At 46.6% G+C, this 72,089-nt stretch overlaps 1 protein-coding gene across 2 annotated transcripts; it reads right to left on the reverse strand.

The window, feature by feature from the left end:
* Positions 1-22,070: 22,070 nt before the first annotated feature.
* On the reverse strand, positions 22,071-57,487 carry LOC125519458 (diacylglycerol kinase 4-like). 2 transcript variants are annotated; one of them, XM_048684261.1, is made up of 12 exons: positions 56,865-57,483; positions 50,881-51,003; positions 50,444-50,581; positions 50,277-50,362; positions 44,304-44,400; positions 44,132-44,207; positions 41,084-41,166; positions 34,589-34,659; positions 25,511-25,588; positions 25,142-25,229; positions 24,894-25,010; positions 22,071-22,612 (listed from the first exon to the last, which is right to left on the reverse strand). In XM_048684261.1, the coding sequence occupies exons 1-12, from the start codon at positions 57,321-57,323 to the stop codon at positions 22,448-22,450; spliced, it is 1,581 nt and encodes a 526-aa protein (XP_048540218.1). In that variant the 5' UTR covers positions 57,324-57,483; the 3' UTR covers positions 22,071-22,447. The 2 variants fall into 2 exon arrangements, with proteins under 2 accessions (XP_048540218.1, XP_048540219.1); XM_048684262.1 differs by lacking the exon at positions 24,894-25,010 and having other exon boundaries at positions 56,865-57,487.
* Between the last annotated feature and the right edge of the window lie 14,602 nt (positions 57,488-72,089).

The following is a 72,089-nucleotide window of genomic DNA, read 5'->3' on the forward strand; positions in this document are numbered from 1 at the left end:
GTTGATGCTCCATAACACTAAGGGTAATTCCTCTACCCAACAACCTGGCGTTCTATGCAAAGGAACCATAAGCCGGGGCTTGATACCTCGCAGAATCTCCTGATTTGCTTGTTCTACTTGACCATTGGACTGAGGGTGAGCTACGAAGGAGACATCAAGCCGGATGTGCTCACGTTGACAAAAATCTTCCATGGCGCCTTTAGATAAATTAGTTCCATCATCTGTGATAATGCTGTGTGGAAAACCAAAACAAAAGATCACCTTCTTCATGAATTGAACCGCCGTTGCCGCATCACATTTACTAATCGGCTCTACTTCAACCCATTTAGTAAACTTATCAACTACCACCAAGAGGTGGGTCTTCTTATCCTTGGACCTTCTAAAAGGCCCAACCATATCAAGCCCCCAAGTTGCAAACGGCCAAGTAATTGGAATCATTCTCAATTCCTGAGCCGGCACATGAGCTCGTCGTGAAAATTTCTGACAGCCGTCACATCTTCTTACCAAATCCTCAGCGTCAGCGTGAGCCATCAACCAATAGAACCCGTGATGGAAGGCCTTGGCTATAAAAGATTTAGAACCGGCATGATGACCACAATCTCCTTCGTGGATCTCTCGTAAAATCTCACAACCTTCTTCAGGAGAGACGCAACATTAAAATGCCCCTGTGATACTGCGATGGTTCAACTCCCCATTGACAATCGTTATCGACTTAGACCGTCGGGTTATCTGTCTGGCCAAGACTTCATCCTCTGACAACTCACTCTGGGTCATGTAAGCCAAATACGGAACCGTCCAATCAGGGATAACATGAAGAGCCACCACCAATTGTGCCTCCGGATCAATAACAGCAAGATCCTCCTCTGTAGGTAATTTAACAGATGGGTTAAGCAAAATGTCCAGAAACGTGTTAGGTGGCACCGGCTTACGCTGAGACCCTAGCCTGCTTAAAGTATGAGCTGCCTCGTTCTTCCGGCGATCAATATGCTCAACTTGGTAACCCTTGAAGTGACATGAAATGGCATCAACCTCTCGTCGATAAGCCGCCATAAGCGGATCTTTGGAGTCCCAAGTACCAGAAACTTGCTGAGCCACCAGATCTAAATCCCCAAAGCACCTCACCCGGCTTAAGCTCATCTCCTTAGCCATCCGAAGACCATGGAGTAAGGCCTCATACTCAAACTCGTTGTTAGTACAGGGGAACATTAGCCGAAGAACATAAGAAAACTTGTCACCTCGTGGGGAAGTCGAAACAACTCCAGCCCTCCAGTTGTCTGGATCCATCAAAGTGAATAGTCCAATATGTGTTATCCGGCTTTTCCTCAGGTGCCTGCAACTCTGTCCAATCATTGATGAAATCCACAAGTTATTGGGACTTGATAGCTGTGCGTGGTACATACTTTAAACCGTGAGGACCAAGCTCAATGGCCCATTTAGCAACCCGGCCTGTGGCTTCCCTATTTTGGATGATATCTCCTAAAGGAGCAGAACTAACCATAGTGATGGGATGACCCTGAAAATATTGCTTAAGCTTTCGGCTTGCCATGAAAACCCCATACACAAGCTTCTGCCAGTGTGGGTATCTCTGTTTGGACTCGATAAGCACCTCACTGATGTAATAAACCGGCCGTTGGACCGGGTACTCCTTGCCTGCCTCCTTTCATTCCACCATGATGGCTACACTGACAGCCCGGCTATTAGTGGCCACATATAACCGAGGTGGGTTATGGTGGAGGGGGGCACCGCACACGGCTAAGGAATCAATGATCAACTTGTGTCTCTATGGGGTGCCCCCTGGCCACGTATATAAAGGATGGAGGGAGGAGGAGGCCGACCCTCATAGGGGCGTGCCCAAAGTGTGGAGTCCTACTAGGACTCCCTAGTCCTAGTAGGATTCCACCTCCCACATGAAATAGGAAAAAGGAAATGGAGAAGGAGAAGGAAGGAAGGGGGTGCCCCCTTTCCCTAGTCCAATTCGGACCAGTCCATGGGGAAGGGGCGCGACCACCCTTGAGGCCTTTCTCTCCTTTCCCGTATGGCCCATTAAGGCTCAATATGAATTCCCATAACTCTCCGGTACTCCGAAAAATACCCGAATCACTCGGAACCTTTCCGATGTCCGAATATAGCCTTCCAATATATCGATCTTTACGTCTCGACCATTTCGAGACTCCTCGTCGTGTCCCCGATCTCATCCGAGACTCCGAACAAACTTCGGTCATCAAATCACATAACTCATAATACAAATCATCACAAAACGTTAAGCGTGCGGGCCCTATGGGTTCGAGAACTATGTAGACATGACCGAGACTCATCTCCGGTCAATAACCAATAGCGGAACCTGGATGCTCATATTGGTTCCTACATATTCTATGAAGATCTTTATCGGTCAAACCGCATAACAACATACATTGTTCCTTTGTCATCGGTATGTTACTTGCCCAAGATTCGATCGTCGGTATCATCATACCTAGTTCAATCTCGTTACCGGCAAGTCTCTTTATTCGTTCTGTAATGCATCATCCTGCAACTAACTCATTAGTCACATTGCTTGCAAGGCTCATAGTGATGTACATTACCGAGAGGGCCCAGAGATACCTCTCTAATAGACGGAGTGAAAAATCCTAATCTCGATCTATGCCAACTCAACAAACACCATCGGAGACACCTGTAGAGCATCTTTATAATCACCCAGTTACGTTGTGATGTTTGTTAGCACACAAGGTGTTCCTCCGGTATTCGGGAGTTGCATAATCTCATAGTCAGAGGAACATGTATAAGTCATGAAGAAAGCGGTAGCAATAAAACTGAACGATCATTATGCTAAGCTAATGGATGTGTCTTGTCCATCACATCATTCTCTAATGATGTGATCCTGTTCATCAAATGACAACACATGTCCATGGCTAGGAAACTTAACCATCTTTGATTAATGAGCTAGTCAAGTAGAGGCATACTAGGGACACTCTGTTTGTCTATGTATTCATACATGTACTAAGTTTCCGGTTAATACAATTTTATCATGAATAATAAACATTTATCATGATATAAGTAAATATAAATAACAACTTTATTATTGCCTCTAGGGCATATTTCCTTCAGTAGCTAGATGGCTTCCTCTCTCTCTCCCTCTCTCTCTCTCTCTCTCTCTCTCTTGATTCTCAATACAATGGTCTCTTGGAGATCCATATGATGTAACTCTTTTGCGGTGTGTTTATTGGGATCGATGAACTTTGAGTTTATGATCAGATCTATCTTTTTATATCCATGAAAGTATTTGAGTTTCTTTGATCTCTTTTATGCATGATTGCTTATAGCCTCGTATTTCTTCTCTGATATTTGGGTTTTGTTTGGCCAACTTGATCTATTTATCTTGCAATGGGAAGAGGTGCTTTGTAGTGGGTTTGATCTTACGGTGCTTGATCCCAGTGACAGAAGGGGAACCGACACATATGTATCGTTGCTACTAAGGATAAAACGATGGGGTCTATCTCCACATAGATAGATCTTGTCTACATCATGTCATCGTTCTTATTGCATTACTCTGTTTCTCCATCAACTTAATACACTAGATGCATGCTGGATAGCTGTCGATGTGTGGAGTAATAGTAGTAGATGCAGGCGGGAGTCGGTATACTCATCTTGGACATGATGCCAATGTAATGATCATTGCCTGGATATCGTCATGAGTATTTGAAGTTCTATCAATTGCCCAACAGTAATTTGTTCACCCACCATTTGCTATTTTTCTCGAGAGAAGCCACTAGTGAAACCTACGCCCCCTGGGTCTCTTTCTCATATTATTTGCCTTTGCGATATACTTTTATTTGCTTTTATTTTCAGCTCTATTAATCCAAAAACCCAAAAAATACTTTGCTGCACTTTATTTTATTTGCGATGTATTTATTCAATCTATTATAACTTTCTCCTATCACGCACCAATTTCTCGCACCGTTACCCGAAAGGGATCGACAACACCTTTAACACGTCGGGTTGCGAGGATTTGTTATCTGTGTGCAGGGGCTGTTTACGTTGTGTTGCTTGGTTCTCCTACTGGTTCGATAATCTTGGTTTCATATCTGAGGGAAATACCTACCACCGATGTGCTGCATCATCCCTTCCTCTTTGGGGAAATATCAACTTAGCTTCAAGCGGCATCAATGAGTTGTGCTCCCCTCGGAGCACCCTCCAGGCGCTGCCTTGGCCCACTGGGTGTCTTCTGGTCCATAAAAAATCTTCATAAAGTTTTGTTGCATTTGGACTCCGTTTGGTATTGATTTTCTGGTCCATAAAAACATGCAGAAAACAGCAACTGGCACTTGGCACTATGTCAATAGGTTAGTATCAAAAAATGATATAAAATGACTATCAAATGATTGTAAATGTAACATCCCAAATTTTCAATTTGGAATAGTATACATCGATCATTCTTGCATATCATATTTTATTGCATTTCGTCTTGTGATCCTCGAAATCCTAAGCAACTCAAGGACCCTCGAAGAGACTTGGGGATTTCCCCAGTTTTCAAATTTGATTTTTTTTTTCAAATTTTGAAAACGAGGGTTTTGGTTTTAATTATTTTTATCTCCGAAAATATTTCATATTAAAATATATGAGAGGAGATAATATGACTTCTCCAAAATAAATGAAATATTGGAGGAAAAATATGAAAATCAATTTTTGCTTTTATTTGGATTTTATTGCAAATTTGTTTGCATTAGAAAAATTGCACGTTTTTCAAAATTGCATTTCAGGGCCAAGAAAATGTTCATCTCGTTCTCAATATTTTATTTAGATGGGGAAATTTTGTTTTGGCATTTTAGAATTTTATTTTATTTTCTAGGATTTTCTGAGTTTCAGCGGAATTATTTTAAAAAAAACGCGCCAAGGCCTAGCTCGGCCGAAGCCCAGCCGCCGACCCACCTCCCCGCCGCCGTCACCCGCGCGGAGACCGCGCCGCCACCGCCGATGACTCGGACACGAGTCCGAGCCGGACTCCTCCGCCGCCGCCTTGCCCCTCCCCCAAGGCACCACCCCCCTCCTTATATACCCACCCCGCCCCCGCCACCACCACCACCACCACCCGCCGCCCGTAGCCCCGCCCGCTGCCGCGCCTCGCCGCTGCCTCGCCCGGCCATCGCCGCCGCGTCTCGCCGGACCGACGAGGTAGCCGTCGGGTTTTTTAATAAAAGAAAACCGATCCTGTTTTTTTAAGAAAACCCTAGTTTGTTTTTTTTCTTCGGTTTCCCGATTTTCTTTTTAGCGGACGTTCGTCCGTACGTTCGTTTTAACGAACAGTTTTCGCTCGTTAGTTACAGACAACGAACGCTCGTTCGTTAGCCTGTTCGTCAGTTTTCTTTTATCGGATTAATCCGCGATTATTTCTGATCGCGATTTCTGATAGGATTTTCATTCTAGTTTATCTTTTCGCTCGTTAGTCGGAATCAGGCGATTCAAACGCCTAGATCTTCGTCTCGAGGCCCTCTTTCCGCTTAACCAACTTGCACAAGTTTTTGCTACTGTAAAATTTCACCTAGGTCCAGATTAGTAAACAGATGTTGTTTCTTTCGCCGTTTGAGTTTCGTTGCTCCGTTCGATTTGATTCTTTTTGCAAACCGGAGTTCTTAAGTTGAACTTTCTGGTTAAATCCTTTTATTTGAGTTTTACCCGTGTTTCTTAGCTTGATTTCTTATGTATGCTATTGTTTGTTTGCGATAGAATTCCCGGAGTGCGAAGCGTGTTATTTGGAGTCTCTAGGTTACGCGGATCGTCAGCAAGGCAAGTAACACTTTGATCATACCCCTTTATCACCCAGTTTTTATGCATTAGTTCCAATCCTCAAACATTGCATGGTTAGGATGTCATTAACATGTGGGTTGGGAAGTAGTTGATGAGATAGAACCTATTACCCTGTTATATTCAAACCCTTGGGAGTTACTTCTAGGCGTTGCTTATATTGCTATGCTATGCTCGTAGACGTGGTTTGGGTGAGTGAAATCCATGACAGATGTGAGATTGTTAATTAATGGTTCAACTTAAGGTGGCAACTTAAATACACATCTGGATGGATTGAGGCACCTGGAGTACCCAGTGTTGCTTGTATTTTTGGAAATCCCGGAGTACCCGTGTGATCTTCCTATGGACCGCCACCCAGGCTCAAAGGGACCTGAGATTATTCATGCTAGAAACTTCCGTGTGCAGCCACAAGCTATTATGGGCTCTAGCATAGTTGAGTAAGTTACGTGAAGCTCTTGAAGAGGTGGATCAACAGGTAGTGGGATTGTAGGTTTGGTATGGTCTGCTCGGAGTAGAGAGTTAATGTTTTTGAAAGACTGTGTCTCGGTCATTCGTTTCTCAAACACCATGTAGTGCGAGAAATTCAACGAAGGAGATCGAGTCTTGTGGGGAAAAGTGTGCAAACCTCTGCAGAGTGTAAAAACTAATCATGGTTAGCCGTGTCCCTGGTTATGGACAAATCTTGAGTATCTAGTACTTGGAGTATCTTATGTATCTCATCACTCTAAATTAATATTGTTGGGTTGATAATTACATTAATTGGGATTGAGTTGGAGGAACCTTCTCAATGATGTTTCAACTACCATGATAGTTAAAATAAATTATATTCCTTTGTTGTAGGGAAAAATTGGCTTTTCGCAAAAACTATAACCATAGAGCTTTCCACCAGCCAAATATGCATGTAGTGATAGCATTATTCTGTTCTTGCTCTACTGTGTTATTTTGCCAGCATATTCCATGTGCTGACCCGTTTCGGGCTGCAACGTATTATGTTGCAGACTTTTTAGACGAGGAGTAAGGTTCATTAGGTCGTTGTCGTGCAGCTCAGTTATGCCGTTGGAGTTGATGGACTCACTTTATCTTCCAAGCCTTCTGCTGTTATCGTATTAGATGGCCTTAAGCCATATTTATTGTAATAAGTTTTCTTTGGAGACATTTGATGTAATAAGTGTGTGATTGCTACTCTGTTATAAATCCTCGAGTACTGTGTGTGTCAGCATTACCGATCCAGGGATGACACTGAAGCAGAGAGACTTGAACGTTTGAGGTCGGGTCGCTACAAGATGGTATCAGAGCACACACTGAGTGTAGGACATGACCACTAAGCTACAGCCATAGATTACTATTCTCTTCTCATTTCTGACCCCTCTCCATTTTCTACTCTTTAGGATGGCGGATGCAAGGAACAAGTTTGCACAACCGAAGGAAGAATCACCTTTTGGACGACACCTGAAGGAAGTCACTAGGTACCTGAACATAGGAATACCAAGCTTCACTGGGACTTACAATGCCACTTTACCAGAAGAGGAGCGATGGATGATTCAAGTTCATGTTCCAGGAAGGACCTTCGCGCCAGTCACTAAACCCATAGAGTTTTCCTTCGATGCACCAACCTGGAGTCTAGGAAAGAGTATGGCAGCTCACATCACCATGGGACGCATTGGAGAAGTTTATCAAAAGGAGCTTAAAGACACTATCTACCAGATCTGTGGGCGCCGAGATGAGCAATGGGAGATGATCAGCACCAGGAAGGATAGATCAATTGCAGCTTTCATCCAGGAACTAAACCAGCACAGTCGATGCCAGGAGAATCAGATGTGCGCAGGCATGATAGATCTGAAGAAGACAATGACTAGGATCATGGAACTGGAGGAAGAACTCAAGGCTACACATGAAGATTATGAAGAGGAAATCACCGTACTAGTGGAGAAGAATGACGACCTGATTAAGAAGATCAGAATATTCATGGGAGACCCCACACCAGTAGAAGAAGACGAAGAACCCAGGGAGATTCGCCCGGAGAACTACATCATCATCGACGGCACCGACTCGGACCTAAGCAATGATGACTTTGAAGACGAAGCTAGAGCAGATATCATGGAGTCTGCATCCGAGGAATATTTTTAGTAGACCACCACATCAGTAGTAGCATTCCACCATGTAAATAGTATAGTCCGAGAACTTTTACGACAGTTAGACCGATTATATGCCTTGCTTGATTGATTGAGTGAAATGTTCGTGTTTGTCTCATGTGCATATGGGTAGTGCTTTCTCATTAGACCTTATTCTATTCTAATCTCTTCCCTCTAAACCCATCAGATGCCTATGAGACGTGACCCCGGATTTGCATTCCCACCAGAGCTCACTCGGTTGATCCAGCAGCAGAATACCCTGATGCAGTTGTTAGTTCAGAACCAAGGCAACAACAACAACAACAACAATCCACGACCACCACCACAAGTTGACAACTTAGCCTGTTTTCTGAGGTTGCAGCCGCCGGTGTTTTCCAGTAGCACCGAGCCTATAGTCGCAGATGATTGGCTCCGCAGGATTGGAAGGGAGTTAACCACTGCAGGATGTACTGATGCTGAGAAGGTGCATTTTGCCGCACATCAGTTGGATGGACCAGCAGCATCATGGTGGGAGAATTACACTGTCACCTACCCTATAGCCACAGTGACATGGGACCAATTTCAGCAAGCCTTCCGTACAACCCATGTCTCAACTGGAGCCATGAATTTGAAGAAGCGTGAGTTTCGCAACTTACGCCAGGGGAACCGTACTGTGGCTCAGTAAGCGAATGAGTTTAGCAAGTTATCCCGCTATGCCCCTGATGATGTGGCCATAGATGTCGCAAAGCAGGAGAAGTTTATGGAAGGGCTGAATGATGAGATGAGTATGCAATTGATGGTGGCAACATTCACCAACTACTAGGAGTTGGTAGATAAAGCTCTTATGATTGAAGGGAAGCAACAGCAGATTGAGAGCCGTAAGAGGATGTATGGACAAGGGAGGTATAACTCAGGAGCTCAGCAGAAGCTTCGCCTAACCCCGAACTCGGGAGGACTTGTTCATAACCATGGAGGCCACACCCATAATGGAGGGAGTAACCATAATCATACTGGCCCTAGGAATGGGAATGGATCAAGCAACAATCAGAACCGCCCAAATCCAGCCACACCCACCAAGAGGGACCTAAGCCACATTACATGTTTCAAGTGCGGGAAGACTGGACACTATGCCACGGAGTGCCCTGAAGGGAAGAATGGTAACGGAAACGGGAGCGCTGGGAAGAAGCCCAATCCATTCAACAAAGGACAAGTGAACCACGTTAACGTGGAGGAGGTTGAAGAGCAGCCAGACGCGGTTATAGGTAAGTTTTTGGTTAAGTCATTTACCGCTCTTGTTCTTTTGATATTGGTGCATCGCATTCATACATATCAAGGGAAGTCATGGATAAGTTTAAACTACCGACCCAAACCCTTAGGACCCCTCTGTTAGTAAGTTCACCTGGAGCAGAGTATATGGCTAGTCGATGGTGCGACCAGATACCCTTAACCATTGGTAGCCATGTTTTTCCGTCCGACCTAATTATCTTGGAGTCACAAGGATTGGATGTGATATTAGGAATGGACTAGATGTCAAAGTACGGAGGAAACATTGACTGTGTTAGTAAGTCAATTTATCTCACCACCCCGGAGGGAAAAAGGATCAAGTATATATCTAGGCATGCGCCACGAAGTAGCCAAGTAAATACCCTCACGGGAGTTGTTCAGGAAGAAGTGCCTGTAGTAAAGGATTACCCGGATGTTTTCCCAGAGGAGTTACCAGGCATACCACCGGACCGAGATATTGAGTTTTTGATAGAGCTATTGCCAGGCATAGGGCCAATGTCCAAGAGACCCTATAGGATGCCCGCGAATGATCTGGAGGAGATTAAGACACAGATCAAGGAGTTATTAGAGAAAGGTTACATTCGACGGAGTTCATCACCATGGGGAGCCCCAGTGCTATTGGTTGAAAAGAAGGATAAATTCCTAAGAATGGTTGTTGACTATCGGGCATCGAATGAAGTGACGATTAAGAACAAGTACCCATTGCCGATGATCAATGATCTGTTTGACCAGCTGCAAGGAGCTAAGGTGTTTTCGAAGATCGATCTGCGATCAGGATATCATCAGTTGAAGATACCAGAGAAGGATATACCAAAGACAGCCTTCACCACACGGTACGGGCTATACGAATATATAGTCATGTCATTTGGACTGACTAACGCCCCTGCCTATTTCATGAGCATGATGAACAAGCTGTTCATGGAATATTTGGATAAGTTTGTTGTGGTGTTTATTGATGATATAATGGTATACTCGAAGAATGAAGAAGAGCACAAGGAGCATTTGCGTTTAGTTCTCGAGAAACTCAGGGAACACCAGTTGTATGCCAAGTTCAGCAAATGCGAGTTTTGGTTGAAGGAAGTCGGATTCCTTGGACATGTTATATTAGGAGAAGGTATAACAGTAGACCCCACCAAGGTTCAGTCAGTCACTGAATGGTTGGCACCCACTTCAGTTAGCGAGATCCGCAATTTTCTTGGACTCGCAGGATACTACTGTAGATTCATTGAGAATTTTTCAAGGACTGCAAAGCCCATGACAGAATTATTGAAGAAGGATACCAAGTTTAAATGGACGGAAGATTGCGAGGCAAGTTTCCAGGAGCTGAAGAAACGTTTGACTACAGCCCCAGTGCTGACACTGCCAGATATACGTAAGGATTTTCAAGTGTATTGCGACGCCTCTCGCCTAGGACTTGGAAGTGTGCTTATGTAGGACGGAAGAGTTGTTTCGTATGCCTCACGGCAACTAAAACCACACAAGTTGAATTATGCCACGCATGATCTGGAGTTAGCAGCCGTAGTGCATGCGTTGAAGACTTGGAGACATTGCCTTATTGGAAACCATTGCGATGTGTACACGGATCATAAGAGTTTGAAGTACATTTTCACCCAGAAGGAGCTGAACCTTAGGCAGAGGAGATGGTTGGAGCTTATAAAGGATTATGACATGAAGCTTCACTATCATCCAGGAAAGGCCAATGTCGTAGCCGACGCTTTGCGCCGAAAGAGCTATGCTAATACCCTAATAAGCACGGGATTGCCGAAGGAGTTAGAAGAGGATCTCCGGGAACTTCGATTGGAGATTGTTCCTAGAGGTTTTGTTGCAACAATGGAGGTGCAGTCTACATTGTTGGGAAAAATTCGAGAAGCTCAGAAGGATGACAAAGAGATTGTCGAGATAAAGGAGAAAATGAACGAAGGAAAGGCCAAAGGTTTTCGTGAGGATGAGCACGACACCCTGTGGTTTGAGGATCATGTTTATGTGCCCAATAACACAGAGATCAGGAAGTTAATACTTCAGGAGGCACATGACTCACCATACTCGATACACCCCGGAAACACCAAGATGTACTTGGATTTGAAGGAACATTTCTGGTGGACAGGGATGAAGAAGGATATCGCCGAGTATGTGGCCATATGTGATGTATGTCAGAGAGTGAAGGCAAAGCATCAAAAGCCAGCAGGATTGTTACAGCCTATGCCGATACCCGAATGGAAGTGGGATAAACTTGGCATGGATTTTATCACCGGATTGCCCAGGACCAAATCAGGATATGATTCTATATGGGTAGTAGTTGACCATTTGACCAAAGTGGCACACTTTATCCCAGTGAAAATAACTTATACTAGTGCAAAGTTGGCCAAGATATATATGACCAGGATCGTATGCCTGCATGGAGTTCCGAGGACCATCGTATCGGATAGAGGAACATAGTTTACTTCAAAGTTTTGGCATCAGCTGCACCAGACTTTGGGAACAAGATTGGAGTTCAGTACAATATTTCACCAGCAGACGGATGGACAGACCAAGAGAGTCAATCAGATTCTGGAGGACATGTTGAGAGCATGTGCGCTAGATTACGGATCTAGTTGGAATGACAATCTGCCATACGCAGAGTTCTCATACAATAATAGTTACCAAGCCAGTTTGAAGATGGCACCGTTCGAAGCCCTGTATGGACGAAGGTGCAGAACACCATTGATGTGGGATGAAGTTGTAGACCGACAGTTGTTTGGACCATACTTGATCAAAGAGTCCAAGGAGAAGGTTAAACTGATTCGTGATAGACTGAAGATAGCTCAGTCCAGGCAGAAGAGTTATGCAGATTCGAAACGCAAGGAGGTAACCTATGAAATTGGAGATCGAGCATATCTGTGAGTATCGCCTTTGCGAGGAGTGAAATGTTTTGGAGTTAAGGGAAAGTTAGCCCCGAGATTTGTAGGACAGTATCATGTTTTGGAACGGATGGGAGAAGTTGCCTACAAGTTGGAGTTACCTGAAGGACTGTCAGGAGTTCACGATGTGTTTCACATTTCCCAGTTGAAGAAGTGCCATGCTGAGATGGCCGACATACCAATAAGAGATACCATACCCTTGGAGGCGATTCAGTTGGACAATGACTTGACTTATGAGGAGAAGCCAGTCAAGATTTTGGAGTTTGCTAGTCGAGTCACCCGCAGCAAGGTCATCAAGTTTTGCAAGGTTCGGTGGAGCCACCATACCGATGACGAAGCCACATGGGAACGAGAGGATATCTTCGCAAAGACCACCCACACCTATTTTCTAGCCAACCCGAATCTCGAGGGCGAGATTCAATTTGGAATGTTATACATCGATCATTCTTGCATATCATATTTTATTGCATTTCGTCTCATGATCCTCAAAATCCTAAGCAACTCAAGGACCCTCGGAGAGAGTTGGGGATTTCCCAGGTTTTCAAATTTGATTTTATCAAATTTTGAAATCGAGGATTTTGGTTTTAATTATTTTTCTCTCCAAAAATATTTCATATTAAAATATATGAGAGGAGATAATATGAATTCTCCAAAATAAATGAAATATTGGAGGAAAAATATGAAAATCAATTTTTGCTTTTATTTGGATTTTATTGCAATTTTGTTTGCATTAGAAAAATTGCACGTTTTTTCAAAATTGCATTTTAGGGCCAAGAAAATGCTCATCTCGTTCTAAATATTTTATTTAGACAGGGAAATTTTGTTTTGGCATTTTTAGAATTTTATTTTATTTTATAGGATTTTTCTGAGTTTCGGCGGAATTATTTAAAAAAACACGCCAAGGCCTAGCTGGGCCGAAGCCCAGCCGCCGGCCCACTCCCCGCCGCCTTTTCCCGCACGGAGACCGCGCCGCCGCCGCCGCCGACTCGGACATGAGTCCGAGCCGGACTCCTCCGCCGCCGCCTTGCCCTTCCCCCAAGGCACCACCCCCCTCCTTATATACCCACCCCGCCCCCGCCACCACCGCCACCACCACCCGCCGCCCGCAGCCCCGCCCGCTGCCGCGCATCGCCGCTGCCTCGCCCGGCCATCGCCGCCGCGTCTCGCCGGACCGATGAGGTAGCCGCCGGTTTTTTTAATAAAAGAAAACTGATCCTGTTTTTCTTTAAGAAAACCCTAGTTTGTTTTTTTTCTTCGGTTTGCCGGTTTTTCTTTTTAGCGGACGTTCGTCCGTATGTTCGTTTTAATGAACGGTTTTCGCTCGTTAGTTACAGACAACGAACGCTCGTTCGTTAGCCTGTTCGTCAGTTTTCTTTTATCGGATTAATCCGCGATTATTTCTGATCGCGATTTCTGATAGGATTTTCGTTCTAGTTTATTTTTTCGCTCGTTAGTCGGAACCAGGCGATTCAAACGCCTAGATCTTCGTCTCAATGCCCTCTTTCCGCTTCACCAACTTGCACAAGTTTTTTCTACTGTAAAAATTTCACCTAGGTCCAGATTAGTAAACGGATCTTGTTTCTTTCGCCGTTTGAGTTTCGTTGCTCCGTTCGATTTGATTCTTTTTGCAAACCAGAGTTCTTAAGTTGAACTTTCTGATTAAATCCTTTTATTTGAGTTTTACCCGTGTTTCTTAGCTTGATTTCTTATGTATGCTATTGTTTGTTTGCGATAGAATTCCCGGAGTGCGAAGCGTGTTATTTGGAGACTCTAGGTTACGCGGATCGTCAACAATGCAAGTAACACTTTGATCATACCCCTTTATCACCCAGTTTTTATGCATTAGTTCCAATCCTCAAACATTGCATGGTTAGGATGTCATTAACGTGTGGGTTGGGAAGTAGTTGATGAGATAGAACCTATTACCCTGTTATATTCAAACCCTTGGGAGTTACTTCTAGGCGTTGCTTATATTGCTATGCTATGCTCGTAGACGTGGTTTGGGTGAGTGAAATCCATGACAGATGTGAGATTGTTAATTAATGGTTCAACTTAAGGTGGCAACTTAAATAAACATCTGGATGGATTGAGGCACCTGGAGTACCCAGTGTTGCTTGTATTTTTGGAAATCCCAGAGTACCCGTGTGATCTTCCTATGGACCGCCACCCAGGCTCAAAGGGAACTGAGATTATTCATGCTAGAAACTTCCGTGTGCAGCCACAAGCTATTATGGGCTCTAGCATAGTTGAGTAAGTTACGTGAAGCTCTTGAAGAGGTGGATCAACAGGTAGTGGGATTGTAGGTTTGGTATGGTCTGCCCGGAGTAGAGAGTTAATGTTTCGGAAAGACTCTGTCTCGGTCATTCGTTTCTCAAACACCATGTAGTGCGAGAAATGCAATGAAGGAGATCGAGTCTTGTGGGGAAAAGTGTGCAAACCTCTGCAGAGTGTAAAAACTAATCATGGTTAGCCGTGTCCCCGGTTATGGACAAATCTTGAGTATCTAGTACTTGGAGTATCTTATGTATCTCATCACTCTAAATTAATAATGTTGGGTTGATAATTACATTAATTGGGATTGAGTTGGAGGAACCTTCTCAATGATGTTTCAACTACCATGATAGTTAAAATAAATTATATTCCTTTGTTGTAGGGAAAAATTGGCTTTTCGCAAAAACTATAACCATAGAGCTTTCCGCCAGCCAAATATGCATGTAGTGATAGCATTATTCTGTTCTTGCTCTACTGTGTTATTTTGCCAGCATATTCCATGTGCTGACCCGTTTCGGGCTGCAACGTATTATGTTGCAGACTTTTCAGACGAGGAGTAAGGTTCGTTAGGTCGTTGCCGTGCAGCTTAGCTATGCCGTTGGAGTTGATGGACTCACTTTATCTTCCAAGCCTTCCGCTGTTATCGTATTAGATGGCCTTAAGCCATATTTATTGTAATAAGTTCTCTTTGGAGACATTCGATGTAATAAGTGTGTGATTGCTACTCTGTTATAAATCCTCGAGTACTGTGTGTGTCAGCATTACCGATCCAGGGATGACACTGAAGCACAGAGACTTGACCGTTTGAGGTCGGGTCGCTACAATAAAACATCCAAGATTGATAATTTAACATCATGGAACAATAAAAAATTATAGATACATTGGAGACGTATCAGGAGTGCGTCAACCAGTGCCTCGAGATGTACCTGAGGTGCGCGGTGCACGACACGCCGCTACAATGGCGCAAGTGGCTTCCCGCGGTAGAGTTCTGGTACAACTCCGCCCACCACTCTTCGCTCAACTGCTCCCTGTTCAAGGCATTATACGGCAAGGAACCAAATCTGGGTGGCCTACCGCAGCTGAGCTCCTCCCTGCAAGACAACGCGACACCGCCAGTGTAACGCCCAGTATGTGACTTGCCATATTTGTACTCCAACTATTGCCATTTTCGGCTCTAAGTTATGATATTTCCTCGTGGTTGGGTTTTGTCTTCATTTTACATTTTTCCATGTCGTACATCTCATATCATGTCATCATGTGCATCGCATTTTGCATACGTGTTCATCTCATGCATCCGAGCATTTTCTTCGTTGTCCGTTTTGCGATCCGACACTCCTATGTCCTCCGGCGCCCCTTTTGCCTCTTTTCGTGTGCAGGTGTTAAATGTTCTCAGATTGGACCAAGATTTGCCAAGCGGCCTTGGTACACCACCGGTAGACCGCCTGTCAAGTTTCGTGCCATTTGGAGTCTGTTTGATACTCCAACGATTAACCGGAGAACCGTAAAGGCCTCGTGTGTGTTGCAGCCCAACACTCCTCCAAAGTGGCCTAGAACCCATCCAAACCCCCTCCATCCTCTCGGTCGTTCGATCACGATCGCGTGGCTGAAAACCGCACCTCATTTGGACACTCCTAGCTCCCTCTACCTATAAATATATGCACCCCTCCGAAATTTTCGGGTGAAACCCTAGTCTTCTCCCCCTCTCGCCCGGCGGACATGTCCGCGCGCCGCTGGACGAAACCCGCCGCCGCACCGCACCAGTGAGACGACGCCACGTGGCACCGCGCCTGCTCCGCCACCGCGCGGCCCGCGAGCCCGCAGCCGGCCCCCGCGGGCCCAGCCGCCGTCGCCCCGCGCGCTCCTCCGCGCCACCCGAGCGGCGCCGCCGCGTCCCCGCCCACCGGCGGGCCACCACCACCGCGCCCGACCGCCGCCTCGCCGCCAACCCCGTCTCCGGCCGGATCCGGCGACTTCTCCGGCCGGATCCTCGCCGGATCCACTCCGGCGACCGCCGCCTTCTCCCAAAGCTCCGGCCACCGCAGAAGACCCCGGCCATCCTCGTTACATGCGCCAGATTTGGATCTGTGCAAACCCTAGGGTTGACTTCCTTTTTCCACTAAGTCTTTTATGTTTACATCCTGGAGCACATTTCATCATGCCATAACTCCGCATCTGTTGCTCCGTTTTGAGCATGCAATATATCAAAATGTTCGTTAGGATGTCCTCTTCATTTTGTTCCATTGCACCATGTTTGTTTGAGTCCATCTTGATGCCCAAATGTCTGTTGCAAAAGTGCTATAAAATGTTAGTTCCTGATTCTTATTAGATCTTGAGCATTTGTCATTTTTGCCATGATTATTGTGTGTTGTATATGAACTTGAGCTCTACATGTGTTTTGGGCTATGCCATGCCATCTTTACAGGGGTCTATTCCATGGATTTTTGTGATCAATGTGGTGACTAGCACATGCATGCAAAGTAGCTCTCGTGATGTTGCTGATTTCAGGGACTTAGAATTTCACTAAGTCATTTCCCTGTTGTCATTTTTATGTCATGTATTCATGTTGCTACAGAGTGATCCATGCTTCTTTTGAATATATTCAGTAAGGATGATTTTGACATATGGTTATGCTCTATCCATCCATGCCCTTGTTTGAATTTATGAAGTGCCCTAGCATGACTCAATCTTGCTCTACTTTTGCTATAAAATGTTCCTGACAGATTGTTTACGTGTTAATCAATTTTGCCAAGGTTGTTGTAGTTGATTCATGCATGCTATGAACTTGTTCTTGCTTTGCTTGGCTTCATGATCATGTCTTCTTGCTGGGAGTATGCTTAGCTTGTCATGAAATGCCTTGTGTTGAGTGCATCGAGCTCGCAAACATGCCTACGTAACTTTGTTTTTGCCATGTCCAGTTTTCTGCCAAGTCTGAATCTGTTAGCGAAACTTGCTATGTTTACATGGGTGCTATCATATCTTCTGATCCTTTTTGGCTTATGGTCAGTAAGGGACTTTTGTTATATGCTTTGAGTAGATTCATGCCATGCCTTGCTTTGCTATGTCCTGTTCCTGTAGCATGTTGTTATCTTGCTCTAAACTTTGCTTCCTGATATTAATTCCTGACATGTTAGTCTTTTCACTAAGTCTGTGAAGCTGATATCTTTTGCACTTTTGCCATGCTTGTTTGAACCTGCTATTGTGTGATTTAGCCATAGCTCAGTGTTCATATTTTGTCAAGCATCTTGAGTAGATCACTGCCATGTGCTTTGTTGCTATGTTAGAGTGCAGTATCTTAGTTTCTTGTGGCATTTTAGATGGCATCGTGCTGTTAATCGCAGAATAGTGTCATATTGTTTTGCTTGCCATTTGCAAACCGTGCATCCGGTTCCGGTGATCTTTATATCGATTTCGACCGAAATCAACTCATCTTTCCAGTAGCGCACTTGGTTTTCCAAGTTGAGGCCCGGTTCAATCTTTTCCTTCCGGAGCACGCATTTGCATTGCATAGCACATCCCGCATATCATGCCATGTTTTGCATCATGTTGCTTGCGCATTGCACCGTGGTTGATTGTGGTTTCTTTTGCTTGTGATCTTGCCTTGGGTAGAGCCGGGAGACGAGTACGTGATCAAGGAACCCATTGAGTACGCTTACGAGGATCAAGCTTACGTCAACTTGGAGAACTTTGCAGGCAAGATGACCATACCCCCGAAATCACTTCTATCTTTGCTTGCTAGTTGCTCGCTCTATTGTTATGCCGCGATACCTACCACTTGATATATCATGCCTCCCATGTTGCCATGTCAAGCCTCTAACCCACCTTGTCCTAGCAAACCGTTGTTTGGCTATGTTACCGCTTTGCTCAGCCCCTCTTATAGCATTGCTAGTTGCAGGTGAAGATGGAATTTGTTCCTTGTTGGAACATGTTTATTGTTGGGATATCATTATTATATCTTGTTTACCTTAATGCATCTAGGCTCAGCCTTATGCCTGGTGTTTTGTTCCACTCTTGCCGCCCTAGTTTCCGTCATACCGGTGTTATGTTCCTTGATTTTGCGTTCCTTACGCGGTTGGGTTATAATGGGAACCCCTTGACAGTTCGCCTTGAATAAAACTCCTCTAGCAAGGCCCAACCTTGGTTTTACATTTGCCTAACAACCTATAACCTTCCCTTGGGTTTTCGCGAGCCCGAGGGTCATCTTTATTTTAAACCCCCCTCCCCCCCTGGGCGAGTGCTCCTCTGAGTGTTGGTCCGAAACGGGCAGCCTGTGGGGCCACCTCGGAGCAACTAGAGGGTTGGTTTGACTCATAGCTTGACCTATCCGGTGTGCCCTGAGAACGAGATACGTGCAACTCCTATCGGGATTTGTCGGCACATCGGGCGGCTTTGCTGGTCTTGTTTTACCTTTGTCGAAATGTCTTGTAACCGGGATTCCGAGTCTGATCGGGTCGTCCTGGGAGAAGGAATATCCTTCGTTGACCGTGAGAGCTTGTGATGGGCTAAGTTGGGACACCCCTGCAAGGTTTTGAACTTTTGAAAGCCGTGACCGCGGTTATGGGCAGATGGGAATTTGTTAATATCCGGTTGTAGAAAACCTGACACTTAACTTAATTAAAATGAATCAACAGCATGTGTAGCCATGACGGTCTCTTTCCGGCGGAGTCCGGGAAGTGAACACGGTTTTGGTGTTATGCATGAACGTTAGTAGTTCAGGATCACTTCTTGATCATGATAGCTTATCGACCGTGCCTTGCTTCTCTTCTCGCTCTCATTTGCGTAAGATAGCCACCATATATGCTAGTGCTTGCTGCAGCTCCACCTCACTACCTCTTCCTACCTATAGATTAAATAGTCTTGATCGCGAGGGTGTTAGATTGCTGAGTCCCCGTGACTCACAGATTACTTCCAAAACCAGATGCAGGTGCCGATGATGCCAGTCCAGGGGATGCAATCGAACTCAAGTGGGAGTTCGACGAGGATTCAGGACGTTACTATGTTTCCTTTCCAGACGATCAGTACTGGAGCCCAGTTGGGGCGACCGGGGATCTTATGCATTTGGGGTTGTCTTTATTTTGGTTCCGTAGTCGGACCTTAATTGTATTCTGGATGATGTAATGCTATCTTTATGTATTGTGTGAAGTGGCGATTGTAAGCCAACTTTTTATCTCTATCTTATTCAGTACATGGGATGTGTAAAGATTACCCCTCTTGCGACATGCCTACTATGCGGTTATGCCTCTAAGTCGTGCTCCGACACGTGGGAGATATAGCCGCATCGTGGGTGTTACAGCCAGAGCTAGACTAGACCGCGCACACAGAGATGTTGCGCGCCCAGCTCATGCGCGCCCAAGCCCGCTTCAAGAAGCAAGCCGACCGTCACCGCGCCGAACGTGCCTTCGACATCGGCGAACAAGTTCTCCTCAAGCTACAGCCGTACGCGCAATCGTCCGTCGCCAATCGCCCGTGCCGCAAGCTCTCCTACAAGTTCTTCGGCCCTTTCGAAGTGACGGAGCGGATCGGATCACTGTCTTATCGCCTATAGGTGCCTCCAGATAGCCGCATCCACCCGGTATTCCATGTCTCCCAGCTCAAGCCTTTCACCCAGGATTACACTCCAGTCTTCGCAGAGTTGCCTCGAGTGCCTGACCTCACTGGTAGAGAAACGGAACCCATGGCCATCCTGGAGCGGAGGATGATGAAGAAAGGAGATGCACCTGTCGTGCAACTGCGTGTTCAATGGGCCAACATGCCGCCATTAGCCACCACTTGGGAAGACTACGACGTCCTTCGCCAGCGCTACCCATCAGCCTGCATCTGGGAAGGAGCTCCATCTCAAGGGAAGGGCAATGTCGCGCCTGCTGATGCTGATACAACACCAGCATCGGATTGAAAAAGTGCAGTTCAATTATTCAGCTAACTAAACTGCAATGGAGTGTGATTCGGCCTTGGGCCAGTGTGTGCGTGTGTGGGTCGGAGGCCATGTAAGGGTAGCCCATGAGGGGTCAACTACTTATGTACAAGACACCGATCAGATCAGGGCAGCGAGTGATGAATGATTATTTCCTTTCCCTTCCTCCAAGTCTCTCCTCCTCACCTACTCTGGTTCTCTCTTCCTCACCCAATTCCCCGATCGAGATCCAGGGCATTACATGTTTTTGGTATTAATTTTGGCAGTACATTGGTATGCTTTTCTGCAAAATAAAAAAATTGTGTTGGTTGCTTTTTTATGAATAGAAAAATACAAGGGCGAAATTTTGGAAGTACATTGATTTGCTTTTCTGTAAAATAAAAAAATTGCGTTGGTTGAGTTTTTCATGAATAGAAAAATACAAGGGCGTTTTCCGCAAAGATATCTTCGGTTGGGTACCATTACTCACTAACAAATGGGGTCATACACATGAATGCGTCTACATATACATTTTGTGACCATATGCGCACCTTGAGTCAAAGTTAGGTGACTGAAAATCCTTATTTTCAAAGTCTAGCATCAAACTGAATATCGAGCGCAAGTTTTGTGACTTCCGGTGATATTACCTAAAAAACACCCATGGCATTTTGAGTAAAACAAAATAAAACTCGGTCATAGTATGTACATTTCTATGTCATGGATGCGTCGCTGAATTACTTCTATGACTGTATATTATGATAGAAAATCAAAAAATTGTCCTTGGCAGGCCGGCGGCGCACTTGGTTGACGTTCTTTTGGCCTTCAATGAAAAAAGTCATGATACAAGTGACAGCCAGATTTTTTCACCAATTCCTCACGTGACTACCGCCTCACTTGCAACAAAATCTGCTTTTTAATGGACTACCCACAGGAGTAGTCCGACAATCCACATGATGTTACAGACAACATATGAACAACGTGGGTAACTCTTATGGTATCAAATGATAACTTTCGACCCAAAAAAAAATACTGAAACGTTTTCAACCAAGTTTTCATGTCGTGTAACTAATGACTCACATATATAGTTTAGTACTACCTCTATAACTAACTATTTAGTTACAAACGTAGTAACTTTTAGTAACTCCACAAAAATAGTGAACAAAACGTACCAACATGAGATCTCTAGTCTAGTGCATGAGTATGCACGAGGATATGAGCTTCCTCGTAGCTGCTGAGATCGTGGAAAGTGATGGCGGCAACATGATGACTTCGATTTGATGGTGCTTCTCGAGTACCCGGTCTCGAATTTCGGAGTGAAAACCCTAGGTCTGGCTTGAATTGGTTATACCTGACGATGGCGATGTTTTTGATGAAGCATTGCTCGGATGTGCTCGGACTTGTTCTTCAGGGTGAAAACCTAGAGTCTGTCCTTTGTTGATCGGGTCCAGTGACGGCGACGTTTAAGCGTTGTTTCCTTCCTGAAGGAAGGCGTTGCTGTTGAAGAAACTTTCTTGATGCGCTTGTTCTGTCAAGAGATGGTTGGTGCGGATATGGTCGTTGATGTAGTTTATCGACCGTTGTTTTGATCGTTTCAGAGTTTTTTTTCTTTCTTTTCCCTCACTTAGGCATAGCTTGAGTATGACTTTATTCTTTGTTGGCGTTTTTTGTGTGTATGACTTTATTCTTTGTTGGTGTTTTTTGTGTGTATGTTGATGTTGACTGTGTGCATCCTGGTTATGCAGAGGCTGGGTGTATGCTCAATGTGTTTGTATCCCGGATGCTTCATTTTGAGTGAATAAAATCCACCCTTTGTCGAAAATGAGCTTCCTCGTAGTAATGTTGGTTATATATATCACATCGCCTAATAGTTTCCATAAAGTTTCCTACTTAGCAAAAAAATTAGTTTGTCTCAAGCCTCACTTTTACTACAACAAAATTGTCGGTATCACCCTCGAATTACTAAACAATTTGCAAGAGCAACTTCATCCAGTACGCATGATATTAAGTTCATAACTCAGATCAAAGCGGTGGCATGACTACATTCTGTCGTTGCTATACAAATTCTATGTATCCACAGCTTCATATATTGTTACGGCTTTGCACAAGGATGATCAGGATTGAGCTTGTAATTCATCGGGCTGGAAGCTGAAAACTGCTCTTTGCAGGTCCAGCTAGGCGAGCGCATAAAATCGTCGGCTCTCTTAGCGATCTGCACCGCTGATGATCATTGATGGGTAAGGCACCCTCTTGATATCAACGAATGTCGAATACTCGGTGCTCAGTGGTTGCTTCCATGGCTCCCCATCCATTTGCATATATGCATCCCTCCATTGGCCACCTTTGATCTCTAGCCGGATTGCTGCTGCCTGAAACAACTGGAACAGTTATAACATGACGTGGACACTACAATGTTGACATTGACACCTTACGTTTCTTGCTTCAGTTTTACAGAATATTTATTTAATCTTTTCTTCCCTTTCTTTTTATTTTCCTCATTTGCTTACCAGAGTAGCACACCAACGTGATCTCATATTTCCAGTTAATGGACTTGGAATTGATTTGTCCTTCAAAGTTAACCATTTTATATTATCTGTTTTGTGGTCAGTCCCATTGGTCGTCTCTTATAAGTATGCCATCTCACTTAGATACCCACCAATCCAATTGGTTGTATCTTAAATATACCAAGTATTTAATGCAATGGTCCACACTCTTATTAAGACAATGTAAGTCAAATTGGATGTTTTTTTTCAAAAAGGAGGATAACCCCCGGCCTCTGCATCGAGCGATGCGCACAACCATTTTTATTATATTATTCAATAGAATCTGACAAAATCAAATACATGGATCAACCCAAAGCCTCCTTCCTGGCGATCTATGTCGCTACACCTACTAGGTCGATGAAGTGCCCTGACCACGCATCAACGCACACCATCTAATCCGGTGGCCTCACTAAGCCGCCCGCCGGCGAGCCGAGATCCCCGGCCGGTCTAGCAGATCCTCAACACGAATCGCATGTGCACGCTCCAGAATCCGCCACCGCCATCTTCCGCTGTTCCAACTTCAGGAGAGATCCATGCATTGACCTTGCCAGGCCCAACTACCGTCGACGCCCCCAACTGCCGTCGACGCCCCCATGAGCCAGACAATGCCACCACCCTGCGCACGTCCATCGCTGAGACCCCGCTGCGCCATGCCGCCGAGACCCGCCATCGCCGACGCGGTAAATGCCACACCGCCACCACCTCCGACACCAGGAACCATCCGCGCTCGCCGCACACACCCTCCATCTAAATGCCCAAGACAACGCCACCAAGGAGGTGACGACGCCATGGCGCCGCCGCCGCCCATTCACGAGGAACTAGGGTTTTCACCCGACATAGAGGGAGAAGGGAGCAGGGGAGTTGACCTTGCTATCGCCACCAAGGAGGCGAATGACACATGAGCGCCATCGACGACGTGGCCGCCGCCGTCGGCCAGAGGTTTCCCCCGGAGAAGCTCCCATCCCGGCACCCACCAAGCCCGCCACCAACACCTCCGAGCACAAATGCCGGAGATCTGGACCAGCTGATAGGGAGAGCCGCTCGCTAGGATGGTCTGCCCCAGATCTGACGAGAGGGGCACGGGGAACCACCTCACGCCAGGACGTCCACCGGGACCCCGCTACCCAAGCAGTCAAGGAAGTCCGGCCAACTGCGCTGACGAACGCCCACCGCCGGCGGACGGACACCACCCACACCAGTCGAAGCCACCGCCTCATATCCAGGCCCTCGCCCGAGGCAGGGGAGCAGCCGAAGGCCTTGCCGCCCCCTTCACCGGCGGCTGCACGATGAGCCGGCGGCCCCCTCCAGAGGCAACGAGGGAGAGAAAGAGGGAAGAGAGAGCCGCCGGACGGCAAGGTTTCAGTACCGCCCGAGTCACCCGTGTGGAGCGACGCGGGGGCGATCCGTCAAATTGGATGATGAGTTCAAGTTTTAACGATTTCTTTGTTGGATTGCGTTAAAGATGGTATCTAGAATATAAGGCGGTTTCCTACTCTTACCTCATTAATTCTATGCCACAGAGACAAAAATATGATATGGAGTACTGAGAGGCGACACCACATTGGAGCATAGGGAGAGGCATGAGGGTTCTATGTTGCAATGAATTACTTCCTCCATTCCAAACTAATTGAAGTTTAAGGTTTGTCCTAGATCAAACTCCTTTTAGTTTGATGACCAAGTCTATAGAAAAATATACCTTACTCACTCCATTCCAAATTAATTGAAGTTCGAGGTTTATCTTTGTCAAACTTGTTGAAGTTTGACCAAGTCTAGAAATATATACATTGACCAAGTTTATAAGAAAATATTTCAACACACATATTTTTCTATAGAGTTGGTCAAACTTCTTTGACTTGGGAAAAACCTCTAATTTGGACTGGAGAGAGTATGAAAGGTCGGTGCGCAAGTTTTATAGTTATGTTCCATGCATTAACCTGTCACCAATACACCTAAAGGTTATTTTTTCCTCAACTGTCCCACTAAGTAATATACATGCCATAAAACTGTATTCTTCTATGGCGATTAACAAAAGGTAGTAAACAGCTACCACAATAGATATTCTTCATTTCATATGACTACCCAACCTAATTATTGTGTACACAAATACCTGTGCTATGTGTTTGGCAGATATAAGTTCAACCATCACAAGGGATGCATGCCACCCTTGCTTCAACCCAAATATTTCAAGAAGGCCATCATCTGATTGGGCTTCGACAAATCCTTTCTAGACATAAACAAATATATAAAGAATAATTATATTATTCTCAATGAATAGACAGTGCTCCAGCTTCCTTGGGATGAAATGTTTGTAAACAGGAAAAACAATAAATAATCACATCAATGTATTCATAGCACCTTTTCCAAGTATTCAGGCTTCAAATTTCCCCATGGGTTCCTTCCACTCGCATAGTTGTGAAGGTTTAACGCAACAATAGCCCTTACACTGCATCACAGCATTTTTCTGTTTAGTAATTACATGATGTATATTTGTGCGGAGAGTGATATCTAGCTACCCTGACACTGCATTATTTAGTATGTGTCCATAGTAGTCTCAGATATCCCACATCAATTCATGACACAATCATGTTTAAAAAAAAAGGAGAAGAGGAACTTATGTTATCTTTTGATGTGATGGACCCAATGCTTCCAATAACTAAATGCTACGTCAATTTCAAATGTGCAGATCAGAACTATTCCACTAATACCAAGAATTTGCCAACTTGCCTTGATGGTACAGGGATGTGCTCCCACTCAGAACTGTCCATCTTCTTTATTGATAAACGGATAATGTTTGTCAGTCCCCTGATATAACAAAGAACATACAGAATGAGAGGCCTCCCGCACAGTATTTCTCTAGTCTGAGCATTAATTATATGGACCCCTATTTACTTCTATATTCTAGCTTAGAGAAAATTTCGTAGTTAAGAATGAGTAACATAGACATATCAAACTCAATAATAACAGTACACAAAATCAGAGCAGTGGGAACTGATAAACCTATGGTTCTGGGCATCTAAACTCTAAACTCAACCGATCAGTTACTGCTGGTTTGGGCGCGACATCGAAGCCTCAACCTTTGAGCTTGTCCTATTTCAAGCCTCCACTTCAACAGAACTTGGCCCAGTCGTGCCGGTTTTGGTCTAACTGTTGGCTCAGCGGTTGTGATGTGGCTGAGATCACATCTGACATCCTCGCCAGGTCCCTAAGCATCGATGCAAAGTCCGCACTGTGGTCCAGGGGCTTGAGAACGGAGCCTGGATCGACAAAATCCTCGTTGGCTTTTTGAAATTGCATCCTTTGCCCAGACCTGTTTAAACCCGCTCCCAGTGAGAGTGGATTTAAACAGGTCTGGGCAAAAATTTCTGGAATAAAAGAATGTAGGGCTGTTGATCTACAGTAAATAGTAAAAAAAATGATATATGACAACTTGATTAAAGGGCCTATTGTTTACACCTGTTTTTCATGATAGTCTCAAAAGATGCAAGTTGGAAGATAGTTGTTGACCCCAAAAAATTTCAAGATCAAGTGTTGGCAAGGTTAAGGATGTTAAACTTCACGCACTAGCCAATGCAAACAAAAGTCCGAACTGATGGAAAGGGCTAGGCAATCCACATATACACTTCAGCACCCCCTCTCACCTGCACGACATGTGGATAGACTCAAAGCCAGGATCTGAACTCAAGACCTTGTGCTCTGAGAGCATCTCCAGCCGCGGCCCCAACAGGCCCTCCCCAGGCGTTTTTGCCACGCCGGCGCCCATAATTCGGCCCAGTCGCGCCCCCAATAGCCCGTTCTTCGCCGGCTCGGGCCGAAACTGGTGCCGGCGGACCCAGGCCGAACCCGGCGCGCTGGGGCACACCTGGGGGCGCCGGCACAAGCGAAAAGGGGCGTGGGGCCGCTCCGTCGGCGAGACGAGAGCCTCTTCCCGCCGTTTCTTCCCGCCCTCGCCCCCCACTTCCCTCCTTTCCTCCCGCCAATCTCCCTCCCGCTCGCCTCCCAGCCGCCGCCATGCCGCCGAAGAAGTACGTGATCCCCCGCTCTGCGACCACTGCGACCGCCTCCATCGCCCAGCCGAAGCAGAGGAAGCCGAGGGCGCCGCTGTCCAAGCCACCGGGCATGACAAGCGCCGAGTGGAGGGCGGAAGTTCAGCGACGGGAGGCCGTCACCGCCGACAGGCGGAACAGGGCGATCGCCAAGAAGGCCCATGACAACGCGGCGCGTGCCGCGGCGGCTGCGGCGGACCAAGCCAAGGCCGAGGCGACTCGCTTGGGGATGATGAATCCACCAGGCGGCCACACCCAGTATGTACCCTGGAGCCAGCAAAGCGTCGGCTCTCCGTCCGGCTTCTCGTCGTCACCGCAACCATGGGGATGCACGCCGTCGCCGGGCTACGCCGACGGGGATGCGCACGGTGGGTTCAACCCCAACGTCACCTTCCCCCATGGACACCCAACCCAGCGTACGCCCTCGCCCGCCTTCGCCGGCGTGCAGTACCCTCCATACAACTACTTGCCGCCGGCTTACGCGTGCTCCCCGACGCCCCCTCTCCGCCGTGGTGCGCTGCCCTTCTCACAAGCTTCCACGTCGCACCTCGGCGACACCGACGAGACCGACGCCGACATGGACGACATCATCGCGGCAGGCTCGGCCGCGGCCGCCGCGTCCTCCGGGTTCACTACCTAGGACGACACGGTGGACCTCACCGGCGGCATGGACGGCGAGCTCGAGTACGGCGAGGAGGAGCACGAGGAGGAGGAGCCAGCGACTGTCCCGGCGAGGAGGCACAAGAAGAAGGGGGCGACCAGGACCGGCGAGCCGCGCATTAAGTGGACGTCCAAGGAACAGGAATGCCTCGCCGAAGCATGGAAAGTCGTCTGCCTCAACCCGACCACCGGCACGAACCAGAGCATCGAGACGTACTGGGAGCGCATCAAGGCCGAGTTCGACGAGCGCAAGCTCGTCGACCCCTACTTTAAAGGTGTCTACATGCAGCGAGGGGCGAAGGCAATGGCGAACCATTGGGGGCTCATCCAGGCGGCGTGCAACAAATGGCATGGGATCGTCGAGGAGATCACGGCTCACCCGGAGAGCGGCGCCAACGTCGAGGATCAGGTACGGCACGCCGGTCTCCCACTTCTATTCGCCGTTCGCGCCCGCCAACTGTTTGTTCCTCCGCGCAGCTGGTGCACATGTTCGCCTTGTATCGCCTAGGCAACCGCGACCAAGAGTTCAAGTACCTCCACGTTTACAAGCGCATTGACAAGTGCAAGAAGTGGACGGAAGTCTGGCGTACCCTCGATAAGGCCAAGGAGACCTACAAGCCGAACGCGCCGACCCCGGACGCATCAGAGGGCCGACCGGATGGTAACAAAGGGGCCAAGAAGGCGGAACACGTCGACGCGGCTACCGCGCGTATGTAGGAGTCCATCGAGCATTGCCTCGCCGACGCACAGGCCCGGGCCGTCCTGCGTGAAGAGAAGACCAAGGCGCGGTGGTCGGCGTTGATGACGAGCAGCGCCGTCAAGCTCGACCTACTCCGGACCAACGTCGCCGCGAAGAAGAGGAACACCGACCTGGCTTTCCTGTTGGGCGGGGTGGACATGCTCCAGAGCAACGACGAGGCGGTCAAGACGTGGTACTTGGCGGAGCATGGTCTCATCCTGAACTAGCTGCCGTCGACGGCGCCGCCAGCTCCAACGCCGACGCCGACGCGGCCAAGCCCGAGCGATGATGCCTCCACGACTCCCCGCGGCACAGAAGCCACGCCGATGCCGTCCAGCACAGAAGCCACGCCGACGCCGCCCGGCGCAGAAGAAGCTCCGATCCCGCCAAGCCCGTGCACGCCGACTCCGCCTACGCCGGAGACCGACCTCGTCGTCTGATGCGTTGCACACGCCTCCTTTCTTTTTGAACGCCAAACTTTTTATTCGATTGCCGAACTGTGGCCGCATGATCGGCTGATTTGTGGCGTCTATTTTGTGAGCGGGAATACTACGTTTGAATTTGCTGTGGGTTGGGGGCGCCTGGGGGCGTGGCTGGGAGCTAGGTCGCCCCCAGGGGCCGATCTAGCGCCGGTTCGCCCCCAGGGCGCTCTTTTTCAGCGGCCTGGGGGGCTGAACGGCTGGAGATGCTCTGATACCATGTTAAGCTTCATTCGCTAGCCAACGCAACCAAAAGCCTAAACTGATGAAAAGGGCTAGGCAATCCACATATACACTTCAACAAAGGACATCCTTTATACTCCCTCTGTAAACAAATATAAGACGATTTAGGTCACTAGTGATCTAAAACGTCATATATTTGTTTAGAGGGAGTAGCTTTTAGTGATACAAGATCACATTGACTCCATAGGTACGTTGATACTATCGAAAGGGGACCATGTTTGTGTGCTGATACTTTTTCTTGCTAAGTGCTTAGAGATCAAACTCCAGAACCAGTCAAACACCTCAACTACTTCCCTACTATCTCTCACATTTTGACATTGTTCACAGCCACAAAGGCATATCCATTCGAAGCCTCCAACTCCTTCGAGAGAGATAGCCATCGTAACCAAGTGCCATCCGGAGCCTCCAACACATTGGTGTTGTCAACCTCTAACTGCTGGGAGGACCTCCGACCCCCCCCCCTCCCCTGGTCAAATATTCCTAACGGTATCCAAAAGTGAGTGCACCAGTGCCGGTGCTGATTGGAGCCTTCTGGTGAATTTAGGTTGAACCCTCCGAGCTATTCAAAAGAAACCACTCTGTAGTTCACTCTGTGCGTCTGAGCTGATCATTCAGTGGGTTCAGCCTATATATACCACCACCAATCCTACAATTCCACTCCACCTCCATAGTCTGTGCTGAGTTCAAAGGGCAATCTTCAAACATTCATGCCATACCTTTGATATCTTCTCCCCTCACGTGATTTCAAGTCTACCATTCAAACACCCGACCTCTCCAAATCCAAAGATCTGTCCTATGAGAGTTTGAGTGTGGAGGAAATTATCTTTCAAAGCACAAGCAAAGGTATTCATCACCAAGCAACCTTATCTTGTTACTTTTGGAGGGTGTGTGCCGCCTAGATCAGCTAGGTGTGCTTGGAAGCCTTCAAGGTGTGAAAGAGCCAAGAAGTCTGTGAGGCCTTGGAGATCACCTACCTCGTGAAGATCTACCGCGAGTGAGGCTTGACCTTTGTGGTCGACTAGCCATGGTGGTATAGGTGGGGCATGCGTTTTGTTGGCCTTTTGTGGGCGACACTACCAAGACCTTTGTGCTTCGCACCTCCACCAACAAGGAGTAGGATAGCGCCAACTATCTCAACCTCAGGAGAAATCAATGCTTGTGACCTCTCTCCCAAACTTTTTACCTTCGTTGCGAATTTTGCTTCCACGCTTGTTTTTGCATAGACCCCTTGTTTCAATAGTATATTCACCCCCCCTCCCCCTCTAGCCTCCAATGGATCCTGCACGTGCTCTGGCTTGGCTAAACTGAACGAATTGAAGTGGGTCATCCTTGCCTCAGTGACGATCTTCGACGTAAGACTACATCTCATATTGTTAAGCAACTCATAGCTTCTCAATACACACCATATGTGTCGACTTAGTAGACTTCTTATGGTTCAAACTATGCATCTGCATCCTTATCCATTGTGATTGCACCTATTGCTACACCCTTTCATGTCACGTCCTCAAATGTGCATGTTTCTATTGATTCTCCTAACTCTCCTCGTAGCCAAGTTACACTTGAGCAAGAAAATGCTTTACCGAAGTAAATCTTGGAAAAAAGTATTTTCAAAAGCATCCCAGAAGCAAGAAGTTCAATGAAATATGGAGTAAGCAAGGGTAAAATTGTCAAAATGAAGGTGTTAGATTTGTATGCCGATACAATTCCAATTGTACCCATTCCGAACTTGAGCAATACCCCGAGACATAATTCATTCCTCAAAAGGTAGTTGGTTACGAGATATGCCTTAGTTGTAACTAAGCGGAGATAACTTGGTTACGGTGGTTATTTTAGGACTTTGGTGTTTACAACTATAGCAATATCCACCCTTAGTTGTAACCAAGTGTCATTAGGAGCCTCTAGCGCATTTCGAGTCGGAGCCACCAATCATTTTGTGCAAGCCTCTAACTATAGGTCAAAACCTTCAAACTCCCCTTGGTCAGATATTTTGAACGATATCCAGAAGCGAGTGCGCCAGTGACAATGCTGATCAGAGCCTCTGAATGAATTCAGGCCGAACTGTTTGAGCTATTCAAAAGCGACAGTTCAGTCGGTGCCTCTGCGATGTTTCCGAGGTGTGTGCATAAGTGTGCAACGGTCACATTTCCGATCCAACCTATATATACCTCCACCCATCCCACCATTCTACTCAAACCTCCATAGTTTTCTGATGAGTTCAAAGGGCATTCTTCACCAACATTCACGCCATACCTTTGATTCAGTCTGTCCTCCCTTGATTTCAAGCTGATCATTCAAACACCCAATCTCCCCCAATACAAAGATCGACCCTATGACAGTTTGAGTGTAGAGGAGATTATCTTATCTTGTTACTTTTTGAGGGTGCGTGCCTCCTTTCATTCATGGTATGAAGGAGCCAAGATGTTTGTGAGGGCTTGGAGATCGCTTAATTCGTGAAGATCTACCCCAAGTGAGGCTTGGCCTTTCCAGTCGATAAGCCATCGTGGCATTGGTTGATATGCATTTTGCGGGCTATTTGTGGGCGATCTTGCTGAGTCATTTGTGGTCTTCGAATCTTTGTGGTTCGAACCTTCACCAATGAGTAGGATATGAACTACTCAAACCTCAGGAAAAATCAGCATTTGTGATCTCTCTCTCTCTCTCTCTCTAACTCTTGAACTCTTTACTTTGCAAATTTTGCTTCCGAGCTTTACTCTTTCGCATACTTGCATGTGTCCTCTAGCTAAGCAGCCAACCTTTCGAATAAGCTAGATTGCCTTGTTTGGAGATGGACGAAGTCCGGGGTATACGTTGTCTATTCAATGCTATAGGGCGACCTTCCATAGTTATATCAAATGCAACGCATGGAAACTTGGAAGGCATGGGCTCCGCGAAAGTTCAAGTTTCTCTTCTGCCAGTCTAGATCGGTGTTTCGCAGGTGCAGTGCCTAGCTCACAGAGAGCTGCCACACAATCCCTCTTGCATGTCTAGTGGCCAAACCTCGGAGACCATGCAACACCTTCTTGTTGACTGCCCATTTACCAGGGACATTTGGCGCGAGGTGCTCTCTTGGCTACTTGCACTTTGTGTAAACTAGCAAACTTTTCGAAGCCATGAACCCAAATCACATATGTAACTATTTCAACATGTTGCTCTTTGGACAACTCATTGTTTAATTTTCTAGAAGGACAGTAGAAGTACGAAAATAATCACTTAATCAACGGTGACTCCAAATTTCTAGATTTTGTTTTTTTCAATGACCTCCTGGACATATTCCATTATCATTCCAATAACGGAATAACAAAGTACCAAGCGTTGGCACAAAAGTGAAAGGAACTATGGTAGGAGTTTGGCCGCAAAATGGTAGCCACAAAGGTAAACAAACTATACAACCATTCCAATAGGATCAGAAGGATCTACAGACAGTATTTAGGATGAAAGAAGTGCATATCCCCCCTGTGAAAGGAACTATGGTAGGAGTTCGGCCGCAAAATGGTAGCCACAGAGGTAAACGAACTATACAACCAGTCCCAATAGGATCAAAAGGATCTACACACAGTATTTAGGACGAAAGAAGTGCATCCCCCCCCCCCCCAAAAAAAAACTTTCACGTTTCGACCACATCACTCAACTCTAAAAAGGGTACATAACCCCCTCAACCTTTCAAAACCAGACAAAACACCCCCAACGCTGGTTTTGAAGGTGGCTTCACCCATGTGGCATGTTGACCATGTTCAGTGCTCGACTTATATTGGCAGCTCATCCTGGGACCCATATGTCGGTGTAACGTAACCAACTATTTTCTCTCCCGACCATCTCTCCCTCGCTCGCATTGGCCTCGTACGAGCAGCAACATCAGTCGTTGTTCGACTGCGGTAGCGTCTTGCTTGTAGATGACAGATGAGGCATGCGTGTAGGTCGTCCACGGTGAGCGTCATCGTCCCGTGAATCAGCAGCTGGCGGAATTACTCCTCAAGGCGCACCATCACGACTTGCGACACCGCTTGCACGCTTGGGTAGGCCTCATCCAAGTGGTAGGTGGCTGCGGCATCCTCTGACGAATCGAACACCAGCCTGTGGCATGATACTGCTCTGCCACACACATCACATCCTCTACCGCCATGTCCCTCTCGTCCTCCAGGTCGTCGTTCACGCAAGGACCTGGCAGCCCCTCCCGCTCGTAGTAGAAGCCGATGTCGAGTGCGATGCCACAACACACACAACCCATGTTCTGCTCCAGGCTCCCCGGGCTCGTTCCGCATCACCCACGATCGCAACACCTTCCTAGAAGCCGACGTTGGTGCCGCCCCGTAGTCATCGCACTTGTCCGCGGCGTTGACAAACTACCGATGCACACAGCGGTACTCGAGGCGCTATTTCTTTGTGGTGTTCGTGTTGCACAACACGAAGGTGGTCAGCTCGAAGAGGTTGTCAACGTTGATGTCGATGCGCAGCACCGTGGGGTCACCGAGGAGGCTCCTCGTGGCGTCTCTGTTGGGTGTCGGCCAGGGAATTGCTAGCCGACAACAAAGAAGGTGGACAAGGGCAGCGATGACCTCAGGCTTCTCAAGTTTAGTTGTTTCCACGGAGCACGTCCGTGGCGGAGGACCCGCGATGTCCTCTGACAAGATGAGTGTCGGGCATGGCGTCTACCCCTGCTAGTGGGTCGGCGTCTCGTGTGCACTGGCGCTCGACGGCCGGTCGTTGCTACCAACCTTAGAAATGTGGACCTCGCCGACGAGCTTCGGCTCTGTAAGAGGATTAGAGGGGAGAGAATTGGCATGATGCGGTGCACATTGTATTAGGCCTCTCGGGTAGTTTATATAGAGTGCAAGGCTTGTTGGGCAAGAAGCTCTCCTAGAGATAAGGCAGGAGATGAATTACAAATCCTATTCTACCAAATACAGAGAGATGCCTATATACTCTAACAGGCTTGGCGCGCTCCACGCATTCCACGGCGTGCTGCGATTTCTAAACCTGTCGAGGCATGTCCTCGCAGAAGAAGGGCGATGTCAGCATCTCAGCCGGTGTTGTGTGACGCGGTCCTAACCAGAGCTGGGCATGCCAACATCCGTACCAAGATGCGAAGCACCTCCGCGTAGCACGACAATGGCTTTAGCTGCCGTGGCTCCGTCTCATGGATCCAACAAATGAGGACACACATTCCACTGGCCTAGCTCATGACCATCATGTGACTGATTGATATGTACGCGGGTGTCGGCCTCCTATGGGCGCACAGTGCATGGCACACTTGAAGTGTTCAATAAAATGGCAGAGCTGGTGATGGATGGGTATGTCAGCTTGTCGAGGGTGACGTGGCGGGGCTTCAACACCTGGCCTCGCTGCCACGTTGGCAAAACCATTGTCTAAAACCACTTACCAGAGTGTCAGGGAGTGTTCCGTCAGGTTTTGGAAAGCTGAGAGGATTATGTAGCCGGTTCTAGAGTTGAGGGGGTGATGTAGCCGAAACGTGAAAGTCTAGGGGTTATATACACTTCTTTCTATTCAGGACTGACATCACATGATCAAACATGATTCTATAACAGGCGCTTCGGTAAGCAAGTTCAGCCTTCCAAAGGAAAGCAATCACTATCCTATTGTAAAAGTACTCATGTTAATCTTTAAAAAGGAAATATCATACCGTAGTTCAGGGTCACTAATACACTGCGTAAAGAACCACCCTTGCTTGCAGGTGTATCCTGCGTAAATTAACTGTCATAAAATCAGCCAATCAGTAATTTAATTATCAGATGTCACTCCAAAAGCTTATTATAGGAACTATAGGTAAGATTATTTGTTGAAAGCCACAAATGCTATAATTAAAATTTACAAAGTTGAAACTACACAAAAGGAGAACTATACGCTAGTAGAAAGTATCCATCAACCTATTCAACCAAAATAAAATTACGGTGTACCCTTTGTATTTCCCCGTTGTATAAGAGACTTTGTGCACATGCACGCGCATATATACTAGTCTATGATCATTTTGAAATACGAGTTGTTATTTCCTAACATGGTATTAGAGCTCAAGGTTTACCTCTTATTCCTAGACGTCGCAACTTGTCATTGATATTTTTTTTCTCTCGATGTCGCCTCACCATCTCCTCATCCCAGGACATCACTGCCTGCCAAAAGGATCCAGCCCCGTCTCCGCCGTCCACCTCTGTCAGCCGCCGCTGCAGCTCTCCTCAGTCTGCACGCCCGCACACCCTCCAGCCTCCAGCCACTGCTTCCTAGCCGCTTGGATCAGGCCGCCCAAGTTACCGCTGCAGTTTTGACATGTTTTTCTAACTAGAGGTCAGGGCACAAGTCACCGAGATCAATCGATCCGATCTGTAGCCGGCCAAAGCATGGTTCACAGACGTACTTCTAGGCGGCTACACCCGCACGTACTGCTCTCATGAAACCAAGAATACACATGTTGCCAAAATATCATGACCTTTTGGTTCATGCCTACAACCCACGCTTTGTGGCCAACAACGCATCCTGAAATGTAGTTTTATTAACGTTTCCTCATCGACTGCAAGAGTTTATGGTGTCACCGAGTACCCCACTATCGTGCTTGCTTCATGTTAAGAAGGTCAAAAATATTCTCACTGACATTAGGCCGAACACTTGCCGAGCATGGTGTCTGCCATGGATGGCACGGCAGAGGCAGACGATACCTAGGTTACAGACAGATCCGACAGTGCAACGGAAACAAAGTAGAGGGCGCCTCGGTGGAGCAGCAGTGGTCTGGCAAGAACTCAGCGGCTGCCAGAGGGGTGTAAAGGCGGCGGCGGTCTTGGTGGGTACAGATATAAAGCAAGAGGGCAAGGACGGAGTGGGGAAAAAGGGCTCTGAGGGGGGGGGGGGGGAGGGGGGGGGGGGGGGGGGGGGGGGGGGGGGGTGTGTCGGAGTCTGGTGTGGAGGGCGTCCGGACTCCCCCAAATCTCCCCCAACTTTGGTTGCGGTTTGGCGGAATTCGGACGTGTAGACCGATCCGCGGACATTGGATGGCACAAATTGTCTAGACCGTGTTGTCCGAATGTTTCACGGCATTTTGATGCACGGAGTTGGAGATGCCCTTACGCTGTGGCTCTCCTGCTGCTACTTTTGTTTTCCAGCTAAGTGCATTTTCGGGCAGCCACAGGCTAATTCAATCTGTTGTAAAAAAAATGTGCAATGTCCATGTCCTCGGGTACGCCTCATCCTCGCTGTCCACTACCTTTTTGCCGGTGTTTCTACACTAATGCCGTCACGTGCATGCATCTTTCTTCGGTACTTGGAGCTCATCCACATGTGACGTTGCCTGCTCTATAGCAACACCTCTAGCGATCTCCACGGACAATGATGGTTGCTCTACATCCGCAGATCGTGGTGGCCGCTCTACAACAACTCCTCTCGCGACTTTCATCGGTAGTCCATCGACTACGTTTGTGTCTGTGACCTTGTCTTCTCCATCAACTTCTAGAGACAGGATCAACCTTCCTTTGCTCTGCATGGTGGCATTTTTCTCTTAAGCACCTTTTGGGTCTTTCTCCTGAGTACTCATCGCTTCATTTGTTTGGTTGCATTTGTTACATTCTCCTCCCCCCCTCCCATTACATTCTTCTCCCCCCCCCCCATTAACACACCAAACTGGCTGCTAAATAAGTTGTGTGTGTTTTCTTAGGTTACAGTGATGAGCACAAGGGCTATCGGTGTTGCTTCCTGTCTGCTATAGGATGAGCATTTCTCGGAATGTGAATTTTGATGAGTCTCGTCTTTTCTATCCACGTCTATCCTCTTCTTCGGCCTCCTCCATTGAGGACATTTGTTTTATCACTTTTACCACACACCTATCACCCATGTACTACTGCTGTAGACTCATGTAACAGTCCAGGAGCAACACTTTCTTTAGAAATTGGTTTTGCATCATGATCATCTCATTAGCATCTCATGAGTATCATTTTAATTTAATTTAACTTCAGATGAGGATTAATTCAACCCTCAAGGTTTTTCCTAAAAGGCTAAAACCTTAAATTTTGTCAAATGTCAAAAATGCCTTCTCAAACCCTAGACAATTTGGATAGAGTCCCATTTTATAATGTTGTCCCTCACAAAAATTTAAGGTTTAAAAATATTTAATTTGGATACTGAATTAAAACCTAAACCCTAGATTATTTTTCCATTTTATTAAATGGCGGATAACTAAACCCATTCCCCTTTGCATGTTTTACCCCAAGACTCACTCTGAAACTTTGCACCTAGGCTTCATATATTATTTGGGAGCTACCCTAATTATTACATGATTTTACCCCAAGTCTATCACCTAACTATAGTTCAAACCTCCAAATGTATTATTCTGCCTTCTATTTTCAAAACAAAAATTAGACCTTGCCTAAATACCCTGGTTATTTTTGTGTGGCCTTGATAAATACTCTCTCCGTCCCGAATTACTTGTCACATAAATGGATAAGAATGGATGTATCTAGAACTATAAATACATCTAGATACATCCATTTCTGCGACAAGTAATTTAGGACGGAGGGAGTACCAAAGAGACCACATTTGAATTTTTAGACCATTTAGAATTCATTTGAGACCCCCTAACTATTTTCCAAAGAACAACTTTCTTATTTTCTGTATTAAACCCAACCATTTTCACTCTGGCACAACCCAACTGGGCACTGCGGAGCTAGCCATCGCCCATGTGCGCAGCTAACCAATAGTCACGACACAACCTTTTCCCTCTTCCTCAGCCCAAGGCGTAGCCCTGCCCACCCCACCAAACTTGTTAATTGGACCCTGTTCGCATGAGCCCCCTCGAGGACGTAAGCCACCAGCCACCCCGCTGCACCTCCTCAACCCATAAAGCCACTCCGCGCTCCCAAACCCTAACCCTTCTTCCTCCCTTTTGCCACTGCCAGGTAACTCTCCTCCCTCCAACCTCTTCCCCATGCCCATGGCCCCACCCGTCAGTCACTGCGGCTAACCATGTGAATAAAACTTCAATTAATAATGAATAAAACTTGTCAACCGTGTGAGTGCCTTGGGATTGCTTCCTCGTGTGTGATTGCGCTCTCTTTCCTTATCTTTGGTAGATGCAAGTTGTAGCGTACCTCTACAGAATGCTAGTGCTTTTTGCCACTCAAACCACATATACCCCTTTCCTTGAGAATGTTGCATACTTAGTATAGATCTGATGTAAGTCTTGCGGGTACAGTTTAGTACTCACCTTGCTATATTAATTCTTTTGATTCGGATGCTACAAATCAGATGGCAACATTAGGAGCAAGCAGTCCCTTTGGTGAAGGACAGCGTTAGATATGGTTACTCCTCAGACAGTGGGATGACAGGATATGGACGCCATTAGCTTTTCTTTAGCCTTCTTAAGGCATTTGCTAAAATCACAAAATTGGGATATCTTTGGTGAAGGATGGTTTCATTTGCATTCCCATGCTGCAAATCAGATATGGACGCCCATGTGAGTGCCATGGGATCTCTTTGGTGAAGAACGACTCCATTTGCATTTGTTAATTTTGCCTCATTGTAGCTGTTGTATACTGTTGCAGACCTGTTGAACAATTGTGTTGTGATACTGACCGTTCCACCCACATAGTGTGCACGTTGGCACGTGTACATTGTGTTTCGTGGCTATCTTGGGGTTGATACTATGCGGATACTAGCGGAGGTGCTCTGGATAGGGCCGTTCCCGGGGCGTCACACCCCACGCCGTATTCACTTGCAACTTCCCCACCTCGTTTGTTACCTGAGGCTACCTCGTCTCACTCGCCCCTTAAGGCTTCCCCAGTGATCCTCGTCCTCTTCTTTACTACTCCCTCCGTTCCGAATTACTCGTCGCAGAAATGGATGTATCTAGAGTTCTAGATACATCCATTTCTGCGACGAGTAATTCAGAACGGAGGGAGTATGCTCGTCGTCCACGTCTTGTGGATTCTTCTAATGTGCCATCCTCTTCTGATGAGCCATCTCCCTCAACTACACTGTCTCTTTCTGCTGGCGACGCACCACCTCCAGCTCAACCTACTTATGTTTTCTACACTCGCCCGCTTTCACCTATTGATTGTTGTGGTTTTTCTGGCACAACTCTTCTTGAGCATATCGTGACGTTGTTGTTCATCCCGAATGGTAGCATGCGATAGCAGAGGATATTGCTGCTCTTGGGGATCTCATCTCCCATCCTGTGTTCGTGCCATCACATGTAAGTGGGTCTATAGGGATAAGACTCATTCTGATGGTTCTCTTGAGCTCTAGAAAGCTCGCATTGTGGTCTGTGAGAAAAGGCATGGTCATGAATACGATGAGACATCTGCTCACATGGCCTGCATGACCACTGTTCGCACACTTCTCGTTACGGCTTATGTTTGTCACTGGTCTTGTCTCTTAGCTTGATGGCAAGAATGCATTTCTTAATGGTGAGTTACGTAAGGAGGTATACATGCAGCCGCCACCTAGGTATTATGTTCCTAGTGGTATGACATGTCATCTTCGTTGCTCTCTATATGGTTCTAAGCAAGTCCCTCATGCCTGGTTTGAGCATTTCTACTCAGTGGTGACTGCGGCTGGTTTTTCAGCGAGTGCTCATGATCCTGCGCTTTTTGTCCACCTTTCAACTCATGGCCGAACTCTTTTTCTGTATGTTGATGGCATGATCATCACTGGCGACGACTCTGAGTGCATTGCCTTTGTGAAGGCATGTCTTAGTGAGCATTTTCTTCTGTATGATCTTGGTCCTCTTTGCTATTTTCTTGGGATTGAGGTTTCTTCTATCTCTGATGACTTCTTTATTTCCCAAAAGAATTATATCCATGATCTTCTTGCTCGTGTTGCCCTTACTGATGAGCACACAACACACTGTTGAGACTCAGATGGAGCACAATGTCCACCTTTGGGCTTCTGACGGTCAGTCTTTGTATGATCCGACACGCTACTGTCAACTTGTTGGGAGTCCTGTCTATCTAGTTGTCACTCGTCTAAACCTTTCCTATCTCGTTTACATTCTGAGTCGGTTCATTTATGCTCCCACTTCAGCCAACTACTGTCACCTCCTTCGTCTTCTATGATATCATCATGGGACTATCTCTCGCCATCTCTTCTTCCCATGCTTCAGTTCGTTCCAGTTTCAGGCCTATTCACATGCCACTCGGGCTAGCAATCATTCAGATCGTCGGTCCCTTTCTGCTAACTGTGTTTTTCTTAGTGGTTCTCTCATTGCCTTGAAGACAGAAGAAACATACTGCAGTTTCTCGTTCGATTTCAAATCCCGAGTTGTGAGCTATGGCTCTTTTAACAGCAGAGATGACTGTTATTATGTCTGCTTGTGGATTTTGGTGTTTCTGTCACTACAACTACTCTCTTGTCAGACAGTGGATGTGCTATCAGTATTGCGTGTGGCCATATGAAGCATGAGCTCACCAAATCATATTGGTGTTGATGCTTCCTTCGAGCACTCCAGTGTGCAGGATCAGACTATTGCTTTTCAGCATATGCCTTCCGAGTTACAGTTGTTATATTTCTTCCTGAAGACCTAGACTAGACTCTTTGGTTCGCACTGGAAAACTACACTGCCAATACTGGATATCACATGAAACAAACACTATCATGGATGGGAAAGTATCCAGTGCTCCCAGCCTTGGGGTACTCCCAGTGCTCCAATGTCAAAAAGCATTTTTAAATGTTTCAAAAAATTCCGGAAAAAAATGAGAATGTTCACAAGGAATGTCACTACATCCCATAAAATATTTAGGTCCAACATCGAAATGCACATTGAGAAACAAAAAAGAAAAATACAGATCTGAATAGTATCAATGTTGCTTTTGTCTCTTCTTTACACTATTCATCCTAGATTTCACATTTTTGTTTCTCAATGTGTGATCCGAGTTTGGACCTGAAACTTTTAGGGCTTGTAGTCACATTCATTATGAACATTCATAATTTTTTTCGGAATTTTTTGAAATATTAAAAAAAATGTTTATTGACATTGGAGTACCGGGAGTACTCCAAGGCTGGGAGCACCGGATACTTTCCCGTATATATAGAACCTAAAAGGACATAAAACTTGAACATGCAATGTTATATCAGAAAGTTTAGGCCGAGGAGCTGTGGAATTCCCATTATTTAGTGAAGGCAGGGGCTTCACTAAGTTGCATACCTTATTAGATAAAGGACCACTGGCAAGGAATGGCTTTTCATCACGTAGTTGGTGAAATCCGTAAGCCACTTGAGCATCCATCCCTGCGTTTTCAAATAAAGTGCACAGTGAATGCATGTTTTCGTTCTGAAAGATTCCTACGCCATAGACAAATTAGATACAACAAACATCATATGGTAACAACAAAACAAGCTCCACGTATGTATAACACAAGAAGATTATTCATCTCATTATTTCGAGGATAGTACTAAAAATTGTGTTATTACTTTCACTTATTATGAAACAGCATAAACATGTACAAACGTATCACGCAAGAACAATATAAATATATATGATCGACTATTTTAGAAGATAATGAGCCAAGGGCAAAGCCCCAAGGCGGACGGACGCGGCGAGGACGCTCGCGGCTCGGGTCCGTGCTCTTTTTCTCCCTCTCTCAGCTCCAATCAGCCAGATCCAGATCCACAGCCCCAACCTCGACGCGTCCCCGTGCGGCGCTCCACTTCATGCTCGCCCCTCTCCCTCCGGTCTCGAAGCGCCCCCGTGCGCGTCCAGCGTCGTCCACCTCCGCTTCTTCCGCTCCAGCTCTGCTCGCTGCTCTCCACCTCCCGCTCGCCCACTCACTACGCCTCCATCGCGCGCCCGTGTGCGTCCAGTCTCGACCACCTCCGCTTCCTGGCGCCCCCGTGCGGCGCTCGCGCTGGTGGTTGCGCCCCCGGGCCTGCTCATTGGAGCTGGCCGCCCTCTTCGCGTAGCCTGCACTTTATGCGCCTCTCGGCGCCTGATGCTTTGCGGGTTGGCTGCGCCCCCACCTCTCCATCGTGCAGCCTCGAGCACCCATCCACCTCTCCTCTTCATTACCACGGTGCCGCCCAGCATGCCCACGTCGACCCCCACCGCCCTCTCTGGATGGCTCGTGTCCACCAACGGCATCATCCCTCGGATCCAAATTTGCCAAATGCTCTGCTCCTGATCCGTCCACTGGTGCTGCTTCTCTGCGCGTTGCTCGGTGGGGTTGAGTCGTTTGGTTGATGTGGAGGCCGGAGCAATCCTTGCCGGCGGACAACGACGACGTCTGCAGACGCCGCGTCCACCTTGGTGGCGTTCTCCTGCCTTCTACATCTCGGTGGTCAGCTTGCTGACTCGGCAATTCCATGCCGACTCACCTCCAGCTCTCCTCAGTTGATGTTTTTCATTCTCGGCAACCCGGTAATCTCCTCTTTCTCGCATGGGGGGAATTGACGATAACCCCCTTTGTTTGCGGATCCTGGCTAAGAGGCCCCTTTTCGCTGCCACTGACATGTGGGGTTTAAGTGAGCTGGGGGCTGTATGTTTTTTGGGTCCGGTTTTCCTTATAAACTGGATCAAGGTTTTCGATCCGGTCTTCCTCGTAAACCGGATCACGGTTTTTGACCTGGTTTCCCTCATAAAATGGATCATTTTCTTTGAATAGAGATCATATTCAGGTGGGGATCCCCACCACCACCCGCCGTGACATGTTAAAAAAAAGTTTCCTCAACCTTAGAATGATTTGCAACAGATTTGTTAATACATATGAATAAATATATGAAGGTGGATATCAAACGCGTTTCTTTTAGCAAACAAGATTATTTCACTTAGAAGAAGACACTAAAAGATATATAACCCACGAGTGAATTGTCATCATCTTGTCCTTGAGTAGCATGAGGGTGATGCTCAACGGCAAGCCGGTTCTGGTGGTTTGGCACAACAAGGGTCTGAGACAGGGTGACTCGCTTTCCTTGATGTTGCTTGTGTTGATGATTGAGACTCTCAACAGGTTGCTGGCCAAGGCCAAGGAATTCGAGTAGCTCCGTCGCCTAGCACCTCCAGATCTGACAGCGAGGGCCCCAACAACGCCCTAGAGGCAGCATCGGTTATGGAGTGCCACCTTGATCAAGCACCTCAGGATACCTCTCGTGTTGAGGAGGTTGTCGAGCGAGGCACTCCAACACTTGGTTGACAGGATTGCGGACCGCCTTCCCACGTGAAAGGCCTCCATGATGGCCAAGGGGAGACGTCTCACCTTGGTCAAGTCAGTTCTGGCTACCATGCCTTTGCACCAGATGGTGGTCCTCGGCTTGAACAAGAAGACCAAGAAACAGATTGACAAAATCCTGAGAGGCTTCCTTTGGCTGGGCAGGGTGGCTACACAGTGCGACCATTGCCACGTCAACTGGTTCAAGGTATGCAGGCCCCTTCGCTTGGGAGATTTGGGTGTTACCTTGGCAGAACGGCGATAAGCCTAAGGGTCCGTTGGTTGTGGTGGACGTGCACCGATCCCCTCCATCCTTGGAGGGGCCTCGACCTGCAATTCTCCTGTGATGAGCGTGAGGTGTTCACCGCATCCAATAAAATGGTGGCTGGCAAGAAAACTACTGCCTTATTCTAGAAGAATCGCTTGCTTGATGGTCGCACCATATCAGAGATTGCGCGGCGCCTGAGCTTCTTTTTTTTGGTCTCAGGGTAGCGGACCGTCAGTGAGGCCAAGCCGGCCGCTGATGGATCTCGGAGACAGAGGGCTTTGAGTCGTGATAACCCTTTAGCAGTACATCCAGACTGGACGGTTGGTGCGCAGGGTCCATCTTTCAGCCTCTCCGGACCCAACACTCTCAGTGTCGAAGAGTCACTGCTGGAGAGCAGAGCGCATGCTGGGGCCTGCAACATGCGGCGTGCTGCATACTCTGTGATCACTCGAAGGAGACGATGGCTCATCTCCTCACACTGCTCCTTATCGTGTGCGTGTGGCACGAGGTGCTCTCTGGGTTGCGCTCAACGGCGTGCCACCCCAATGGGGGGACGCCTTCGTGGACTAGTTTCATCAAACGTGTCACTCCGTCTAGACAACCGCATGGAAACTCAAGGCTTTTGCATTTTCTTGAGAAAAAAATAGATATATAACCAAGATTATTCCAAATAAGAGCATAACCTAAAAATAATATTTAGGGGATACTAGGAAATACATTCTTAAATAATGAAGACAAATACAAGCAATGCAGCTAGAAGTTATCAAGTCAAGAAAGAAAGTACCTATGCTGAAGTAATTGTAGAAGACGCCGTCAAAGCAACAAACTGTCTCAGCCAACTCTCCCTCAGCAGTGCCATCCTGCAGGACATATTATTGCATTCATGTGGATCGGAGTGTGCGAAAATAAACTGCATTGGATTGATGAATTGCTAGAAGATAGTCTATAAGCAGTACATCATAAAATGTACACTCTCCGAGGTGCCTAAGGGAGTGGGGAAGATCCAGTTCTTGTTCTTCTCCTTCTTCTGGCATAGAAACGACGATGTGCCAACTGCACAAGGAAACTATGCTACTGAGAAACTGGAAGTGAACAATTCTGGAAGTACAGACCATACCTACTAAAGAAGGAAACATCATGTAGCGAGTTCTGCGATAAGCTTTCATATAAAGAAAACCATTAAGGCATTAATACGTACTCCCTCTGTAACTTAATATAAGACGTTTTTTGACACTGTCATAGACTCAAAAAACGTCTTATAAGAAGTTACAGAGGTAGTACATGGAATCTTTCATGATAGCTATGACTATCTGGCATTTCAATCACAGCATGCTATGTTAAACTAGAGTAACACCCCCTCTCCCCCAAAAAACAGCCAATGTGTATTATCAGCAGCTGCAGTTGGCATCATAAAACAGGACCATCGAATACAGACTTGACAAATCACCAGGATCTTACTAACAACAACAACAACAAAGCCTTTAGTCCCAAACAAGTTGGGGTAGGCTTGAGGTGAAACCCATAAGATCTTGACCAACTGATGGTTCTCGCACCTGGATAGCAAGTTTCCACACACCCCTGTCCATGGCTAGTTCTTTGGTGATACTCCAGTCCTTCAGATCTCTCTTTACGGACTCCTCCCATGTCAGGTTCGGTCTACCCCAACCTCTCTTGACATTATCAGCACGCTTTAGCCGTCCGCTATGCACTGGAGCTTTTGGAGGCCTGCGCTGAATATACCCAAACCACCTCAGACGATGTTGGACAAGCTTCTATTCAATCAGTGCTACCCCAACTCTATCTCGTATATAATCATTCCGGACTCGGTCCTTCCTCGTGTGGCCACACATCCATCTCAACATGCTCATCTCCGCCACACTTAATTGTTGAAAATGCCGCCTTTTAGTTGGCCCACACTGCAATCCGAATCACCATCCTATAGAACTTGCCTTTTAGCTTGTGTGGCACTCTCGTCACAGATAATGCCAGAAGCTTCGCGTCACTTCATCCATCCGGTTTTGATTCGATGATTCACATCTTCATCAATATCCCCATCCTTCTGCAGCATTGACCCCAAATATCAAAAGGTGTCCTTCCGAGGCACCACCTGCCCATCAAGGCTAACCTCCTCCTCCTGGTGCCTAGTAGTACTGAAACCGCACCTCATGTACTCGGTTTTAGTTCTACTAAGTCTAAAACCTTTCGATTCCAAGGTTTGTCTTCAAAGCTCAGACTTCCTATTGACCCCTGTCTAACTATCATCGACTAGCACCACATCATCCGCAAAGAGCATACACCACGGGATATCTCCTTGTATATCCCTTGTGACCTCATCCGTCGCCAAAGCAAAAAGATAAGGGCTCAAAGCTAACCCCTGGTGCAGTCCTATTTTAATTGGAAACTCAGCAGTGTCGCCATCACTTGTTCGAACACTTGTCACAACATTATCACGCATGTCCTTGATGAGGGTAATGAACTTTGTTGGGACTTTGTGTTTCTCCAAGGCCCACCACATGACCTTCCGCGGTATCTTATCATAGGCCTTCTCTAAGTCAATGAACACATATGCAGGTCCTTCTTTTGCTCCCTGTATCTCTCCATAAGTTGTCGTACCAAAAAAATGGCTTCCATGGTCGACCTCCCAGGCATGAAACCAAAACTGATTTTTGGTCACACTTGTCATTCTTCTTAAGCGTCAGTGACTCTCCCATAGCTTCATTGTATGGCTCATCAGCTTAATTCCATGGTAATTAGTACAACTCTGAACGTCCCCTTGTCCTTGAAGATTGGTACTAATATTCTCCGTCTCCATTATTCCAGCATCTTGTCTGCCCGAAAAATGAGGTTGAAAAGCTTGGTTAGCCATACTATCGCTATGTCCCTAAGGCCTCTCCACACCTCAATGGGGATACAATCAGGACCCATCGCCTTGCCTCCTTTCATCCTTTTTAAAGCCTACTTGACCTCAAGACTCCTGGATTCGCCGCACAAAACGCCTGCTGGTATCATCAAAGGAGTCGTCCAGTTCAATGATAGAGCTGGTATCATCAAAGGAATCGTCCAGTTCAATGGTAGAGTTGGTATTATCAAAGGAGTCGTCCAGTTCAATGGTAGAGCTTTCATTTTTTCCCCATTGAACAACTTGTCGAAGTACTCCCGCCATCTATGCTTAATCTCCTCGTCCTTCACCAGGCGCTGGTCTGCTCCGTCCTTGATGCATTTGACTTGGTCAACATCCCTCGTCTTCCTCTCTCGGATCTTGGCCATCTTATAGATGTCCCTTTCGCCTTCCTTCATGCCTAAGCGCTAGTAGAGGTCCTCATATGTCCGACTCCTTGCTTCACTCACAGCTCGCATAGCGGCCTTCTTTGCCATCTTGTAGTTCTCTATGTTGTCTGCACTCCTATCTAGGTATAGGCGTCTGAAACAATATTTCTTCTCCTTAATAGCCTTCTGGACATCATGATTCCACCACCAAGTATCTTTAGCTTCGCTTCTACCTCCCCTGGACACTCCAAACTACTCTGAGGCCACCTTAGAATGCAAGTTGCCATCTTCATCCACATATTGTTCGCATCCCCTCCTTCCTCCCAAGGGCCCTCCTTAATGGCCCTCTCCTTGAACGTCTGAGCTACCTCCCCCTTGAGCTTCCACTACGTTCTAGTGACTCTGGCACGCCTATCCCGCTGGAGACGAATCCGGAAGCGGAAGTCAGCAACCACAAGCTTATGCTGAGGGACAACACTCTCTCCATGTATCACCTTACAGTCTAAACACGCACGCCTGTCTTTTCTTCTCGAGAGGATGAAATCAATCTGGCTAGAGTGTTCACCACTACTAAAAGTCACTAGATGTGATTCTCTCTTTTTAAAGAGGGTGTTAGCTATGATCATGTCGTAGGATAAATCACTAGGATCTTACTAACATGGGAAATTCCATGAAGACTGTTTGGATTAACTGTGGACTAAACCCTGTCTCCTGCACAGCTAGTGTGAACAAAGAGCAACAAAGTCAAAAATAGGCTGCATAGGATAACCTGCAGCACGTCAGGATAGGATACAACTCAGGATAGTAGTCAGGGTAGTGCGGCTAGGATTTTTGATTCCATGTTCACACAAGTACTACTAGCAAACTTTTGTGCTAACCAGTACGTAACTAGTCCTATAAAAGGACATGTATCTTCTTCATTAGCAAGAAAATGGCATTCAAGCTTCACTCACCAAGATCCAGTGTCTCTCTCGTGCTAGTCCACACGACGATCCTTTCCTAGTCCCGAGCACTCGCAGCTCAACCCTGAGCACTCGCAGTTTAGGCTAACATTAATCACTTACAATGTATCACAATTGGTACTCCCTCCGTAAATAAATATAAGTGTTTAGATCACTAAAGTAGTGATCTAAACACTCTTATATTTCTTTACAGAGGGAGTATAATCCAAGGACTAGTAGTGGGCACCCCACATGACAGTAACTACCTCATTTCCCAAATAGATGTCATTCAGGAATGGATGCAATCACAATTTTGTAACTTCGTTTTTCATGTGAAATTAGTAGATTTATCGTCAAAAGTACTTCAAGCAGTTATATATTTTTATAACTTCTGCTAATATACAAGTATCAAAATGTGATGGTCAACTGTGTACCGGAGATCGTATTCATGTCTGAAACCCACACATTTGGAAAGAGAAGTGTACATTTCAAGGACAATGTTAGTCCTTATTTGTTATGGGTAGTGGCCCCCGTCTGGCGGCCCCCGTCCTTATTTGTTATGGGTCAACCGCGCTGGCGGCCCCCGTCTCCACCGCAACCCTGGCCACGCCGTCCTCCACGATTCCTCCTGCGCCACCGCCGTCTGCCGTCTTCACCCCGGAGCAAGTCACGGCCACCCTGCGGGACCTCGTCACCGCCGTCCAGAGCCTCCACCTGCAGCAACAGCAGTACGCGGCCGGGCCCTACATGCCCCTGCCGACGGCGGCCGCTGCCGCCTACGGCCACACGCCGTGGCCGGCCCAGGGCGTCTCCCCGTACGGCGCCCCTCTGATGCTGCCGCTCCAAGCGGCTCCACCGGGCGGCCCTCCGGCTGCCACGGCGCCCCTCTGGCCCCTGGCGCCGACGCCGTCTTCGGGCCCTTGGCCGCTCCAGCAGATGCCGCAGGCGGCGGCCACCGGACAGCTGCAACCGTTCTCCGCGCCGACTTGCACCGGGCAGCCCCTGCTGCCGTTCCTGGTGGGACACCCCAGCGGGACCACGCCGGCCGCGGCCCCTCTGTGGTGCTTGCCGCCCCCCCCCCCCCCCCCCCCCCCCCCCCCCCCCCCCCCCCCCCCCCCCCCCCCCCCCCCCCCCCCCCCCCCCCCCCCCCCCCCCCCCCCCCCGCGGCCACCGACGCCCCAGCCCATCCCCCGCCACCGACGCTACAACCACCGGGACCGCCCCTGCCTAGCTCAGGGGCACCCTTGCCGACCGGCCTCCCGATTCATCAGGTCCGGTTACCGTCCTCCCCGTCGCCACTTCCAGCGTGGGTGGCTGGGCCTTCGTCTTTGCCAGTCTACACCACGGCCCCCGAACAGCAGACTCCGTTCCCGCAGTTCGGGGGGGCATCTGGTTCTGCCGGTCCCTACCCGGAGTACTCCGACTAGGCGCCACCCGCCTCGCTGCTCCGCACCTCCGAGCCAGCTCGACACGGCGCTCCGACCCAGACACCGCCGCGGTTCGCCAAGATCGACTTCGCCACCTATGATGGCACGGAGGACCCCCTCAACTGGCTCAACCAATGCGACCAGTTCTTTCGCGGGCAGCGCATCCTCGCATCGGAGCGTACCTGGCTCGCCTCGTACCACCTCCGCGGCGCGGCACAGACCTGGTATTACGCCCTCGAGCAGGACGAGGGCGCCATGCCCCCTTGGGAGCGCTTCCGCGAGCTTTGCCTCCTTCGCTTTGGGCCTCCGGTTCGTGGGAGCCGCCAGGCAGAGCTCGGCCGCCTTCCCTTCACCTCCACGGTGCAAGACTACGCCGACCGTTTCCAGGCCCTGGCATGCCATGCGTCGGGTGTAACAGCGCAGCAGCGGGCCGACCTCTTTGTCGGTGGACTTCCGGATCACATCCGCGTGGACGTGGAGCTTCGGGGACCCCAGGATCTCCAGTCGGCCATGTACTACGCCCGCGGTGGCCATCTAGCAGGAATCACCGTCCCGGACCGCTGGGTTGCTACCCGGGCCGGATTCCGCACAGGGTCGGCCTGCGCAGGCTTCTGCGGCACCCCTCGTCGCGACCGCAGCGCGGCCGTTCCGCCGGCTCACATCAGCCGAGCTACTCGAGCGTCGCCGCCAAGGGTTGTGCTTCAACTACGACGAGCCCTACACGCCCGGCCATGCCTGCCCGCGACTCTTCTACCTGGAGGTTGCAGACTACATTCCGGAGGACACCGTCGCCGCCGACCTGGCCGCCCCAGCTGTCGAGAAGGTGTTTGACGCTGGTTGATCACCTCCAGGAGTTCCGCAAGCACTTCCCCACCTTACAGCTCGAGGACGAGCTGTTTGTGCAGGCGGGGAGAAGTGTTATGGCCGGTTTAGCTAGGCCCACCGGGCAATCTTAGCCCACAAGTTATCTTAGGTTAATTCTTATGCAAGTTATCTTAGGTTAATTCTTCTGCAAGTTATCTAGGTTATAAATATAGGCTGTAAGACTCTTTTTGGAATTAAGCAATAAGAAGATTATTATCTCTATTGCCCGGCTCCCAGAGGAGCCGGAACCCTAGCCGCCGCCGCCATCTCCCTCCTCTTCCGCGACGGTGCCCAACCGCCGGCGCGGCCGCTCATTACCTCACCCAGCTCCCTCCTTCCCTTACTGCTTACGCCCCAGGCCTGGTAGGGTACAAGTTCCTACCAATGTAGAAGATCTTAAAAACTTCACTATTAAATAAACAAGAGTGACCTGTCTAAACATGAAACTGTGCCCAAAATAGCCTTGTAGAGAGATCGTTTAGCAGCTGCTTTCCATGAGAAAGGAAATGAACCACCCTGAAAATAACAGTTAAGTGATGAAAATTCCGAGTAAGTATCACAGGAAGACTGTAAGAACAAAAGAAAGACATCTTTTACCCAACCAAAACTCCTGGAAAGATCATTTCCTGTTCCAAGGGGTATGACAGCAACTGGAGGAACCGGTCCCCGGTTCTGCACATATAGTTCTCCTAAGCATCCCAGCACCCAACCTACTGTACCATCACCTCCTGCTACCTAGGTACGTTAAGCACAGTAAGTATTCAGAAATCATTGGGGAAAATGAGAAGGGTATTGCTGACTACTGTGTACGGCATTGCATGGAACAGTGAAACAATATACTTCCCGTCATAATTTTAGTCAGATTATTTCTTCTTTTCAACTCAAAATACTTAAGAATCGAATAGTATAATACTCCTTCCTTCCTAAAAGGTAAGGCCCCATTGAATCAAGGCTAATTTGACCTTAAATCTGACAAAAAAACTACGAGTTATATGCCACACAACTGATGTAATGGTGTTTAGTTGTTAAGTTACCATGACTCTCAGGTTATTGCGAACTGATCTTGCACTATGATCCCCAGAATCAGCAAGTTGCTCCAAACAACCCAATCCATATTCCACAAATGCAGATGGCTTAACGACCGTAATATCGAAAACCTGGAGTCATAAAAGCTGGCGTCAGTAACAAAACTGCTTAGTATTTCTGTCTTTTTGGAAAGGTATATTTCTGCCTTTCAAGATGCAGCAGTTCAAAAAAATTGAAGATATGGCATGTTGATCAATATTCCCAGACTCAACCAGAATATAAGTACAAAGAGTGCTGATCCAAGTTCCAGCAACAGAGCAGAACATATACAGGAAGCAGAAAGGTGAGAGTTTTCTAATTTAGGTTATATCCTGCCACTATACTGAGATACTTGCACCCACCGGTGGAGCTACAGCAAGGCCAGATAGGCCATGGCCCGCCCAGGACTGAAGGGAAAAAACATTTTATAGGAAGCCCAGCCCATAACATTGCAGTTTGGTAGCACACTTTGCAGTGTCTGGCCCGCCCAACCTTTTTATGGTAGCTCCGCCACTGCTTCCCCCCCCCCCCCCCCCCCCCCCCCCCAATAGAAAACAATAGATTCTTAAGGATGGAGGTCAAGCCACAGTAAATAAAACTCTACTGTGCACAATAAAGCCAATTCAGATTCATACAAAATGAAAAGGCTTTTATGCAATTCAGAGCGTAAAGTGAAAGGCTATTGCAGTGTTCTGTATCTGTCATCAGAATCATCAATGCAGTTGTGTCAGTCGTGAGAACTAACATTTCCCATTTTCCTCGGCAGAGAAAAACCTTGGACATATTTTAGTAACCCATGCGCAAACACTGTGTGTGTGCGTGCGTGCATGGGGTACATATATATATGGGGTACTCTATGTACCTATTGTGCACGCGTGTGTGTACACTGTTTCTCTTACCCAACGAAAACGATAAATTTGTGCCAGAATAAGCATATTAAGTTTCCGATTTCTCTTATGTTTCAACTATTCAGTTGTTTCCTCTACATACTTGTTCACCATCTTCTTGCGCCAGCAGCTCCCTGAACAATGGTTCAACATCTACCGAACTTCCGCAGTTCATTACTTGCTAGCAGTGCCATAATCGTGTAAGCATGGTATCACTGTAACAATGGACAAGGATCTTTTCCAGCTAAGTCCATCAACAAGGTTCATATTTGTACACTGGATCACCCTAATGCAGATTAATATTGTTATATCCGCAAGGTTAATATACCTCTGTAGTATATATTATTTTTTATCAGAAATGAACATGAACATCTATTGACGATAATAACAGCATGGCTGCATATATGGAAGAATCTACTACTGACCTAAGCCTAATTACTGAAAAGTAGATAAAAGTAAACGACAATATTCTTCTCTGCTTTATTGAGGGGCCGGTCCCTTTAGATAATAGACAAGACTTGGCAAACAAGCCCGTAAATCTATTCAAACTCTAATACAATCTCTAAACTGACTGGACTCTTTCCTAACAAAGATGCTTAATCAACTAGGACTCTAATTAAGTGATATAAGACTCCACTGGACACTTCACTAACAAAGATGCTTTATCAACTAGGACTCTAATTAAGGGATAAGACTCCATGTTTGATGGGCTGGTCCACATAACACCTCTCTCTTCCTTGAAAAACAGCTTGTCCGCAAGTTGTAGGTTGTAGAAGAGCCGCGCGCACCGGTGACCCCAAACATAAATCTCGTCGCAGATAAAGCAAAGGCCTTGGGGACTACGTTCTGCTAAACTCTGCTGGATTGAGGCGCCGAACCTGCCGTGGCGGGGTTGGCTCCGGAGTGGTTGACGACAAAACATGTGCTAGTGGCGCTGGTGGGGAAGGTATTGTAGATGTATAGACCGCAGGAAGATCGGAGGGGCAAAAGTGCCCTGTAGGACCAGAAGGCTGGTGCGGTGACGTTGTTGGAGGGAACGCTGCTGCTCATAGGCCTTGGCGAGGGAGAAGGCGGTGTGGAGGTCAGATGGAAGCTGAAGCTTGATGTCAATGCGAAGACCATAGGGCAGACCTACTGTGCACAGAAACAGTTGTTGGGACGGTGTTAATGGCTCATTGTTGTGGCACATGAGCACTAGTCGAGGAAGTGAATGGCAGTTGTGCCTACTCGCCCAAGGGATTGGTGTGGAGTGACGGCCCAAACTGAACGCGGCAAGCTTCCTTGAATTGCTCCCATTTTGGCATGCCAAAATCCCGCTCGAGCTGTAAGTACCAGAATTAAGGGCATGTACAATGCATAGCCTCAAGGTGATGCCTCGCATGCCATGTAGGATCGGATATGACGTAAAGTAGGTTCGGATAGGGAAGCGGGATCCTCTCCAGGAGGCGGGTGCTTGAAGAGAAAAAATGTGGTCCGGTGACAAAAGCTAAAAAGGTTGAGTGAAAAGTAGAGATGCATGTGTACTAGAGTTTTTATTTTCTATTTCTTAATGAGGCCCACTAGTGATAGCTTGCATTGGAGAGAAAAAAATTAATGTAGATGCCTCAAATTACTTCTTGTCATGGGGCATATGTATCCATATGCCACCATTGTACATGCCCTAAGTGTCACTGGAGAGGTGGTAGGCTGCAGGCTAGACTTTGTCAGCCTCGTCCGTGCAATGTCCACGAAAAAACTGCTCATACCTATTGAGCCAACCAAGAGAATCGAGCGAACCATCATGCGTTGGGAAGTCGAGCTTGTGGAAGTAAGGCATGCCTGAACCAGAACCTGATCCGAGGTGATTGTTAGGTAGGGGCGGAAGGGAGGTGATGGGCGGGGTGGATCCTAGATGGGTTGTGGAGGGGGAGCGGTCAAATCGGCATATGAAATCGTTTGGCAGGTGGAGGCGCGAAGGCGGTAGAGGTGGCTGCGAAAATCTACGGTTGCTGCTGCTGCTGATGGTAGGGCTGTTGCTGGTAGGGCTGTTGCTGGTAGGTGGGCAGCAAAATTGCGGCGGATTTTTTTTTTTTTGAACAGATTGGGACGGGATTTGGGGTGTAGGGTGAGGGTGCCAAGTGGCCCAGATTGATGTTAGGGGTTGACTGTGGCGAGCAAGGAGATGGCTGGAGTTGCTAAAAGGTGTTGGCCGCTGATGGTGGTTGGCAGCTGTCTGCACAGGGTTGTGTTGCGAGGGGAAGTAGACGGTGAAGGCAGGAAAGTGAGGGGATGATGGGGGTGGGCAATCTGCCCGGCGGGTGGAGCTCCGCCGGCGGCGATGGTGGCGATTCCCTCGCTGGATAAGGGGACACCAGAGGTGCTTTTGGCGAGGGGAATCACCAGGGGCGAGTCGCCGCTGGGGAGGAGGGCTTGGGACACGGAGGTGGAGTCATGGCTGGCAGCTGCAGCCGTGGTGGAATCTGGCAGTGGGGGCAGGGTCAGCTGCCGTTGCTCAAGCGCCGTCAAGCACTGCACCAGACCGTCGCACAATGAAAAGACCTCTGTTATAAACTCCTTTTACCGATATCTGATACGGACCACCATAGTTCATGGCTGGAACTTCTCCTTGTCAGATCTCTACTCCAAACCCCTGAGGCCCTGGCCCAGCTCCGAGCACTTGATGACCCCTTCTCTGATTAGGAAATCTACGATGCTTTTCTCCAAATGAATCCAAATGCCAGCCCTGGACCTGACAGTTTCGGCCCTTGCTTCTACCGAAAAATATTGGCACTCCACGAAACAGACCATCATTCCTTTCTTCCGCGCTTTCCATAATCTAGACCCAGGTGTTGATCGTTTCAATACCGCCTTCATGGTCCTCCATCTGAAAGATAGTGTAGCCAGATCAGCAAAATGATTTCCGGCCCATCCCCCCTTAGAATTGCCCTCCAAAAGCCATTGCCAAGCTCCTCACAAATAGACTGGAACCCCTGATACCGCTCCTTATTCAGGACGACCAAACAGGGTTCATAAATGGCCGCTTCATTGCGGAAAACTTTATCTATGCGGCTGACCTGCTCAATTGTTGCCATTCTCGTATAGCCACGACGATGATCTTCAAACTTGATTTCCGCAAAGCTTTCAATTCCATCGCTTGGGAAACCCCTCCTACAACTCTTAATCCACATGGGCTTCCCACCCAAATGGGTTGCTAGGATTAACTCGCTACTATCCTCAGGAAAAACAGCTATCATGCCCAATGGGGTGCCGGGCAATTGGATCAGCTGCAAAAATGGGCTCCGCCAGGGAGACCCCCTCTGCCCCTATGTTTTTATCCTGGTAGCGGACATCCTCCAACGCCTAATCCTGCAAGCTCATCAAGATGGGCTACTTCACCACCCCTCGACCCAAATATTCCCCTTGCTGTCCTGCAATATGATGTTGATGATACGCCCATGCATCAACTTCCGGGGCAACTCATCTAAAATTGCTGCTGGATAAAGACAAACTCTCTAAAATTGATGATACGCTCAGAAGCCGGGGGTGATCCTCCTTCTCCAAAAAAAAAAAATCAACTTCCGGGGCAACTCATCTAAAATTGCTCCAGGCCAAAGATTTATCTCTATGGACCTTTGGCCTGCATTTGAGAGAACACCCCAGCGCCTCCCTCCCGTCACCCGCCTGCACGTACCCATTCACCAGGGCACACAACATTCCTTGCAGGCATTCCGTCGAACAGTGACTGAGCACCGGCGACTCGCCCCGCCCTCGCGTGCGAGGTAATGAGCGTGATCCCCAGTACCCGAGGAGTGCAGAAGAAGGTGCACGTCGGATAGGCGGCCGAGCAGACCCGCGTGGACGCGGATGAGCGAGTTGTTCACGAGGAGGAATTCCGTGAGTCCGAGCCTGACAGTGTGGGCGTGGGCGTGGACGGCAAGCGCGAGGCGACGCGCACCGGGGGAGAAGGGAACGAGTTGAGGAGAGAGTTGTTCGGGGTGGGAGACTGGGGAGGAGAAGAGATGGGCGTAGAGCGGGATCCCGAACCCAAGAGCAGCCTCCCAAGCCCCGGACTGGAGCACCCGGATGTACATTGGTTCAGTCGGCCAGCGTCTGTACCGTCTGTCCATGTCACCTAATACACCACATTGTAGACAGCACGTACAACAGGGCGACTGACGGCCTGTAAATCAAAGCTAATCAACTGAGATGATCTCCTTGTGGGCTGCCATGTGTTTGCATCAGACCTGATCAGACTTGCCTAATTAAACATATTCGGAGGCAGCAGCCGCATAGTTCCATGGCTTCTTGTGCGTCAGGAGATCTTGAGTCAATGAAACGACCGCGTGGTGTGGGGAACGGCGGCCGCGTGCTCGGCCGTGGTGATTGCTGAGGCTCCGGCGACTGACGGCGTAGAGACTCGCGTCAATTGGCGCCCCAATCTCAAGAGCTGAAAAAGGACACACTATGGCACCAGGAGACAGGCCGAACACATCCTGGTTCGATTGAGAGGCGTGATGGAGAAAGAGAATTGGAGGACTGACAAGTCATGGAGAAGAAAGCGTGCTCAATCTGCTCGTTCGAGGAAGAAGGAAAATCACGGGAAGGGGGAAAAGTTGTATTCCTAGAGCAGGAGATCTATCCGGGCGCACGATATGCGACGGCCTCGGTACAATGGGAAATATGCCGTCTATAAGCAGCGATTAGCATGAGAAAAGACCGTCGTTATTTTTGCAGACAGACCTTATCAGTTTTGTGTTTCTCTCTTCCCCACGTCATCTATTTTTCTACGTGGTCAGAGTTACAGACGGCTGACTGTACATAATTGTACATGCCCTGAGTACGTTACGTTGTGGTCGTGGAGTTCCACGCTACGCCGAAGCAGACCTGACGTGACCATGCCTGCCTGGATTCGCGGCACCGCGACCGCAGCTCCACGTAGCACCGGACGACCAACATCTCAACACGTAGTGGTGCGCATGTTTCCATATCCCTAAAATAAAATAAAATGGCCCTCTCACAGGCAGCGCCACGCAACACGAAACAGTCATACACTACTGCAGCATCTGAGAGAGGGACAGAGGTTTGACCTGGTCTTCGCCAATGAGCTCCTGGAGGCGAGACTTGAGGACGGGGCCGAGGCGACCGCCGCTACGCGGGTTGACGAACGCGACCAGGGGGTTCTCGGGAGCGTCCTCGGGCGCAAGGGCGAACCAGGGGTTGGCCGCGGTGCCGACCCCCGGGGCTTCCTCCAACGCGAAGGCGCCTGCCGACGGGTCCCTCGCCTTCAGCGCGGCGTGCAGAGCGTCGCGGAGGCGCTGCGGAAGCGCGACCCGGAGGCGGAGGTCCTCCTTCTCGAACGCCGAGGACGCGGCGCGGCCGAACCCACAGCTCCGGAATGACAGCGACTCAATAAGAGCCCCAACCAGCGGCGGCGGCGCGGCCGCCGGCGGTGAACGCGGCAAGCGCAGCGCCTCCCGCTCCGCCGGCGACGGTGATGCCGATAGCGATATGGACATCTCCGAGCACGACCGCGACCGCGATCGCATAGCGATCGAGGGTTAGGATCTAGAAAATGCGTTTTCCGGTGATGGGCGGTTTGAACGGAGAAGGCTGAAGGAGGCGGAGTTTTGTATGGTCGTTTTTTCCTGCGATGGGAAGGAGGGCCGAGGAGAAGAGCTGCCTGCACCGCTCCTCAACGGGCAAGGCAACTCAGGAAATAGCTAAAGAGTAATCCTATATTTACGGAGAAAAGAGATTCTCCGTGCATCTCTCAGCCGTCCATTCCATTGAAAATCCACATGCCTACATGCTTTTTTTCTTTGGTTGTTTAGCCGTTAGTTAATTTTAAATGGCTTCATGCATTTTTTTTCGCGCAACAAAGAAATGGCTCCATACATGCATGCTTTTGCCATTGAGTTCGATGCGACATCTATTCCATCTCTCATGTCTTTTTCATTTTATTTCCTAATTTTAATTTACTACTCCCTCCGTCCCAAATGTAGTTACATTTTGGGACGGATGGAGTATATCTTTTAAACCTAAAATTCAAATTAAGTTCATTTGCATATTTATGTTCGTCGTGATGAGTTTTGAATACATTTTGAGAACTTTTTAAAAAACTAAGTTTGAAATATTGAAACTTGATAGTTGTATCATTAATTTTTACCAATTTTTATATGCTTTTAGAGTTTTATTGTTTTGGGCTTGGAGCTTACGGGTTTAGTGTTTAGTATTTAGGGTTTAAGTTTTACTTTTGAAACTTGTTAACTTATAATTGTTTCTATCAAATTTTAGTAGTTGAAATTTGCTCGACCATCTGATTTACCTCGGGATCCGCAAAGTCGCTGAATTTCGCACAAGGGCACACCAAGTTTTATGTTTCAATTTGTGAAACTTGCGATTTTGTCGATTTCGCATACCAAGTTTCAGCAGTTGAAACTTAATGGGTTTAAGAACTTGTCAGACATATTCAAAATAGATCTTATTTGAAAGCCCTCGTCACAAGCAACATGAACCTGAAAAGAGAAAATAATTTAAACTTGTTGTTCAAAATATATAGAAGATTGAAAATTGAATGCCAGAGGAAAAGGGGTGGGAGATGGGATGGGTAGGGCGGCCAAAAGCTGCAAATAGCTACATGCAAGGGGCCATCCAAAGTGATCTATACAGGGGACCTCCCGGGAGAAAATCCACTCTATTTACGGATGAGTTATAAAAATTTTATGTGTTGTCCGCCAGGATACCACGTTGAATTTAGGGGGTGCGTAATTAGGACGGGTTGGTAAAAAGAGACAAGTCAGAACATAACTCATATGATGTAGACATATAGATAATTGAATTTTACTTCACTTGGGCCAAAAAACGGTGTTCCAACACATGATATAGATATAAAAAAATACTCATGTTTGATATAGATGTAAAATAGGACACTTGGTTATGCAAATTCGCATCCCAGACGCTTTCGAGTAAAACCGCAGCCGGCTGCGCAAACAACCAACTGCCTCCTGAAACTTCATTCTCCCACCCCCGACGACTGTCGGGCTACACCTCGCACGCCGCCGCTGTCGAAAGTCACCCAGCATACTCCGCCGCCGCCGGATCCGTCCATCCCATCCCCGTCGCGGATCTGCCAATTTCTCGTCGTTGCACGACCTCAAATCGGCCGAATCGACCTCCTCAACGTTGCTCCTCCATTGCCACCGCCGCTGTGTCGCCCTATTCGGAAGCAGCACCGCCCGACTCCGCTATCGCACGGCCTCCGCAACACCCTATTGCACCTCTTCCGGTCATCTCTCGCCGACACCGTTGCCCATGTCGATGCCGCACCCATGCAACTGTCGTGTCGTCGAAGAGCAAGTCAAAGGGGAGTGGGCGCGACCCTCCGACAACTTCATTGTCGAGTTCTAGTGCGACGGTCATCGCTACTGGCTCGACACCTTCGAGACCGCCGACGAGGCCGCACGTGCAAATGACGTCGCAGTGTGGCGTTTTGGCCGGCTGAGGCACGAGATGAACTTCCCAGAGATCGAAACGGGAGCAGGCGGAGTTCGTCGGGCCGAGAATCTCGCCATATGACTGATCCAAGAGAAAAGGAAGAAGCCAGGGATTCTCATTGTTCCCGGCAATAGTGATGAAGCGACGATGGTGAGGTTCACGTGGGAGAATCTACAGTGTGCCCAGAACGAGCTGAAGTACTACTAGAAGCGTGAGGCTGAGCTGAAGAAGGAGACGGTAAAGCAGGAGGACGAGGCCAGACCCTCGATGTTGATCCCTGTTGTCGGGGTTGAATCCAATGGATATTGGGTAGGGGGTCTCGTGTTGTGGATCTTGGCTTCATGGTAACAGGACCAACAAGAGACACGGTGTTTACCGAGGTTCGGGTTGTCGTGCGTACGACAATCTATGTGGCCGGCAAAGACCCCTTTGCGGTTCGACTGGGGAGATCAACAAGCACAAAGAGCAGAACTAGCAGAACGCACGAGGTTTTACCCAGGTTTAGGCCGCTATGAAGCGTAAAACACTACTCCTGCTTTGATTGTATTGTATGTGTTGAGCTCAAATACAGGGAGCGCGGCTTTGCCGGCAAGGTGCGTGATGTCTACTACGCAACTTTATTCTTATTGACTCGTGTTGGGCCTCCAAGCGCAGAGTTTTGTAGGACAGTAGCAATTTTCCCTCAAGTGGATGACCTAAGGTTTATCAATCTGTGGGAGGCGTAGGATGAAGATGGTCTCTCTCAAACAACCCTGCAACCAAATACAAGAAATTTCTTGTGTCCCCAACACACCCAATATAATGGCAAATTGGATAGGTACACTAGTTTGGTGAAGAGATGGTGATACAAGTGTAGTATGGATAGTAGATATAGGCTTTTGTAATATGAAAATAAAAAATAGCAAGGTAGCAAGTGATAAAACGGAGCACAAACGATATTGCAATACTTGAAGACAAGGCCTAGGGTTCATACTCTCACTAGTGCAATCTCTCAATAGTGCTAACATAGTTGAATCATATAACAATCCCCCAACATGCGACAAAAAATCACTCCAAAGTTCTTATCTAGCGGAGAACATAAGATGAAATTGTTGTAGGGTACGAAACCACCTCAAAGTTATCTTTTTCGATCAATCTATTGAGTCATCCCTATAAGTGCCACAAACAACCCTAGTTCATACTAAAATAACACCATATGACACACATCAACCAACTCTAATGTCACCCAAATACTCCAATGTCACCACAGGTATCTGTGAGTTGATTAATCGATATGCATCAAACAACTTCAGATTCATAATATTCAATCCAACACAAAGAACTTCAAATAGTGCCCCAATTTTTCCACCGGAGAAAGAAGGACAAAACCCGCATCAACCCCTATGCATAGATTACCCCAATGTAACCTCGGGAATCCACAAGTTGAGTGCCAAAACATACATCAAGTGAAGCAATATAATACCCCATTGTCACCACAGGTATTCATATGCAAGACATACATCTAGTGTTCACAAATCCAACAAGTATTCAATCCGATAATAGCGAAACCTCAAAGGTAAAAACTAGGGTTTAAGCTTATATCACTCCACAATGCATTCCCTTACGCCCAAAGATGGTGAAGTGACATGTAGTCTACGTTCACATAACACAACTAAGGAAATCACAACATACACATCGTCAAAATATCGAACGAATACCAAATTCACATGATTACTTATGACAAGACTTCTCCCATGTCCTCAAGAACAAAAGCAACAACTCACAAATCATATTCATGTTCAAGATCAGAGGGGTATTGAATAGCATAATGGATCTGAACATATAATCTTCCACCAAATAAACCAACTAGCATCAACTACAAGATGTAATCAACACTACTAGCAACCCAGAGGTACCAATCTATGGTTTTGATACAAAGATTGAATACAAGAGATGAACTAGGGTTTGAGATGAGATGGTGTTGGTGAAGATGTTGATGAAGATTGATCCTCCCATGATGAGAGGGTGGTTGGTGATGACGATGGCTTCGATTTCCCCCTCCCGGAGGGAAGTATCCTGTAACGCCCCGAGGCCGATGCTCCAGATGCCTTCCATATCTTGCGTGTCAGTTGTGTTATTTATTTTTTTGTTTGCATTCATCATGTCATCATTTGCATTGCATCAGCACTCATTGCCGTCATTGTTTTTAAAACTTGCATCCGCTCGTAGCTGCCGCGTCCCCCCTTGCTTTTGCTGACCGTTCGGAGACCAACCTTGTTCTTCATTTTTCCTCTTGCCTAAACTGGAGTCTCTTTGCACAGTGCATCAACCCCTGCATTGTCTATTTCTCAACTTCATCTTCTTCTACACCCACAACCGTGCTTGATCATCTTCTTCTCCTTCTTCGTTAATCCATTTAAATTGTGGTATTCTATTTCCTGCACCAATTTAATGTTCATTCTTTTCCTATAATTTTTGGACCATGCCACTTACCTCTCAGCCTAATCTCATCTTTTCTTAGTTGATTTGGTTGGGTTCAAAAATGGTTCAAGTTTGAATTAAATCCAAACTTGAATTATTATTTTTCTATCGATTAAAATTGCCAAGTCAATTTATTAAAGTCCTGCATAATTCCAGGGTCATGGTGATATTTTCATATCTCTCATACTCCTCTCATATCTCCCTGGGCTTTTCTTGCTATTTTTTTCTCCTTGGAGAATATATTAAAGAAAATTTAGTAGAGAACGGAGGGGGAAACCCATTTAAGCCCAACTACAGCCACTGGACCGGGCCTCCCGCGCTGGCCCATAGGCCCAGCCGACCCCCACCAGCTCTAACCCTAGCGACGCCCGATCCCTCGTTCTCCTCGATCCCCATCTCCCTCCCGATAGGCGCCACCACCAACGCACGCAAGAGAGAGCCGCGTCCGTTCCCCATCTCTCTCCCTCTCCTCGCTTGCGCACAGGAGAGGAGCTCCCCGCGCCAGTTCCTCCCGCGGCGCCTCTCCTCCTGCTTCTCCTCGTCGAGGACCCCTGCGCCTCGACCCGACCTCTCCTCCTCCGCTTGGAGCCTGCGCAGCCGCGTGCCCTGGAGGCCGCCGCCCGCTCCTCCCTCGATCCCGTCGGAATCGAGCGCCGCCGAGCAGCTCCCTCACATGCGCGCCTCGCTGCCGGCTCCTCCGCCGTTGCGCCAGCTCGCCACCGCGCCGACGCCGCTGGCGACCACCCCGGCTAACCTTCGTCACCGGTCGTCCTCCAGCAAGGCCCCGTCTATGAGCCCCTGCCTCCTTGACCTTCCCGGAGCACCGGTCGACGCCGATGACCCCTGGATTCCCTCTGCCTCGCCTGTGCTCTCCATGAAGCGCAGCACCACGACGCCCGATCTGCTCCCGCCGTCGCCGGCTTCTTCGTTGTTGCTGCTGTTTTGCTTCTGCTGCTGCATCTTCGACCGTCCCCGTCGTCCGTAGGCGACCGCGCCCGTTGGCTCCTGCGATGCCTGCTGCTGCCGCTATTTTCCTCTGTTAAATGAACAAACACCTCCACCGGAGAATGCCAAGGCCGATGATACCAGTGCAGGTGACGCAGCCGAGCTCAAGTGGGAGCTCGATGAAGATCTTGATCGTTGTTTTGTGTCTTTTCTGAATGATCAGTAGTGGATCCCAGTTGGGACAATCGGGGATCTAGCATTTGGGGTTGTCTTCTTTTATTTTGGTTCCGTAGTCGGACCTTTGAGTGTATTTGGATGATGTATGAATTTTTTATGTGTTGTGTGAAGTGGCGATTGTAAGCCAACTCTTTATCCCTTTCTTATTCAGTACATGCGATTGTGTGAAGATTACCCCTCTTGCGACAAAACCACAATGCGGTTATGCCTCTAAGTCGTGCCTCGACACGTGGGAGATATAGCCGCATAGTGGGTGTTACATATCCCCAGCGGAATCGCTCCACCAGAGAGCAAAAGTGCTCCTGCCCAAGTTCCGCCTCGAGACGGTGGCGCTCTGCCCCGAAAGTTCTCTCTTTATTTTTCTAGGGTAAATGGGCTTATATACTAGAAGATGGGCACCTGAGGCTGGCTAGGGGTCCCACAAGCCACCAGGGCACGCTTGGGGGGCGGGTGGGTGTGCCCTGGTGCCTTGTGGGCACCTGGGTGGCCCCTTTGGTACTTCTTTGCTCCGGTATTTTTATTTCCAAAATAAATCTCCAGAAAATTTCAACTCATTTGGAGTTTGCATAATAGGTATCTCTGACGCAGCTTTTCCAGGTCCAGAATTCTAGCTACCGGCAATCTCCCTCTTCATGTGAATCTTGCATATTAAGAGAGAAAAGGAATTAGAATTTCTCCACAAAGTGTCATATTGATTAAAAACACTATAAATAATAGTAGGAAATCATGATGCAAAATGGGCATATCAATCTTTCCCACCACATGATGCTTGCCAACTAGAGAATAATTGAGGTTGAAATGAGAAGGAATACTATTGACTCTTGCATAAAAGTAAATACATAAATTAATAGATAGGCCCTTCACATAGGGAAGTAGAGGTTATCATGCGCTTTTTATTTTTGGATGTGCAAGCCCTTGATGCAAAGTAATGTCACATTATATTGCCCCTTGCCATGACAACCTTTATTATGCAGTCCATCGCTTTTATTCGTTTATCATCATAAGTTCATACAACACTTATTTTCCCTTGCAATAAAAGATCATACATATTTTAGGATCAATTTTTATTGCTTTTTGCACACATGACAACTTACTTGAAGGATCTTATTCAATCCATAGGTAGATATGGTGGACACTCATGTCAAAAACTGGGTTTAAGGGTTTTTGGATCCACAACTAGTATCTCTACTTAGTACGAAATTTTGGCTAGCAAAAGATCCTAAGCAAGCACCACATGTTGGAGGATCCATAACAATATAATTTCTATACAAATATACCCTAACATAACTCATTAAGTTGTCTTCCTTGTCCAACTTCAACTAATTTGCTCAAGTTTGAAAATAATTAATGGGTATACACAATCATAAAAGATGTCCAAGATAATATATTATTATATTTATATGTGAAAGTTCTCTTCGTTACACTAATCATTCATGAATTGCTTGTATGACCAATATTGAGATTGTCAATCTTCAATAGATTTTGCTTTCTAAACCCAATGTGAAACAACTACTAGGCATGATACAAGCATATGAAGCACATGTAATTTCAACTTTAGGATATTCAACTCATTCAACAATTTACTCATAGGAAATAAGGGAAGCACAAAAGTAAATGACAAAGTACTCTAAAAAGATATAAGTGAAGATCAAATGAGTAGTTAGATAATTAAGTAGCTATATCAGGACTCTCTCTCATTAAAAAAAATTCAGATCTAAATATTTTATTCAAGCAGCAAAAAATAAAAATAAAATGACATTCCAAGAATAGCACATCTCATGCGAAGAAGCAAAAAACTTAGGCTCAACCGATACTAACCGGTAATTGTTGATGAAGAAAGGTGGGATGCCTACCGAGGCATCCCCAAGCTTAGATGCTTGAGACTTATTTGAATATTAACTTGGAATGCCTTGGGCATCCCCAAGCTTGAGCTCTTGTGTCTCCTTAATTCCTCTCATATCATGGTTTCCTTAAATCTTAAGAACTTCATCCACACAAAACTCAACAAGAACTTGTGAGATAAGTTAGTATAAATCAATGCAACACCTTATCATTCTCTACTATAGAGAATCATTAAAATTATTATTTGATATTGCATACTAAATACTTCTGCATATTTAATACTCCTATCCTCAAATAAAATCATTAAACAAGCAAACATAACAACAATCTGTCTAAATAGAACGGTCTGTAAACGATAGAAGAAGATTCATACTTCATTAACTCCAAAAATTACCACACTATATAAAGTTTATCACAACTTACCGCGTAAAAATTACAAAATTTTATCACATACTGACTTGTCTGAAGAATCCAGACAATGATAGAAAACTTTCTATTTTCAAACAACAACATATAGACTTGCAAAACATTTATTTAAATAAAAGATACAAAACATTGTTCTAAATAAAAGCAAGCAAATCCTAATGAAGGAAAATGATGCTCCAAGCAAAACACATATCATGTGATGAATAAAAATATATCTCCAAGTGAGGTTACCGATAATGTTGAAGACGAAAGAGGGGATGCCTTCCGGGGCATCTCCAAGCTTGGACGCTTGGGTCTTCCTTGAATATTACCTTAGGGTGCCTTGGGCATCCCCAAGCTTAGAGTATTGCCACTCCTTATTCTCCTGATATCGATATCGCACCCAAAACTTGAAAACTTCAATCACATAAAACTTAACGGAACTTCGTGAGATAGGTTAGTATGATAAAGAGCAAATCATTCACTTTGGTACTGTCAAGACAAGATTCATAATTTTTCTCACACAATGCCTACTATACCCTATCATTTCTATAATTTATATTGACAAATATAAGCCATAGAAACTAGAAAACAAGGAAAGTATGCATTGAAAATAGAATTTGTCAAAAACAGAACAGTCTGTAATGATATGAACAATGACCATACTTATGTTACTCCAAAACTTCTGAAAATTAGAACCAAGTAGGAATTTTGTATATCAATCATGTAAAAAATTCATATTTTTATCACCTTCTAGTGAATCACATTAATTCCAGCACTGGGCGTAAAAGTTTCTGTTTTTGCACATAATCAAGTCAACTATCATCCGCACTATCCCAAAGATTTACTTGGAAATTTTGAAACAATAGATATAAAACATGATTAATACAATAGCTTAATCATGTGAACACAAAAAAAGTAGGTAAATATATTGGGTTGTCTCCCAACAAGCGCTTTTCTTTAATGCCTTTTAGCTAGGTATGATGATTTCAATGATGCTCGCATAAAAGTAATAAATAGAAATATAACGGGAGCATCATGAAGCATATTACTAGCACATTCAAGCCTAACCCACTTCCTGTGCATAGGTATTTTGTGAGCAAACAATTTATGGGAGCAAGAATCAACTGGTATAGGAAGGCAAACAAGCAAAACTTCAAGATTTTGAACACATAGGGAGGAAACTAGATATTAGTGAGATATGTAAAAGCATATGTTCCTCTCTCATATAATTTTCAGTAGCATCATGAATGAATTCACCAATATAGCTATCACATAAAGCATTCTTTTCATGATCCACAAGCATAAAGTTTTTATTACTCTTGCTACTTGTGAGTTGCGTTGGGATTTCCTCGAAGAGGAGAGGATGATGCAGTACAGTAGAGATAAGTATTTCCCTCAGTTATGAAACCAAGGTTATCAATCCAGCAGGAGAACCAAGCAACACTATGTAAACAACACCTGCACACAAACAACAAATACTTGCAACCCAACGCATAGAGGGGTTGTCAATCCCTCAACTGTTACGAGAAAGATTAAATTGAATAGTTTTTGATAGATAGATCCGACAAAAATACAAAATAAATAAAGGAAAATTGCAGCAAGGTATTTCTAGGATTTTATATATGATAAAGATAGACCTGGGGGCCATAGTTTTCACTAGAGGCTTTTCTCGAGAAAATAGCATACAGTGGGTAAACAAATTACTGTTGGCCAATTGATAGAAAAGCAAATAATTATGACGATATCCAAGGCAATGATCATAGATAGGCATCACGTCCAAGATTAATAGACCAAAACAATTCTGCGTCTAATACTATTACTCCACACATCGACCGCTATCCAGCCTGCATCTAGTGTATTAAGTTCATGGAAAGACGGAGTAATGCTTTAAGCTTTAAGCAAGATGACATGATGTAGACAAGATAAACTCACGTATGAATGAACCCCATCTTTTTACCCTTAATAGGAACAATACATATGTGTCATGTCGATTTCTATTACTGGGACCGAACCCAGTACAAAGCACCTCTTCCCATGGCAAGATAAATCAATCTAGTTGGCCAAACCAAACCAATAAATTGGAGAAGAAATTCGAAGCTATATTAATGATGCATAAAAGAGTTCACAGAAACCTCAGATAACATTCATGGATAGATCCGATCATAAACTCACAACTCATCGGATCCCAACAAACACACCGCAAAAAGGAATTACATCAGATAGAACTCGAAGAACATCAATGAGAACATTGTATTGAAGAACATCGAGAGAGAAGAAGACATCTAGCTACTAACTATGGACCCGTAGGTCTACGGTAAACTGCTCACGCATCATCGGAGGGGAGGCAAGGTTGATGTAGAGCCCCTCTGTGATTGATTCCCCCTCTGGCAGAGTGCTAGAAAGGGTCCCTAGATGGGATCTCTCAAGAACAGAGGCTTGCGGCGACGAAAAAAGTATTTCGTGGACTCCTTGGTAGGTTTTATGATTTTAGAGTATTTATAGAGGTGGAGTTAGGTCAAAGGAGGCTTGTGGGCCCCACTAGGTACTAGGGCGCGCCCCGGTGCCTAGTGGGCCAGTCCTTCGTATTCTCGTTCCTTCCCGAAGCTTCCCTAGTCTCTTATTACCAGAAAAAATCTCCAAAAACTTTCGTGGCATTTGGACTTCTTTTGGTACTGATATTCTACAAAGTCAAAAACAAGCAAAAAACAGTAATTGGCACCGGGCACTAAGTTAGTAGGTTATTCCCCAAAAATGATATAAAGTTGCTTGTAAATGTATATAAAACATCCAAGATTGATACTATAATAGTATGGAACAATAAAAAATTATAGATACGTTGGAGACGTTGATACTTCTCCAACGTATCCATGATTTATGAAGTATTGATGCCATGTTTACAACAATTATATATTGTTTGGGTGCAATTTTTTATGATTTAAATGGACTAACCTGGACTGACGCTATTTTCAATAGAACTACCATGGTGTTGTTTTTTGTGTAGAAATCAAAGTTCTCCAAATGCAGCGAAACTTTTTGATGATTTTCATGGAAGGAAAGAGGCACTAGAAGCTTCATGGGAGGGCCAGAAGAACCACGAGGGCCCCACTATGCACCAAGGCACACCGGGGGGGGTACTACATGAATCAGTTACTTTGCCATCTGCCTTAGCAAATGGAAAAGGCCTAAGCCACGGACGGCAAACAGCGTTGCCATTTGTGGGCTGATGGCCCCACTTTCAGCACTGAAAGTCATGGTAAACAGCTTCTTTGTCGTTTGTAGAACGGCAAAGACGTTCACCATCCGCCTTCCTGGCTAAGCTGGCGGCAAAGGTTCTGGACGACAAAGTATAGTTGTTAGCCCCGTTAGGTGGCTAATGGCAGACTTTGTCGTCTGCCTACAGACATCAAACAAGCACTTGCCTTTGACGTCTGCCCAGTGACGTTTGCAGGCCTGTGGCTGCACATCACTCCTTCTTTGTCTTTGTCGTCTGCCTGCTTTGTCTTTGCCGTCCGCCAGCTGACGACAGAATGACCAAATGGGTTAGACATGATGCTCCCAGGTTGCTGCCACGTGGCACCTTTACCGTCCGCCTGCCGAGGGCAAAGTGCCTGTACTACCACTTTTTTGTCCGTTTTCTGTTATTTCCCTGCATTTTCACAACACATATATGATATATATATATAGTTTCAAGTTGAAGCATAGTCCATGTATTCCAACAATCCAACATCATCGTGAAATATTGAACAAGAGAACACATAGGGTATTAAAAGAACCAACACATACATAGTTTCACACTATTCATCCATATATAGATACATAGTACAATGTTCATCAATACAAATCAAAACAAAAACTAAACACTAGCAGTCCATCAATGCCAGCTTCCATGAAGTGAATAAAATCTGCAAAATGGGAATAGAAAGTTAGAAGAAGAAGAAGAAGAAGAAGAAGGAGAAGAAGAAGAAGAAGAGGAGGACGAGGAAGAAGAAGAAGAAGAAGAAGAAAGAGAAGAAAAATAATAAGAAGAAAGAAAGAAGAAGAATAAAAATAAGGAGTAGAAGATGGAGAAAAAGAAAGAAGAGAAAAAGGAAGAATAAGAATATATTTTCTTCTTCTCTCCTTTTCTCATCTTTCTTCTTCTCTTCCTTTTTATCCTTTTCCTTCTCGTTCTTCTTCTTTTATTCTTTCTTTTTCTTCTCTTTGTTCTTCTATTCTTTCTTTTTCTCCTCTTCCTTGTTTTTCTTCTTCTTCTTCTTATTCCTTATTTGTGTCATTTTAGAGCTAACTTAGGTAATTATGCCATTAGAGCTAACTAAGCTTATTATATCATTTTGGAGGAAAATAAGGTAAGTATAGGTCATTATTGAGCTAACTTAGGTAATTATGCCATTTTTGAGCTAACTAAGCTTATTATGTCAACTTGGAGGAAAATAAGGTAAGTATTGGTCATTTTTGTGCTAACTTAGGTAATTATGCCATTTTTTTAGTTAACTTAGGTAAGTATAGGTCATTATTGAACTAACTTAGCTTATTATGTCATTTTGGAGGAAAATAAGCTAAGTACATGACATTTATGAGCTAACCAAGGTTATTATGCCATTTTTGACCTAACTAAGCTAATTATGTCATAAATGAACTAAATAAGCTAATTATGTCATTTTGGAGGATAATAAGCTAAGTATGTCTTTTTTGGGGGAAATAAGCTAAGTATGTGACATATTAGGGCTAACTAGCATGTATGAATCTAAGTATGCATTTGTTAAGCAAAACACTAGACAAAACTTATCGTTGTCGTCATCATGGAGGTCAAGCACCGGGGCTGCTCTCGCCGTCACCTGGAGAAGGTTGCCCTGGAGAAGGGGTGTGCGATCTAGCTCGGGAGTTATGCGATACGTCTCCAACGTATCTACAATTTTTGCTTGTTCCATACTGTTATATTATCATTCTTGGATGTTTTACAATCATTTTATAGCAACTTTATATCATTTTTTGGGACTAACCTATTGACATAGTGCCCAGTGCCAGTTGCTATTTTTTGTTTTTTACTTCGCAAAATACCAGTACCAAATAAAGTCCAAACGCAACGAAGCTTTTTGGATAATTTTTCTAGACTAGAAGATGATGTCTACTACATAACCTTCTTGTTGTAGATGTTGTTGAGCCTCCAAGTGCAGAGGTTTGTAGGACAATAGCAAATTTCCCTCAAGTGGATGACCTAAGGTTTATCAATCCATGGGAGGCGTAGGATGAAGATGGTCTCTCTCAAACAACCCTGCAACCAAATAACAAAGAGTCTCTTGTGTCCCCAACACACCCAATACAATGGTAAATTGTATAGGTCCACTAGTTCGGCGAAGAGATGGTGATACAAGTGCAATATGGATAGTAGATAATGGTTTTTGTAATCTGAAAATATAAAAACAGCAAGGTAGCAAGTGGTAAAAGTGAGCATAAACGGTATTGCAATGTGTTGAAACAAGGCCTAGGGTTCATACTTCCACTAGTGCAAGTTCTCTCAACAATAATAACATAATTGGATCATATAACTATCCCTCAACATGCAACAAAGAGTCACTCCAAAGTCACTAATAGCAGAGAACAAACGAAGAGATTATGGTAGGGTACAAAACCACCTCAAAGTTATCCTTTCTGATCGATCTATTGAAGAGTCCGTAGTAAAATAACATGAAGCTATTATTTCCGTTCGATCTATCATAGAGTTCATACTAGAATAACACCTTAAGACACAAATCAACCAAAACCCTAATGTAACCTAGATACTCCAATGTCACCTCAAGTATCCGTGGGTATGATTATACGTTATGCATCACACAATCTTAGATTCATCTATTCAACCAACACAAAGAACTTCAAAGAGTGCCCCAAAGTTTCTACCGAAGAGTCAAGACAAAAATGTGTGCCAACCCCTATGCATAAGTTCACGAGGTCACGGAACTCGCAAGTTGATCACCAAAACATACATCAAGTGGATCACGTGATATCCCATTGTCACCACAGATAAGCACATGCAAGACATACATCAAGTGTTCTCAAATCCTTAAAGACTCAATATGATAAGATAACTTCGAAGGGAAAACTCAATTCATCACAAGAAAGTAGAGGGGGAGAAACATCATAAGATCTAACTATAATAGCAAAGCTCGCGATACATCAAGATCGTACCACCTCAAGAACACAAGAGAGAGAGATCAAACACATAGCTACTGGTACATACCCTCTGCCCAAGGGTGAACTACTCCCTCCTCGTCATGGAGAGCGCCAGGATGATGAAGATGGCCACCGGAGAGGGATTCCCCCCTCCGGCAGGGTGCCGGAACGGGTCTAGATTGGTTTTCGGTGGCTACAGAGGCTTCTGGCGGCAGAACTCCTGATCTATTGTGCTCGCTGATGTTTTTAGGGTATATGGACATATATAGGCGGAAGAAGTCGGTCAGGGGATTCATGAGGGGCCCACGAGGGTGGGGGCATGCCCAGGGGGTAGGGCGCGCCTCCCTGCCTCGTGGCTTCCTCAAAGCTTCCTTGATGTCTACTCCAAGTCTCCTGGATTGCTCCGTTCCAAAAATAACTCTCCCAAAGGTTTCATTCCGTTTGGACTCTGTTTGATATACCTTTTCTTCGAAACACTGAAATAGGCAAGAAAACAACAATTTGGGCTAGGCCTCCGGTTAATAGGTTAGTCCCAAAAATAATATATAAGTGTATAATAAATCCCATAAACATCCAAACCGGGTAATATAATAGCATGGAACAATAAAAAATTGTAGATACGTTGGAGACGTATCAGAAAGGCACCTGATGGGCCAAAGAAGTACCAGAGGGGGGCTCTGAGGGAAGCACAAACCATCAGGGCGTGCTAGGAGGCCCAGGCGCGTCCAAGTGGGTTGTGCCCACCTCAGTGGCCTTGA

The sequence above is a fragment of the Triticum urartu genome, chromosome 7 (genome assembly GCF_003073215.2).
Source record: "Triticum urartu cultivar G1812 chromosome 7, Tu2.1, whole genome shotgun sequence".
Lineage (NCBI taxonomy): Eukaryota > Viridiplantae > Streptophyta > Magnoliopsida > Poales > Poaceae > Triticum > Triticum urartu.

Coding starts and splice junctions, on each gene's coding strand:
- LOC125519458 (XM_048684261.1), bottom strand. CDS start 57,323: ATGCGATCGCGGTCGCGGTCGTGCTCGGAGATGTCCATATCGCTATCG. Junction 50,582..50,880: donor GCAATAACCTGAGAGTCATG/GTAACTTAACAA, acceptor TAACGTACCTAG/GTAGCAGGAGGTGATGGTAC. Junction 25,230..25,510: donor CACATCCCTGTACCATCAAG/GCAAGTTGGCAA, acceptor GCTGTGATGCAG/TGTAAGGGCTATTGTTGCGT.